The sequence below is a fragment of the Thamnophis elegans genome, chromosome Z, assembly GCF_009769535.1.
Source record: "Thamnophis elegans isolate rThaEle1 chromosome Z, rThaEle1.pri, whole genome shotgun sequence".
NCBI lineage: Eukaryota > Metazoa > Chordata > Lepidosauria > Squamata > Colubridae > Thamnophis > Thamnophis elegans.
In genome coordinates this window covers 133,845,858-133,917,946 of record NC_045558.1, presented here as the reverse complement: position 1 = coordinate 133,917,946, position 72,089 = coordinate 133,845,858, and the positions used below count along the sequence as shown (strand labels likewise).

At 42.1% G+C, this 72,089-nt stretch overlaps 2 protein-coding genes across 2 annotated transcripts; one reads left to right on the top strand and one right to left on the bottom strand.

Annotated features, from left to right (window-relative positions):
• Positions 1-32,298: 32,298 nt before the first annotated feature.
• On the bottom strand, positions 32,299-44,888 carry LOC116521859 (vomeronasal type-2 receptor 26-like). The gene is made up of 5 exons (XM_032236508.1): positions 44,751-44,888; positions 42,158-43,009; positions 34,079-34,306; positions 33,292-33,418; positions 32,299-33,197 (listed from the first exon to the last, which is right to left on the bottom strand). The coding sequence occupies exons 1-5, from the start codon at positions 44,886-44,888 to the stop codon at positions 32,299-32,301; spliced, it is 2,244 nt and encodes a 747-aa protein (XP_032092399.1).
• Positions 44,889-54,870: 9,982 nt separating this feature from the next.
• LOC116521857 (vomeronasal type-2 receptor 26-like) lies at positions 54,871-70,362 on the top strand. Its single transcript, XM_032236507.1, has 6 exons — positions 54,871-55,055; positions 59,787-60,072; positions 61,289-62,140; positions 63,397-63,624; positions 69,252-69,378; positions 69,464-70,362. Exons 1-6 carry the CDS (start codon positions 54,871-54,873, stop codon positions 70,360-70,362), a joined length of 2,577 nt encoding a protein of 858 aa, XP_032092398.1.
• The last annotated feature ends 1,727 nt before the right edge of the window (positions 70,363-72,089 follow it).

Below are 72,089 nucleotides of genomic sequence, written 5' to 3'. Positions count from 1 at the left end.
GAACAAAAGACCAAGATGGCTCTTGTCGTCCTTCCCCACAGCAGCTGAAGTAAATAAATTTAAGGTGGACCAGAACTCTGAAATAAGAATTGTATAATTAACTGTAACTTTGGAACTGGACATTATGGAAAGGTGGGAATTTGAAGAATGAAGAACTATGTGAAATTATAAAAAATATGCATAAATCATTAAATAGATTTCTGAACTCAGAGAAGCAGGTATTTAAAGAAGAAGGGAAGAAAGAAGGGGGGAGGGATAATGAAGAGGTAGAAACAGTGAGAAATAAAAAGCAGACAAAAAACTCCATTAGGTTTGGCAGTGGTATAGGGAAAATTGAAAGGGGGATGTGTCCCAACAAAAAGAAATTAAAAGCAGACAAAAGATGTTTCAGAGGTTAACAATGGAATAGGGAAAACTGAAGAAGGAGGTTATGCCCCAACAAAGGGAAATATAAAAGATTTATTTGACGGTGGCTTGGGGAAAATTGAAGCGGGTGGACACGTCAAAACAAAGAAAAGGGAGAAGACAGGAATAGAGAAGTGGGACAAAAGACTTACTAGGAAAAAATCAGACAACTAGAAATTGTTATATGGGAAAATATAAAGCTGAGAAAAGAGGTTTACTCCTAAATATGACAATAAAATTGAGTTGCTAATTGATTGAATATGATAATGGAAAGATAAATAAAGGTTAAAATATATGGAATATGGACAAATATGAAACTGATATGGGAAGATTGTAAAGTAAAGGTTTGTGATCTACTTTTATACATGATAATTAAACTGAGTTGCTAATTGATTGAATATGACAATAGAAGGACAATTAAGCATGGGTTAAAATATACAAAACATGGACATATAGAACTTCTAAGATGATGAAAAAAGTGAGATATGTACTCTTGTTATTCTATATGGTAGATTAAGGGAATTGTAATGAACATTGAACAGTAAGGATTGCTATTTATAGACAATTAAGGGTAATCTAAACCAAGATATGGAGAAAAATGGAGAGGGAACATGAAATATATTTACAATGGGAAACTATTGATATGTAAAGACAGAATCACAAGGGGTGGGTAGGGATGCATAATTATATAAATATAATGATGAGAATAGCTGGGAATAGTAACCAGGTCTACATCTCGGCCAAAATTAGGCTGGGGGGAGGGGGTTTAAAAGCACAATGACTATATATATATACATTTTTTCTCTTTTTAAAAAAGGAGGAAGATATATGTTAAAATTAAATATATATATTGAAAAGGAATTATAAATACCATCAACATAAAATGGAGCTTGCTCAGAGGCTGAAATACACCAAGTAAATGAGATGAAGAGTGTGGAGTACAGGAGAGAGGGAAGGGAAGAAGAGAGGGATAGGAAAGAGGGCAGGTGGGGAAGAGGAGAGAAAGAAGGAGTGGAAAGGGGAGAGAGGAGAAGGAGAGAGGAAGGGGAAGTAGAGAAGAGAAAGGTGACAGAAGGAAGAAAGGAGGGAGGGAGGGAGGGAGAAGAGAGAGGGAGAAGAAAGTGATGGATAAGGTACAAATATGGTGTATGGAGAGCAGAAAATCCAATAATTGTTTTTGGGAGTTGATGGTAAGGTGAATTGATGTCAACATTTAATAATGCAATACGATGTTGGCTATGTAATAGTATACATGTGGTTCAGTGGTGGGTTCCAGATCCGGACACTGGTTGGAACAGGCCCGGTGGAGTCCACATGAATGCGTGCAGTGCATGCACACATGTGCGCAGTATGTGCATGCATCTTAGCCCCTCCGCGAGTCTCCGTGACACTCCAGCTGCTCCACAGAGCATCACATGGGTGCTGTATGTGCCATGCGTGGAAGTACAGAAGCCTTAAAAGACAGGTAAGGAGCTCGGGCAGGTGGGAGGGTCCTCCAGAACACCATACCAGAATGGCATCTGGTGCACCAGGCAGGCTTCGTTACACCCGTATTTATGTTATGAAAATGAAAAATAAAAAACTTTATATATATTTAAAGAAAATATGCCGGCGGTGTCCAACTCAATTTCATTGAGGGCCACATCAGGGTTGTGCTTGACCTCAAGGCAGCCAGATTGATGCCACTTGTTTCTGGGGCACCTGCGGTGGCCTGGGTGATCCTCCCAGGCTCCATTTTCAGCTGGGATGATCTTGGCTGGAATGACCTCCATATTCACTATCAGAGGCACCATAGCCTGGTACTTTGCTGTTTCCAGGGTGGCCCTGTGGCCCAGATCTAAGCACCCTGGGGCTGGATCTGACCTGCGGGTCCTCAGGTTGATACCTCTGTTCTATACCAACTATTAGAAAAATAAACATTCTTAAAAGATAATTTTTCCCTTCCCTAGAACATTGGTGTTTAGGCTAATTCAGAGAATATGCTCTAAGACAGGGGTGTCAAAGTGGATTTCTTCGAGGACTTGATCAGCATTGTAGTTCTACTCCACCAGCCATCGGAGAGGGTAGCATGGAGGCAGTGGTGGGTGGCAGGTGATACGCCCCGGTACAAGTGTACCGGAGCACCAGATACCGTTCCAGTACAATGTCCCGGAGGGCCCACCCGCTCGAGCTCCTTACAGGACTTTTAAGTCTTCAGCGCATGTACACGGCACATACAGCACCTGTGCAATGCACCGCTGAACAGCTGGAGCATCGCGGAAGCTCGCAGAGGCGTCAAGATGCATGCACACGTTGTGTGTGTGTGCACGCGCCCTGAGTACATCCATGTAGACGCCGCGAGGCCTGTTCCAACCATACCAGTTGGAACGGGATCCAGAACCCATCACTGTGGGACGGATGCCTCCTGCAGCACCCTGCCATCCAAAACGAGATGCAGGAGGTCCACGTGCAGCCCCCCCACCATGCCTTGTTTTCATCCTCCAAGGCCTCTTGCATCAATTTTGCCAACTGTTTTCGACCTTGTTTTTGGACTGTTTTTGGCCCTGTTTTCAGCCCATTCTTCACCCTGTTTTTGCCCCATTTTCGGCTTTCAGAGTGCTACAGGAGGCCACGGAGGGTGAAAATGAGGTGGCGAGCCCAACAGACAATCCATTTTAGCTGCCAGAGGTACCGTGACCCAGTCTTTTGATATTTCCAGGCTGGCCTCATGGACCAAATGACAAAATACTTTTTGGATTTCAAGCCTGCCCCTAAGCACCCTACGGACTGGATCCAGTTTGATACCCCTGCTCTAAGACTTTTATCAATAAAGATTTTTTTAATCCTACATAAATGAAGGCAGACCAGTCTACGTTGAGACAGCTAACCTGATTGAAGCCTACTGGCCAGGTGATGGAATCTACAGAAATATTGAAGAATTTGTCTGCTGGAGCTGTGGGATCGACCATTCCAACCTTGACCCTAAGAAAGGATTGGTTTGGGAATGCGACCCAGTTGATAATATCATATCCACCAATGAATTCTCCATTTTCATCAAAAGAGATCTTCTCACCAACACTGTTGTTGAATCGGACACCTCTCAGAAAAGAATGAACCTGAAATACAGAGACAGCCAGAGAGGGATGAAGAGAGAAAAGGAGAGAGGGAAGGAGAAATCATTTATATGTTCAAAACATACACATAGATATTTAAACAAAGAAAATATAAAAACTTTTATTTTAGCTGTAGGGTAGAATCAAACAAATATCACACACCATCATTCCAACATAGAGGTAACATATCAGGTTACTGAAATAAAATTCACATAGAATTGCAAAATTTTAAAAAAATACCAGCAAAACAATGTTCACATTAAACTCTGTAGTTTAATTGCTAAAGCCTATTAAGACAGGTGACTTCTGATAAATATATGAAATAATGAGAAGTGTATAAGTCCAAAAAAGTTTAATATTTACTTAGAAAGAGATTTATATTGGCTGGAGCCATGTTAAAGGTAGCCTGTATTTATTGCTGCTACAATCCAACAACTTCAAAACAACATACTAACAAGATAAAACAAAATGTAACTGAAAATAAATAAATAAAAGGTCTATGTTTATGCATATATGTATACACACACACACATGCACACATCCCATTCCAGTTACATTGTGTTTTATCTTGTTATTGTCTTATATATTTGAATATATTGTGTTATATTCAAAAGAGAGAGAAAAATGATAATTAAGGCAGGGTTCAGGAAATGTCTCCTTAGTTCTACATTGATTCAAACTAGAAGGAAGTGGGAAGTTGTGATCACATGAGGTAGTTTGGATGAGTCATAGACCTTCAATCATGGAGTCATATACCTTCAAACATCATACAGACGTTTGCTACAGATGTCTGATATATCTCGAACCTGGCAACCGGCCTGAATTTCTTATTGTCATGGTATCCCATAGTTACACAATTGCCATCTTCAACCCTTCCTTGCTGGCTCTTCCCATACAAAGCAACATGGGATACCATTTCAGACAAATGGCTCTCCAGTGTCTTCTTAAAAACATCCAGTGTTGGAGCATTTACAACTTTTGGAGGAAATTTGTTACACCGATTATTTATTCTAATTGTCAGGAAGTTCTCCTTAGTTCTAGATTGATGGAAGCTGGAAGGAAATTGGAAGTTGTGATCACATGAGGTCCTTGCTTAAAAACCTGTGCAGTCTTCAATTAACATGGTAACTGCGCTCATGTTGAACTGCTGCTGCTAAGCTCCCTGGTCAAATAACATAACACTGTGTATAACTACGTCAGCTGACAAGGGAAATTCAAAGCTAATTATCATAGTTAAGGAAAGACTACCGGTACCTACAATATGTATAACATAATGGAAGACAGAGTCACTCACTTTTAGATAAAGGTAAAGGTAAAAGATTTCCTTTTAGTTGTGTCTGACTCTAGGATGTGGTGCTCATCTCCTTTTCTTGGCTGAAGAAGCCAGCATTATCCAAAGACATTTTTATTTGGAACTTTGTTACTATATATCCATGATGGCGAACCTTTTTAGCACCGAGGTACCAAACAGGAACATGGGTGCATGCACGTCAGTGGTGGGTTGCAGGCGGTACGCCTCGGTACGGGGAGACCGGAGCCTGCCTGAACCACCAGATACCGTTCCGGTATGGTGCTCCGGAGGGCTCGCCTGCCTGCCCGAGCTCCTTACTGGTCTTTTAAGTCTTGACTATTTTGATTAAAGACAAGAATGTTCCATATTTTTCAGAATATAAGACACACCTTTTTCCCTCAAAAAAGAGGCTGAAAATCTGGGTGTGTCTTATACATTGAATACAGCATTTTTTGCCTCCCAAAACCCACCCCCTTCACCAAAATGGCTGTGCAGAGCCTTCAGGAGGTTTCCAGGGTGCTCCTGGAGGCTGCTGAGGGCAGAAATGAGCGAGAAACGGGCCATTTTCTGTTCAGCTTTTCCTCCTCCCCAGCCCCCAGAAGCACTCTATAAGCCTCCTAAAAGCTATGTCTGCCCTTTTTGACGAAAAAAAGCCTTCAGGAGGCTTCCAGAGTGATCCTGGGGGCTGGGGAGGGCAGAAATGAGTGAAAACTGGGCCATTTTTTCCTTGTCCCCTGCCCTTCCAGAAGCACTCTACAAGTCTCCTAAAGGCTACTCATATTCTTTTTTTAAAAAAAAATACAGGCCCTTTTCGTAAAAAATGGGCCATTTTTGGGAGGTCTGCAATTTTTTTTTTAAAAAAAATTGCCTCTTCAAAATCTTATAATCTGATGCATCTTATAGTCTGATGAGTTTTATACTCCGAAAAATATGAGTAGAAAATACAAGTACTTTTATTTCCACATGGAGACCACTTTTGATCTTTGTACATGAAGTGGAAAAGAATGAAACTTTAATTTTGGGTTTCACCTATTAGACTGATAGATTTTTAGAGAAATGGCTTGTTTATATTATTATGAAAAATACCAAAAAGTTGTAATTTGCAACAGAAGTCAGAAGTCAATTCTTCTTTTTCTTTTTTTCTTATCCTTCCTCACTTCTCTTCCCCCTCTTCCTCTCCACCATTTTCTTGTCTTTTGCATTTTTATCTTATTTTACCTTATAATCCAATAAAAATATTAAACTGAAGTTACAGCCAGGATAGTTTCTTACCTGCCACCACATCGGATTGTGAAACGGTTTCCTTCCTTTTTTCACTCTTGTTGCATCTCTGGATTTGGATAAAAACAAAGATTGCAAAGCTTGTGCCACAGCATAGACTGCATTGTAAATATTGTAACTCTGTCCACTGATGCTTGTTTCAAACACAGATGTAGGAAGGGACCCAATCTTCTCCTGTCCAGTACAAGTTGCCTCAGATGTCTCTGTTTTTGAATTTGAGAAGAAACAACCAAATGCCTGTTCCCAGAAATAGTTCCTAAAGTTATCGTGATGGTCATTGTTTGGACTTAGATTGTGAAGAAATTCCTGGAAATCTTGGACTTCTTTTGTGTGAACTGCAAAGGATAAAGCCCCATGTAGGAATTGACATCCCAAGTTTTATGAATTGACATTGAAGTGTAATCTGTCTGAGCATTTATAAGCCAGATCTTTTCCTTCTTTGGTAGGTCCTCCACTTCTGAAAACCGGAGGAAAGTTCTCAGAACTGTCATGGTCTGAATTTTACCATACATAATTATCACATTGGCTGTGCTGTTCATGAGAACATGGTAAACATGTAGTCCTTCATCCATAACATCAATAAAATCATTATAGAAATCTACGTTTGGTAACTCTGCTATGAACTCAGTGCAGATGCCATACTCAGAAAAGGAAGGGACCACTTCTTGGACAAATTTCTCTGCTTTCTCATCCTTGACTACAAGAATCCCAACCCAGATCCATCTTAAGTACTTCAATAGAACCATGAGGCCCTGATGTTCGTGGGATTCATCTGGAAACATTTGCTGGAAGAAAACTGCTTGAGTCTCTTTCTCCATGTCTGGAGCAGAGCCATAGGTCAACTAAGGAAGACAAACATACGCAGAGGGAAAGTGTGTACATTCATTTGAGTTATCTTGGTGACCTTTTGCTTATGTACTGAAACATTATACAACCAGTTGGATTTATTTAGGAAAATCAACCAAGATGTCACTTTTAGGGTATTAGGAAATGCCCTTTTCTGGAAATAGTTTCATTGTGAATATTTCAAATTTAAACCTCCATTTGGATGTGAGGGCGATCTGGCTGCGACATCTGTTACCCCATTGGATTCGGCTGATCTGCTGGCTAGGTGGGTGTCCCCTTCCTCCCTCACCGCTCCATGTGCATCCCTCCCGAAGCTGCGTGCTCGTGGAAGAGGACAACCATCCCAGATAGAAGGAGTGTACCAATCTTCAGTCAAGGGTATACGATAGCTGCCCTCCCCTGCTAGAACCTCCAAACAAGCTCAAACCTCCATTCAGTGTCTGGAATTGGGGAAATAAGACCTTGAAGGTCTTCTATTTCTTCTTTTTTTGAATTCTTTTTTTATTTTTTCCCTTTCAAATACATTCACAAATATACATTCTTATAAGTACTATTAACATTTATCTATTAAATATTAATGTTTATCACTATCTTGTTACAAATATAGAAAATATAGTTTGGGTCATTTTCTATCACCCGGAGTCTTTATCTTGTTTTCCAACAACTCTGCTCCTTCCATCATCTCAACCTCCCTTCTCTGCCTTCTTCGCTCCTCTTCTCCTTCCTCTTTCCTTCTTCCCGCTCTCTTTCTCCCACTCCTTCTCTCTTCTCCTCCTTCTTACCCTCTCTCCTACTCTTACTTCCCCTCCCTTAATTCCTCTGCTTACCCTTCTCTCCCTTTCCCTCCCCATCCTCCTTCCTTTCCATTGTTGCTTTCCTTATTTGCTTTCTCTGATGGGTTCTTGGGGTGGCATTTCAGTGATCCCAACTTTATATTCCATAAAAATAATGTCCTCTGTTAAATTTTACTTCCCAATAATGAATCCACTTATACCATTTTTTAACTTGTATACTTGTATTTAATACTTTTCTATCTCCCCCCCCCCCCGTATAATAATGTGTCATCTGGTTTATTTATTCTACTTTGTTCCTTTTCTTTCTCTTTGTATGTCTTTCTAACCAGTCATAAATCGCCTCCATATCCTGAAAGTACACTGATTCCTCTTTGTCCTTTATTCTCAATGTCAACCTGTTCATTTCTGCACAATCTAATATCTTCTTTAGTATCTCTTCTTCTAATGGGATTTTATCTGTTTTCCAATTTTGTGCAAATACAATTCTAGCTGCTGTTACTATGTGTACAATCAAATATGTATGTTCTTTGCTATATTTCTCTGCTATTTCAACCGCCTGCTCAAGCAGACCATTTCAGACATATGGTTATTTAATCTCTTCTTAAAAACCTCCATTATTGGAGCAGCTGCAACCTCCAGAGGCTTTTCCATGATTAATTGTACTGACTGTCAGGAAATTTCTCCTGTTTTAGGTTGGTTTTCTCCTTGATTAGTTTCCATCCATTGTTCCTTGTCTGGCCTTTGGGTCCTTTGGAAAATAGATTGTCCCCCTTTCAGATTCCTAGATATTATTTTTTTCTTTGATAAGATTAACATAGCAGCACCAGAAATTATATCTGTGAACAGACAGTGGGGATATATTGGGCATAGCAAAACATTCTCCAGTGCCAGGCAATGAATTAAACCTTGGAAGTCAATACAAAAGAAATCACTTTTAAGGTATTAAGAAATGCCCTTTTCTGGAAATAGTCTCCTTGTGAATATTTGGAATTTTGAATATTTGGAATTCAGTGTCTGGAATTGATGAATAAGACCTTGGAAGTCTTCCAGTCCAATTCCTTGATTAAGCAGGAAACCCTATACCCTCCAGTACAAAATGGCTATTTAATCTCCTCTTTAAAAGTTCCAGTGATGGAGCACCCACAATATCTGAAGGCAACTCATTCCACTGATTAATTGTCCTAAGCTGGTTCTCTCCTTGATTAGTTTCCACCCTTTGTTTCTTCGAAGAGAGCGGGGGGAGGGAAGGAGGGAGAGGGAGAACAGAAAAGAGGTATCCAGTGCTCCAGGCAGCCTCTGGTATGCCCGTACCGGGGAGTACCGCCTGCAACCCACCACTGAACTAAACATACCCAGTTCCTGTAACCATTCTTCATATGTTTTAGTCTCCAGTCCCCTAATCATCTTTGTTGCTCTTCTCTGCACTCTTTCTAGAGTCCCAACAACTTTTTACATGGTGCCAACCAAAACTGAATGCAGGATTCCAAGTGTGGCTTTACCAAGGCATTATAAAGTGATATTAACATTTCACATGATCTTGATTCTATCCCTCTGTTTATGCAGCCTAAAACTGTGTTGGCATTTTTGGCAGTTGCTGCACACTGCTGGCTCATATTTAAATGGTTGTCCACTAGGATTCCAAGATCCTCTCAGAGTTACTACTATTGAGGAAGATATCACATGTACTGTACCCGTGCATTTTGTTTTTCTTGCCTAATGTAGAATCTATTTTTCATCATTGATTTTTATTTTGTTAAATAGCATCCAATGTTCAAGTTGTCAAGATCCTTCTGTATCTTAAGCCTATCTTCTGGAGTGTTATATATATGCACCTCTTACCTGAGGAACTTTGTAGATGCACAGCACAGCTGCCATGTGAAGAGAGATATCAGGTCCCCCAATTACGGCAGCCAAACGTTTTGGGACCCCACACTTGTAGTTAGGGATGAATTTGCCATGAGTGAAAGGCAGCAGCATTGAAGCAAAGTAAGTCCAGCTTGGACTGAAATAGCTGTTAAAAATGTGGAAGCCCAGCTGTGACATTGGGTAGGATCTGGGGATTTTCATTGATCTCTTTAGAGAAATGCTAAGGCCAGGACATGTTGGTAATTCTGATAAAATACTCTGTAAATAATTTTTTTTAAAAAGCATTAAGAACAGTCGTTTCACATACATGGCACTTGCAATCCTTCAGTATACAACACGTTTAATGGACTGGATTTTGTTGTCATATTTTCACTATTCAGCTAAGGTCCTGGATAATGCAAAGCATATCACTAGTTCATATCTACCCCTACAGGAACTGGAGTTATTTTTAAGGCAAACATTGGCTTGAAATTAGAAGCATTATTTCTGAAAACACAAATAAAGGTCCTGTTTCAAACCTCAGCTTTTAAAAATGTCTTACATTGCAGGACGAAATTGCAGAATTTTGGTACCAGAAAAAATTATCATGGGAAATATATAGCCATTCCCAATCATAGCAGTAGTTACATATTCATAAATTAAGCCATTCACATCTCTATGGATATAAGACTTACATGTGATTTATTATACACATTTTTCAATTTAATTTGGAGTTTCCACATTAGTTAAATATAACTCCACATTAAAAAAAAGCAGTGTCCAATATCTAAGAGACTGTCACAAAGAAGAGGAAGCCAACGTATTCTCCAAAGCACCTGAAGGCTGAACAAGACAAAATGGATGGAAATCAAGGAGACAAGCAACTTAGAAATTAAGAACCATTAATCAGTGGAATGACTTGGCTCCAGAAGCTGTGAGTTCCCCATAACTGAAGGCTTTCAAGAAGAGACTGGACTGCCATTTGTCTGGTATAGGGTCTACTCCCTGAAGACCTCCAATAATTTTGTTATCCTGTCCTGTCCTATCCTATCCTAATCTATTCTATCCTATCCTATCCTAGCATGATGCTTCTTTCAGGAGCTTTTCTAATTAGAGGAAAACATTTGAAACATTGTATTATTTAACAGCAAGGTCCAGAACTGGAAATGAATGGATGAGGTACTCACATAAGTCCATCCTGAACTGCCTGAGAAGGATGTTCACTGAAATCAATGGGACTAGAAAATGTAAACAATGCAGAAATAATGCCAGCAATGTTGATGTCTCCAAGCTCATGATAGGTGTAACGTAAAGGAAGAGGATCCTCATAGCCACATTGAAGGCTAGGATCCTTGCACACCACTTGAGGCATTACTATTAAGACCAACTCCATGAAAACTAACACCTTCCATGAGTGTCTTCTTTCTGTGTACAAATGCCTTTGTCGGCCAGAAGATCTTTGAAGTACATCAGACCAACCTGTCTTCTTGAGATGTTTTTCAGACACAAATAGAGAATGCAACATACTTTCAAATCAACACACAGAGCTCTGTGGGGCTCTGAGCCATGGGATGGAATATCATGGGGACAATAAATAGCATTCTTCAAAGTCAGTTCCTCCATTTTCCATGCGATTCCCCTAGGATTTGGAGGATAGAAACTGACTAATTTGATAATGATAGTGAGACAGTCACATATGTGAAGTATCTTCATGATATGTAAGGACCTCCTGAGGCAGGAAGGCTGGAGGCACAAGACAAAAACAAAATCATTGTATACATAATTGAAGATACATATGTAAATAGTTCTATTCTATTCTGATTTTCTTTTCTATTCTCAAAGGGAATTACATAAAACTGCATTTAATTTTTAAATTAATAATATGGTTTGAGCCCTTACCAAAGCTAAGTTTTTCCTCTTTTCTGTGTCTATTAAACTAAGATCATCTCTGTTATATGCACAAACCTTTCTCTGTTTGTCATTCATCTGTTTCCCAAGTCATCTTTGTAAAGTAGCATCCTACTGTGTTATATGCCAATCTGAAACAGTAGAATCCACGATATGAAAAATCAACAAGTGCAAAAAGCATCCACATTTGGTAGAATGGATGAAAAAAATTATTTGAAATGCAATGCAATGCCATGGAGAGTGGAGAGTATGTAGTATAGTGTAGTAGAGGAAAGACTAACTAGACTAAGACTAGACTAGACTAGAGACTCCATGTGGAGTGGAGTGGAGTGGAGTGGAGTGGAGTGGAGTGGAGTGGAGTAGAGTAGAGTACAGTAGAGTAGAGTAGAGTAGAGTAGAGTAGAGTAGAGTAGAGTGTCAGACCTGGAAGTCCCTTTTATATTGGACTTCAGGCCTGTCACATTTTCTGCTGTGGAAAAATGGAGGGGGCATTATATGGAATATGGAAGATATATAGACTAAATAACATTGCTTTCTCAGAAAGTCACGGACAACTTGCCCTGCACCTGGAGTGTTCTGACTAGGATGCAGCTCCAGCTGGGATGGTGCCTGATTGGACCATGTGATGGACATGTGGGTGCTGGGCAGGCACTTGAACTTGGGTGGGGAAAACCTGGAAATTTTCACATTCAGGTTTTCCCAGATGTGCCAATATGACATCTCTAATAAAATGGAACTTTTAGGAAACTCAAACCTCATAGTCTTCTTTCATTGGAGGTGTTACTTGGAACCCTATCATTATCCCAAATCTCTTTTTAAACTCAACCAGCTCATCAGAGCTCCGGACTGCTGTCCAGGGTCCTGAGCCCAAGCATCTACCAAAACCCGGGTGATACGAAGACTCAGGAAAGATGGAGGAAGACAAGAAAACCACTGAGGGAGCCACAGGCAATGGTTCAACAATTTATATTGAGACTATCTACTCCCCTTCCCAATCCGTGATGGAAGTGGAAGAAGCTGCAGAGAGGGAGCACCAGCTTGGTGACTGACGCAAAGAGCCAGCACTCAAGTGGGGCATGCAGCCAGACCTAACCCTGCAAAGTGAAGCTGTGGGAGTCACACCACTCCAGGAGATCATGTTGGAATCACAAAAAGGTGCATGACAGGCCCCGACCAATGAATGGAGAGTGCCAAAGCAGATGCACTGCAAGCACTCCAGAGAATGGAGATTCCTGCCACTGTCACGCAGCCAGTCAATGGGCGGTCTCTGGGAGCAGTTTGGCCAACTCAGTGTGAGCAACGCTGCTCACCCCCTTGGTATTGAATAGCCCAGGTGGATGTTTGCACAGCCTACATTCACTTTCCTGGACGAAGACGTTGAAGCGCAACTAGGCGGAGCATCAGCTTCCTTTCACTCAGCACAGAATGGCTCAGTCTACAGCCTCACACTTCAGGCCGGACCAACTGCAGTGATGGTCACTACAGGAATGCAGGTGACCAACAACCGAGCCTACTGAACTACTGAACTAACCAGCCAGGAGGTATGAAGGGTTCCCTCACCCGATGCCTTTTCAACCGCTCGAAAACTTTCCAGTCACCAGTCATTGATTCGCTATAGATACTGGTCCAGTTGCAGCCACAACTTCAACACCAGGTCATGATCCTGCAACAGGTTCCAGCCCAACAGCAGAGGCCAGCCCAGCAACCAGCACAGGCTCAGCAACAAGTCCCAACAGCCGCTCCACCTCCATGGTTCAAAGTGATGTTTAGCAATAGCAATAGCAATAGCAGTAGACTTATATACCGCTTCATAGGCCTTTCAGGCCTCTCTAAGCGGTTTACAGAGAGTCAGCATATTGCCCCCAACAATCTGGGTCCTCATTTTAACCCACCTCGGAAGGATGGAAGGCTGAGTCAACCCTGAGCCGGTGAGATTGAACCGCTGACCTGCTGATCTAGCAGGAGCCTGCAGTGCTGCATTTAACCACTGCGCCACCTTGGCTCTTAATGTTTGATGGGACTCCAGCGAGGCTAGCCTACTTTCTCAACCAAATCTGGGCTCACATTGATCAGTATTGAGATCAATACCCATACAATGGGGAATTGATCTCCGCTATAACTGATGACATGAATGAAGGAGGAATGGTAGAATGGATAGTGGAACTTCATGATGAAGAAGCCCCTGATCTGGAAGATGCTGATGAGTTTGTCCAACTGATGCAGTGTCAGTTCAAGGACAGGCCCATCAAGTGGAAGCCGAGTTCCAGATAAAGGTGCTGAAGAAAGCCAGCCCACCCCTGAAAGATTTAATTTAGAGGTTTCTGAGACTAGCCAGGAAACTAAGGGCCTACCCAGAATGCTTCATAGTACACCATTTCAAGGAGATCCTCACTCAGAACTCAGGCAAGCCAGCGCATCAGGAGGGTATCAGAAGGCATATAGGCCTGGTAAACAAGCTTTCGCAATGGACCTGGAAGTCCATCCCCAAAGGAAGCCAACCATGGACAAGCAAGCGAGGAGAACACTGGGGTGCTTAGTCCAAGTGAAAAAAGTCAAAGCACTCCTTCCACACAGATAGGGACTACGAAATGTTACCAATCTGACCAGCATGGATATGGGGCTTCCAAATGCTTGGCCCTGGCCCTGGACAAGGAGAACCCTGCAGAAGCCATCCAATAAAGGATGACTCACCAAGCAGGCTGTAGAGGTTCTTCTCCTTCCCAACAAAGTTGAGGGAACTTCAGCCACAGAGGCTCCTCTAGTACAGGCAGGAGAAAAATAGCAGTGATGATGACTCAATGGTAAGTGCAGCCATCTGCCCCTTTAACATCAAAACCAAGACAGTGGTGCCAGAAATGGGGGTGCAAGTAGAAGCCATTATAGACATGGGCTGCACTCGATGCCTAATCAGCCTCCCCATAGTTGAGCAGCTAGGCGTAAGCAGGTTGTCCCTAGTGCTCCCCATTCACTTTGAGCAGGTCAATGGGACACTAAACAGCATGGGCCCTGCCACATTGGTCTCCATTGTTAGACTGGAGATGGGTTAATACCAAGAACTCATCTGATTTGTCCTAGCCCCAAAAATGACTGAAACAATTATATTAGGGCTCACATGCAGTGACCTGCGGTGAGGCTTATGGCTGCTGAGGCACTGACGCAGTGGTGGGTTTCAAATTTCTTTAGAACCTCTTCTGTAGGTGTGGCCTGCTTTAGGTCTCAGGTCTTTAGGAGGCGCCAGCAGTTTTTATGCAATTAATAAATGAAGTTTTGCGTGAGCACCTGTACAAGAGTGTGTTAGTCTATCTTGACGACATCCTTATCTGCAAAGAAACAAATGAGGAACACGTGACTGGTCTGCTGAGTCCTCAAGAAACTCCAAGCCGGTGAACTTATGTGAAATTCTCTAAATGTGAATTTCTTCAGGAGAAGATCGATTGTCTGGGATACAGTATCTCCCCCAAAGGCATCGAGATGGACCCAGCAAAAGTCCTGGCCGTTACTGATTGGGAGCCGCCTCATATGCCCAAGCAATTGCAAAGTTTTCTGGGATTTGCAAAATTTTATCGTCAATTTATTCCCTCGTTCACTAACATCACTCTGCCCATTACAAATCTTCTAAAATCTAAAGGAGAAGCAAAACCTAGGGCGGGGAAGCCTTTGAAGTGGACTATGGAGTGTCAAGCCGCTTTCGAGAAATGAAAGTGACTCTTTGCAGCAGAGCCAGTTTTGAAACACCTTGATATAGATGCTCTATTCATGGTACAAGCTGATGCCAGTGACATTGCGGTGGGGGCAGTATTACTTCAAACAAACGCTGATGGAAAATTGTAACTGTGTGCTTACACCTCATGTAAGCTTACAGAGACAGAAAGGAGATGGGCCATATGGGAGAAGGAAGCTTTTGCTGTTAGATCGGCTAACATGGCGACATTTCCTGGAGGGGGAAAAACACCCTTTTGACGTATGGACTGATCATAAAAATTTATAAGCGTTAAAGACCTCACGAAAACTGTCACCTAAACAATTGCGTTGGGCACAACACTTCAACTGTTCAATTTTACCCTGAAATACATCCTGGCGGGGAAAACTTTATGGGTGATGCCTTGTCCAGGCTTCCCCAGTACAATAGCTCTAAACTGAGCGTGGTTCATCCAGTCAACCCAGCTAGAAATATTGCTGCCCCAATGATTATTAGAAGCCAAGGCCTAGTAGACTTGGATGTAACTATAGACCTAATGAACAAACTCAAAGACGACCTGGAATCCAATGACTGGTTCAAGGAACATTCTAATGAATGCACCATGAAAGATGGACTGGCATGGGTAGGAGCTAAACTGTATGTTCCAGCTGACCTGAAACCTGTCGTACTTCAATGGGCCCACAATTCGAGAATGGCAGACCATTTTGGATTTGTAAAGTCTTTGCATCTGATTAAGCGGCAATTTTGGTGGCCTTCATTGAAAAAAGACATTGAATCCTACATAGCCAGTTGTCCCATCTGTGTAGCAGCAAAAAGACCACCGGGAAGCCCCAGGGTCTCCTCCAAAGTGTTACCCATCCTGGGGCCCCATGGAAGAGATATCAATGGACTTTATTGTCAAGTTACCAGAAAGTCTGGGGAATACCATTATTTGGGTTATCACTGATCTGTTTTCCAAACAGGTTCATTTTGTGCCGCGTTCCAAGATCCCATCAGCGAAGTTGTTGGCTAAATTGTTTATTTCACATGTATATAGGTTGCATGGCATGCCTGAATGCATTATTTCAGACAGGAGGTTCCAATTAACCTCCCTTTTTTTGAAAGAGTTCCTGAAATTGATTGGCTCTGCCTAGGGGCTAAGCTCCATCCACCATCTTCAGACTAATAGGGCTTGTGAACAGATTAATTCGGTTTTGGAGCAGTACCTCTGATGTTTCATCAATTATCAACAGGATAATTGGGCTGAACTGTTACCACACGCAGAGGTGGCGTACAATAATTCGGTACACAGCAGTACCAGCATGACCCCTTTTAAAGTTGGGTCAGGACTTTGTGCCAATTCCTGAATTGTCTCAGGACAAACCACAAATTTTGTCCTTGTCTGAATGGAGTGATCAACTTTGGCAGTTTGGCCCATTACCCGCAAAGCGTTAGATGCACCAGGCTCACAAATGACAAGTGGATAAGAGAAGGGTTCAGCCGAAAGAGTACAAAGTTGGGGTTAGAGTGTTTTTGTCCACCAAGTTTCTGCAAACCACCCACTTTTGCAGAAGTTCTACACCAGTTATCCTGATAAGCCTTGATTTTATAATAGTTGTATATGCTATAATGTTATTTTGCATTGTTTTTCCTCTTTCTTTTCCTGCAGGAATGATATCTCTTTCTAAAGGAGGGCCGAATGTCAGCCTCTGTTTTGGTTACTTGCTTACAGCTGTTTTGCTATGCTTGCTTACTATCGGCTGCCATGGGAATGGGGGGGCATGATATATTGTAGAAAGTATTATTGGGGAAGGGAATAATATTGTACTGGAGGAATCTTGTTCTCACCATCTTCTGTGCATGCTGGTGGCTGATGTTTGGACTTGGTCACATACCAACTTAATGAGGCTGTTTGAAGACGCACTCCACATGACACCCTAGGGAGTTGAAGATTGGACACTGGGTTGGGGAATTAGTGGGGAGGGTGCTGGGTAAACGTTTGAAATGTATATGTTCCTACCTTTCTGGCTCAGATCTTGCTTTCTTTTTAGCTGCTTTCACTTCATATCTAATAAAACTACTTTATCTCTATTAACATGGAATTGAGCTTTTTCTTTCTTGGATATTGAAGGAGGCATGCCTGACAGTGCCAGTGTGGAAGATCTGCAACATCTACATATCAGGCAAATGGAGATATTCATTAAAACTTTCTCTTCATGAGCTGATGTTTATCGTTCAGTTCAGGTCTCATGACAATGATAAAACACTTGGGAAGGAAGATGCACACCAATAAGCCAGCACTGGAGGAGATCATGGAGAATATCTCCACAGCCAATGTATATTTTCCCCTTGTGCTTAGATAGGTTGGGATAAAACACAGCCAAACACTGCAGAAGACCAACATGCTGAAGGTGATGAATTTGGCTTCGTTGAAACTGTCTGGTAACTTCCTAGCTAGGAAAGCAGCAGAGAAACTAGCCAGAGCAAGGAAACCCATTAAGCCCAAAACGCAGTAGAACATGACCGAGTCTTCATTGCACTCCAGGATAAGTTCTTCAGATATTGAATGTGCATCAAAATATGGGTACGGTGGTGATTTTATCAGCCACACAGCACAAATACACATTTGAGCAAGGCAGCAGGATAGAAGAATGAAACTGACCATTCTTCCCCCCACCCACTTCCTTAATCTGGAACCAGGTTTGGTGGCCATGAATGCTAGGACCACAACAAACGTTTTGGCCAAGACACTAGAAACTGCCACTGAAAAGATGAGTCCAAATGCTGGCTGTCGAAGGAGACACACAATTGTATTGGGCCTCCCAACAAATAGAAAGACACAAAGGAAAGAGAGGAGGAGGGAAACTAAAAGAATGTAGGTGAGATTCCGGTTGTTGGCTTTGACAATGGGAGTGTCTTTGTGTTCATGAAGATTGTGATGACCAAAGTTGTCATGAAAGAAAAGCAAAGGGAAAGAACGGTCAGACTGATTCCCAAGGGTTCTTCATAGGACAAAAATGTGATCCGCTTTGGAATACACATATTTTTCTCTGGATTTGGATATTGATCTTCTGGACATGGAGAGCAGTCATCCACATCTGAAAAAGGACACATGGATTGGAATTGATAGAGTGGATTATAGACAGTGTTGTAATTCATGGTTTAATCCCATTAGATTTGGAAATTTCTTACCCTTCTCCTTTGATATTTTCCCCTCTGGACACAGACGGCAACCATAGCAGCAAAACGTCTCCCCTTCTATCTTTCCTTGCTGTATCCTGTTTCACAGGGATCATTGCACAGAGATAAAGGCAATGCCTGTCAGTGGATGAAGGAGAATATTTTAAGATACAGAAGAAAAAGGAAGTTTGGAGAGATATTGTTACTGTGGAATCGAATGCATAAAATGGATTGATAAGTATAAGTAATATGATTACATCATTTGAGATCTAATTGATCTGAAATAATCATTCAAATATCATTTTTGGGGTGGTGAAAGATGTTTTTCTCAATTTCTTAATTTTACAGTCACCAAAGTGATTAAATTTAATAGAGTGGATTGTAGCTTTCACTTCAAAACCATGCATTGCTAACAAAGGGCCAAAGTAATGAGTACAATATCCTATGCCAGGGATGTCAAATTCGATTGAGGATTGCATCAGAGTTGTGTTTACCTGAGGGGGGCATATCCAGGTGAACGTGGCCAGAGTTGCCGTAGCCAGATTGATGTCACTCGTGTCTGGGGAACCTGTGTGGTCTGGGTGCCCCCCCCCAGGTTCTGTTTTGGCTTGGACAGCCTCCTCCAGTGCTCTGCCAGTGAAAATGGGTGTAGACAACATGAGCTCCTTATTCGCTGGCAGAGGAACTGCAGGCTGGTCTTCCACTGTTTCAAGGGTGGGACAGAACTTTCATCAATAAATATATTTTTATGCTACATAACTGAGGCAGCTAACCTGATTAAAGCCTATTGGCCATGTGATGGAATCTACAGAAATATTGAAGAACATGTCTGCTGGAGCTATGGGATCGATCATCCCAACTTTGATCCTTTGAAAGGATTGATTTGGAAATGTGACCCAATTGATAATATCATATCCACCAATGAATTCTCCTTTTTCATCAAAAGAGATCTTCTCACCAACACTGTTGTTGAATCTGACACTTCTCAGAAAAGAATGAACCTGCAAAACAAGGACAGCCAATGAGGGACAAAGAGAGGAAAGGAGAGAAGGGAGGAGAGACAATTTATATGTTCAAAATATATGCATGGATGTTTTGATAAAGAAAATATAAAATTTTTATTTAGCTGTAGAATCAAACAAATAACATAACCATCATTCCAACGCAGAGGTAAAATATCAGATTACTGAAATAAAATTCATATAGAATTGCAAAATTAAAAAAACCCAGCAAAACAATATTAACATTAAACTCTGTAGTTTAATTGGTAAACCTCTTAAAACAAATGATTTCTGATAAATATATGCACAATAATAAAACGTATATAAACAGTGGTGGGATTCAAATAATTTAACAACGGGTTCTCTTCCCTAATGAATTCTTCCAACAACTAGTTCACCAAACTGCTCCGAAAGTAGAGAAGGAAACAAGGGGATCAACTATATTGGACTTCATTCTCACTAGGAGAGATGAAATGATAGAATGTGTTGAAGCTACAGGAACCTTGGGGGCAAGTGATCATGCAATATTGGAATTTATTATGCAGGCACAAGTAGTAGAACAAAGTCAAACTGTAATCTTGAACTTTTGAGGGATCTAATTTCAATAAATTTAGAGATAGTTTGGGAAGGATTCCATGGATGGGAATCCTCAAGTGGAAAACAACTGAAGAAGCATGGAAAATTTTGAAAAGTGAAATTATAAAAGCCCAGTCTAGTGAAATACCAATGAAGAAGAAAAATAACAGCTCCCATAAGAAACCAGCATGGCTGCATAAAGAACTCTCTGAGAAATTGAAAGACAAAAAGGACAAGTATAAAAAGATGAAATAGTGGCCCATAACAGGCAGAATATTAGCAAATATGAGGTTGCTAATGGTGAAAAGGTGAAAAGCAAACACCTTTCCAGGTACATTATGTTTTATGATTAAAAGTATGATCATATTTTCAACAATAAAAAAACCTGGGTCATAATAAATGTGAATATTCCAAACAAAGTATCTAGAAAAAAACACAACTTCATCATATCATGTAGAAGGAGTAGAACACTTCTTCCTTTAACTTATAGATGTCAGAGTGATTGAATATAGTAAGTATTTTGTTAGATAGGGGCCCAGTGCTCCAATCTTTCAAGATCCATCTGATTCTTGAGTCTATCATCTAGGCTGTTGGTTAATCCTTCTGGTTCAGCATCATCTGAAAATTTGATAAATTCCCCTTCCATTCCCTCATCTAAGTCATTTATGAAAATATTGAAGAGTACTGGGCTTAGGACAGAACCTTGTGGTACCCTACTGCTTACTACCCTCCGTGTAGACGTAGTACCATTAAGGACTACTTGTTGAGTACAGTTTGTCAGCCAGTTACAAATCCATCTGATGGTGGAGCTATCCATCTCACTTTTTCCTAGCTTACCAAGAAGTAGGTTGTGGTCTACTTTGTCAAATACCTTGCTGAAGTCTATGTATATTATGTCCACAGTATTTTGCTGGCCTACTAATTTAGTCATTATGCTGAAGAATGAAATAAGATTGGTTTGGAATGATCTGTTTTTAACAAACCCATTTTGACTTCTAGTTATTACTTTACTCCATTCTAGATGTTGGCAGATCTGGGGTTTTTTTTAAATTATATTTTCCAGTATCTTTCCAGGTATCGACGTTAGACTGATTGGTCTGTACTTTCCTGGGTCTCTTTCCCCCCCCCCTCCTTTTTTGAAGATGGGAACCACATCGGCTCTTTTCCAATCCTCTGGTAGTTCCCTGGTGCTCCAGATATGGTACATCTGAGGTGACATCTTCCAACTCCTTTAGAACTCTGGGATGTAATGCATCAGGTCCCAGTGATTTGTATTCATCAAGATCAGACAGGTGTTCTCTTACCATATTTTTGCTTATCTTAAATTTTATTTCTAGTCTGTCTTTTACAGATATGTTTTGATAGGTAGTTTGTTTTTGCGTGAAAACCAATGCAAAGAATGAGTTATGCAGCTTTGCTTTCTCTCTGCTGCTTGTTACTTCTTTGCCATCTTCCCTCTTTAGTGGCTGATTGTTTCATTGATTTTTTTTCTTGTTATTTATATGTTGGAAGAAACTTTTTTAAATTATCTTTGATTTTTGTTGCAAGTCTTTCTTCCCTCTTGACCTTTGCTTTCCTTACTTCATCTTTGCAAATTCTGGCTATCTGCTAATATTCTCCCTTAATTATGTGTCCTTCTTTCCATCTTTGTACTTTTCCTTTTGTCTTTCAATTTGTCAGGGAGATATTTTGCAGCCGTGCTGGTTTCCTCTCAGATTACTTGTTTTCTTTTTCAGCAGTATTGGGTTGGACTGGGCTTTTATGACCATATTTTCAGAGTTTCCCAAGCTTCTTGTTGTTCCCTCTTAAGGATTTTTATCCAAGAAATCTTTCTCAAGTTCTCTCTGAGCTTGTTAATTAATACTGTTACCAAGACGTTTTTGGGCTTGATAGGCAATTAATTGCATGGACAAAAACACATTCTAAGTATTTTAATTTGTAATGCAATGCTATATCTTACTCTTCTAACCCGGCTACCAAACAAAACAACCCCTCTGTATTTAACTAATCCTTCCCTTTATTAGGAGCACCAGCAGGCCTAGCCAAGAGTCTCTCTCTCTCTCACACACACACACACACACACACACACCACACACAAACAGACAGCAAACGAACAAAGTCTCTAAGTCCTTGCTCCTTTTCCTCCTGAAATAGCCCCAACACACCAGGAGTCAGTCAGTCAGTCTCTCTCTCTCTCTCTCTCTCTCTCTCCCTCCCTCCCTCCCTCCCTCTCCCCACAGTTGCAAAGGAAGTCCTGGAAGTTGTGCTCACTTTTTTCCAGCAGCAGACACACAAATACACACACAAATTCAGAAGGCACTGTAGATTCCAAGAAGAATTCTGATAAATTCCAGACAGGATTCAGAAGTTCAGGCTATCAGTGGCTGACCAACAGGGCGTTGAATAGTTGTCTGCCACACCTATTTGTTATTGCCCCCTGCTTTTCATCCCCAGAGCTAGGGTGGGGCTTAGCTAGCAATGGGGGCTATTCTGTTCCAAGGACTGGCCCATAGATTCCTGCTGCTCTCCTCTTCTCTGCCTTCTGTGCATCTGAACATCCGGCACTGGACCCATTATTGGACCTGGGTACTTGAGAGGCTGCCTGCTGCCAATTACCTCCCAAAGACCCATTAGATCACACAGGGCCGGCCTTCTCTGGGTTCCATCCACCAGCCAATGCCATCTGGCTACGACCCGGGGAGGACCTTCTCTGTTGCAGCTCCGGCCCTTTGGAACGAACTCCCCGCGGAGATTCGGACCCTCACCTCTCTCCCTGCTTTCCGAAAAGCCGTTAAAACCTGGCTGTGTCGGCAGGCCTGGGGTTGATGAGCTCCCCTCCCCTCTCGACAGGTGTGGTTGTTGGTCATTTTAATATGTTATTTTGTACTTCTATGTTTCCCCTTCCCGTTTAAGTTGTTCGCTGCCCTGAGTCCCTTTTAGGGAATAGGGCGGCATATAATAAAATAAAACTTAAACTTAAACTCTTCTTCCTCATCAGTCACCTCTGGGGGCTGTTGAGTCTCCCTCTGAGGGCTGATGGATGGCCCAGGCTCAGTCTCTATTCTCCGTCTCTGACAGCTCCATTCCCTCTTCCCCCTGAGATTGCCTTGATGCTAGCCCTGCCTCTCATGCCTCCTCCTCATCTGATTCAACTGCAGGAGAGGCCAGTGGCAGACAGTCCACAACACTCACTTTTAGATCTAAGGTCAAAGCCCCTAAAGAATATTGCAGGCAGATCTTGAAACTACAGCTATGATAGTTCTTACCTGCCACCACATCTGGTTATGAAATGGGTTTCCTTCCTTTTTCACTCTTGTTGCGTCCCTGGATTTGGATAAATACAGAGATTGCAAAGCGTGTGCCACAGCATAGACTGCATTGTAAATATTGTAACTCTGGCCACTGATGCATGTTTCAAACACAGATGTAGGAAGGGACCCAAGCTTCTCCTGTCCGGTACAAGTTGCCCCGGATGTCTCTGTTTTTGAACTAGAGAAGAAACAGTCAAATGCCTGTTCCCAGAAATCTTTTCGAAAACGATCGTGATGGTCATTGTTTGGACTTAAATTGTGAAGAAATTCCTGGAAATCCTGGACCTCTTTTGTGTGAACTGCAAAGGACAAAGCCCCATGTAGGAAATGGATGTCCCAAGTTTTTTGAAAGGAAAGTGAAGTGTAATCTGTCTGAGCATTTATAAGCCAGATCTTTGGCTTCTTTGGTATGTCTTCCACTTTTGATAACTGGAGGAAAGTTCTCAGAAATGTTATGGTCTGAATTTTACCATATACGATTATCACATTGGCTTTGCTCTTCATGAGAACATGGTATATCAGTTCTCCTTCCTCCATGGCATCAGTAAAATCACTGTAAAAATCTATGTTTGGTAACTCTTCTATAAACTCAGTGCAGATGCCATACTTGGAAAAGGAAGGGACCACTTCTTGGACAAATTTCTCTGCTTTCTCGTCCTTGACTACAAGAATCCCAACCCAGATCCATCTTAAGTACTTCAGTAGCTCCATGAGGCCCTTAAGTTCATGGGATTCATCTGGAAACATTTGCTGGAAGAAAACTGCTTGAGTCTCTTTCTCCATGTCTGGAGCAGAGCCATAGGTCAACTAAAGGAAGATAAACATATGCAAATAGAAAGATGTAAGTGAACCAAAGATGGTATGCAATTGGTTTGGACTGGTTCACCCGAACCAGTAGTAGAAATCATGGGTGTCCCCACCCCGGCTCTACAGCATCCCATTTAGGCCCTTTTTTTCGCCAAAAGTGTACGCATGCACATTGACATTTGCAAACTGGTAGGGAAGATAAGTGAATACCACCCCTTAAGTGAACCTCCAAAAATGTGTACATTCATTTGAGTCTCTTGGTGGCCTTGATCTTATATACTGCAACATCATGCAACTACAAAGCCTCCTCCCAGAGGGAGCAAGAGAAACAGACCATAAAGTGGGTGTGTGGGGTCTCTAACAATACTTTGAGCAATAAGCACATAGTTTTTATAAGGAATATGCTGAATAACAGGAAGCGAGCTTCCTATAATCTTCTCAGCTGTCTTTACCACTCTCTGTAGGAGCTTTCTATCTGAGGCACTGCTGCCACCAAACCAAACAGGGATGCAGTTTGTTAATATGCTCTCAATTGTGCCTCTGTAAAAAGTGGCCAGGACAGAAGGAGAAAGACATGCTCTCCTCCTCCGAAGCAGGAATTCATAAACTGGTTTCTATGCTTCACTAAAGATGACGTGTGGAGAACCAATTCGGATTATTAGTTATCTGCACCAATATATTCAGATTTTTAGTTACCTGCTTTCAATATCTAAGGGGATGCCATAGAGAACATGAGACTAACCTACTCTCCAAAGCAGGACAAGAAGGAATGGATGGAAACTAATCAAGGAGAAAACCAACCTAGAACTAAGGAGAAATGTCCCTTTCAGTCAGCACAATTAACCAGTGGAAAAGCTTGCTTCCAGAGGTGCTCCAGTGTTGGAGGTTTTTAAGAAGAGATTAAACAACCATTTGTATCTGAAATGGTACAGGGTTTCCTGCTTGTGCAGGGGGTTGGATTAGAAGACCTCGAAGGTCCGATTCACCAATTCCGGATACTGAAATGAGGTTCGAATTTGAAAAATTCATAATCAGACTATTTCCACGAAAGGGCATTTCCTATTACCTTAAATATGACATATTGGTTGATTTTCCTAAATAAACCCAACTAGTTGCATGATGTTGCAGAGAGAGCATGTCTTTCTCCTTCTGTCCTGGCCGCTTTTTACACAGGCACAATTGAGAGCATATTAACAAACTGCATCCCTGTTTGGTTTGGTGGCAGCAGTACCTCAGATAGAAAGCTCCTACAGAGAGTGGTAAAGACAGCGGAGAAGATTATAGGAAGCTCACTTCCTGTTATTCAGCATACACCTTATAAGAACTATGTCCTTATTGCTCAAAGTATTGTTAGAGACCCCACACACCCACTTTATGGTCTGTTTCTCTTGCTCCCCTCTGGGAGGAGGCTTTGAAGTGTTTCTAGGAGGAGTACCAGATTCTGTAACAGCTTTGTTCCCTGTGCTATCGGTCTGGCAAACTCACAAGATTGGATGTTTTTTGTTTTTTTTTACCATTCACATGTATACATCCAAACTAGATTATGTTGTTTCTTTGTCTCATATAAAATATGTGATTCTATGCATAATTTTATATTCATTTAATTATTTTCTCTGTTGTGCAGTGTATGTTGCAAGCGGTGACCTTTTGTATGCAACAAAATTTCATTTTAATGTATACCAATTAGAGTTCATTCTAAGTGATAATAAAGATATTCTAGAGCCTAATCTAAACATGCTATCATGTCACTCCCAATCATTCTTTTCATTAAATGAGCTGTCTCCATTTGCACTTCATATATTTTAGCCTCCAGTCCCCTAATATCTTTGTTGCTCTTCTCTGCTTCCCTTTCAGGAGTCCCAACATCATTTTTATATTGTGGCACCAATGTTTAGCCATGTCAAATATCCCCACCGTCTGTTCAAAGTGATGAATACTCATGCTGCTCTTGTAGTCCTAGCAAGCAAAAAATAATATCTAAGAATCTGAAAGTTGTCTCCTTTTTTTTTTAAAGAGAAAATGCATGCAGACCTCTGGGGAAATATGACAATATCACAATGTATATCTTCTGCACCTCTTACCTGAGGAACTTTGTAGATGCACAGCACAGATGCCATGTGAAGAGAGATATCAGGTCCCCCAATTACGGCAGCCAAAAGTTCTGGGACCCCACACTTGTAGTTAGGGATGAATTTGCCGTGAGTGAAAGGCAGCAGCATTGAAGCAAAGTAAGTCCAGCTTGGACTGAAATGGCTGTTAAAAATATGGAAGCCCAGCGTGAAATTGGGAAGGATCTGGGGATTTTCATTGATCTCTTTTAGAGCGAATGCTAAGGCCAGGACATGCTGGTAATTCTGATAAAATACTCTGTAAAGAATTTAAAAAAAACATTAAGAACAGCCTGTTTCACATCATAGCATTTGCAATCCTTCAATATACAACACGTTTAATGGACTGGGTTTTGGTGTCATATTTTCCCTATTCAGTTAAAGTCCTGGATAATGCAAAGCATATCACTAGTTCATATCTACCCCTACAGGAACTGGAGTTATTTTTAAGGCAAACATTGGTTTGAAATTAGAAGCATTATTTCTGAAAACACGAATGAAGGTCCTGTTTCAAACCTCAGCTTTTAAAAATGTCTTACATTGCAGGACGAAATTGCAGAATTTTGGTACCAGAAATATCAAATGAAAAAATTATCATGGGAAATATATAGCCATTCCCAAATCATAGCAGTAGTTATATCTTCATAAATTAAGCCATTCATATCTCTATGGATATAAGAACTTACATGTGATTTATTATACACATTTTTCAATTTAATTTGGAGTTTCCACATTAGTTAAATATAACTCCACATTAAAAAAAACAGTGTCCAATATCTAAGAGGCTGTCACAAAGAAGAGGAGGCCAACCTATACTCTAAAGCATCTGAAGGCTGAACAAGAAGAAATGGATGGAAATCAAGGAGACAAGCAACTTAGAAATTAAGAACAATTAATCAGTGGAATGACTTGCCTCCAGAAGCTGTGAGTTCCCCATAACTGAAGGCTTTCAAGAAGAGACTGGACTGCCATTTGTCTGGTATAGGGTCTACTCCCTGAAGATCTCCAATAATTTTGTTATCCTGTCCTGTCCTATCCTATCCAAATCTATTCTATCCTATCCTATCCTAGCATGATGCTTCTTTCAGGAGCTTTTCTAATTAGAGGAAAACATTTGAAACATTGTATTATTTAATAGCAAGGTCCAGAACTTGACAATGAATAGATGAGGTACTTACATAAGTCCATCCTGAACTGCCTGAGAAGGATGTTGACTGAAATCAATGGGAATAGAAAATGTAAACATTGCAGAAATAATGCCAGCAATGTTGATTTCTCCAAGCTGATGGTAGGTGTAACGTAAATGAAGAGGATCCTCATAGCCACATTGAAGGCTAGGATCCTTGCACACCACTTGAGGCATTACTATTAAGAGCAACTCCATGAAAACTAACATCTTCCATGAGTGTCTTCTTTCTGTGTACAAATGCCTTTGTCGGCCAGAAGATCTTTGAAGTACATCAGACCAACCTGTCTTCTTGAGATGTTTTTCAGACACAAATAGAGAATGCAACATACTTTCAAATCAACACACAGAGCTCTGTGGGGCTCTGAGCCATGGGATGGAATATCATGGGGACAATAAATAGCATCCTTCAAAGTCAGTTCCTCCATTTTCTATGTAATTCCCCTAGGATTTGGAGGATAGAAACTGACTAATTTGATAATGATAGTGAGACAGTCACATATGTGAATATCTTCAAAATATGTAAGGACCTCCTGAGGCAGGAAGGCTGGAGTTACAAGACAAAAACAAAATCATTGTACCCATAATTGAAGATACATATGTAAATAGTTCTGTTCTATTCTATTCTATTCTATTCTGATTTTCTTTTCTATTCTCAAAGGGAATTAAATAAAACTGCATTTAATTTTTAAATTAAAAATATGGTTTGAGCCCTTACCAAAGCTAAGTTTTTCCTCTTTTCTGTGCCTAGTAAACCAAGATCATCTCTGCTATATGCACAAACTTTTCTCTGTTTTGTCATTCATCTGCTTCCCAAGTCAATCTTTGTAAAGTAGCATCCTACTGTGTTATATGCCAATCTGAAACAGTAGAATCCACGATATGAAAATCAACAAGTGCAAAAAGCATCCACATTTTGGTAGAATGGATGAAAAAAATTATTTGAATGCAATGCCATGCCATGGAGAGTGGAGAGTATTGTAGTATAGTGTAGTAGAGGAAAGACTAGACTGGAATAGAATAGAATAGAATAGAATAGAATAGAATAGAATAGAATAGAATAGAATAGAATAGAATAGAATAGAATAGAATAGAATAGAATAGAATAGAATAGAATAGAATAGAGACTCCATGTGGAGTGGAGTGGAGTGGAGTGGAATAGAGTAGGGTAGGGTAGGGTAGGGTAGGGTAGGGTAGGGTAGAGTAGAGTAGAGTAGAGTAGAGTAGAGTAGAGTAGAGTAGAGTAGAGTAGAGTAGAGTAGTCAGACCTGGAAGCCATATTTTATATTGGGACTTCAGGCCTGTCACATTTTCTGCTGTGGAAAAATGGGAGGGGGCATTATATGGAATATGGAAGATATATACACTAAATAACATTGCTTTCTCAGAAAGTCACGAACAACTTGTCCTGCACCTGGAGTGCTGTGACTAGGATGCAGCTCCAGCTGGGATGGTGCCTGATTGGACCATCTGATGGACATGTGGGTGCTGGGCAGGCACTTGAACTTTCACTTGGGTGGGGAAAACCTGGAAACTTTCACATTCAGGTTTTCCCAGATGTGCCAATATGACATATCTAATAAAATGGAACTTTTAGGAAACTCAAACCTCATAGTCTTCTTTCATTGGGGGTGTTACTTGGAACCCTGTCATTATCCCAAATCTCTTTTTAAACTCAACCAGCTCATCAGAGCTCCGGACTGCTGTCCAGGGTCCTGAGCCCAAGCATCTACCAAAACCTGGGTGATACGAAGACTCAGGAAAGATGGAGGAAGACAAGAAAACCACTGAGGGAGCCACAGGCAATGGTTCAACAATTTATATTGAGACTATCTACTCCCCTTCCCAATCCGTGATGGAAGTGGAAGAAGCTGCAGAGAGGGAGCACCAGCTTGGTGACTGACGCAAAGAGCCAGCACTCAAATGGGGCATGCAGCCAGACCTAACCCTGCAAAGTGAAGCTGTGGGAGTCACACCACTCCAGGAGATCATGTTGGAATCACAAAAAGGTGCATGACAGGCCCCGACCAATGAATGGAGAGTGCCAAAGCAGATGCACTGCAAGCACTCCAGAGAATGGAGATTCCTGCCACTGTCGCGCAGCCAGTCAATGGGCGGTCTCTGGGAGCAGTTTGGCCAACTCAGTGTGAGCAACGCTGCTCACCCCCTTGGTATTGAATAGCCCAGGTGGATGTTGGCACAGCCTACATTCACTTTCCTGGACGAAGACGTTGAAGCGCAACTAGGCGGAGCATCAGCTTCCTTTCACTCAGCACAGAATGGCTCAGTCTACAGCCTCACACTTCAGGCCGGACCAACTGCAGTGATGGTCACTACAGGAATGCAGGTGACCCAACAACCGAGCCTACTGAACTACTGAACTAACCAGGCCAGGAGGTATGAAGGGTTCCCTCACCCGATGCCTTTTCAACCGCTCGAACCTTTCCAGTCACCAGTCATTGATTCGCTATAGATACTGGTCCAGTTGCAGCCACAACTTCAACCCCAGGCCATGATCCTGCAACAGGTTCCAGCCCAACAGCAGAGGCCAGCCCAGCAACCAGCGCAGGCTCAGCAACAAGTCCCAACAGCCGCTCCACCTCCATGGTTCAAAGTGATGTTTGATGGGACTCCAGCGAGGCTAGCCTACTTTCTCAACCAAATCTGGGCTCACATTGATCAGTATTGAGATCAATACCCATACAATGGGGAATTGATCTCCGCTATAACTGACGACATGAATGAAGGAGGAATGGTAGAATGGATAGTAGAACTTCAAGATGAAGAAGCCCCTGATCTGGAAGATGCTGATGAGTTTGTCCAACTGATGCAGTGTCAGTTCAAAGACATGGCCCATTGAGTGGAAGCCGAGTCCCAGAGAAAAGTGCTGAAGCAAGCCAGCCCACCCCTGAACTGAGCATGGTTCATCCGGTCATCACTGCTAGAAATATTGCTGCCTGATTACTAGGAGCCAAGGCCCAGTAGACTTGGATGTAACTATGGACCTAATGAACAAACTCAAAGATCGCCTTGAATCTGATGACTGGTTCAAGGAACATTCTAATGAATGCACTATGAAAGATGTACTGGCATGGGTAGGAGCTAAACTGTATGTTCCGGCTGACCTGAAACCTGTTGTACCCACGATTTGAGAATGGCAAGCCATTTTGAATTTGTAAAGACTTTGCATCTGATTAAGAGGCAATTTTGGTGGCCTTCATTGAAAAAAGACATTGAGTCCTACATAGCCAGTTGTCCCATCTGTGTAGCCGCAAAAAGACCACCCGGGAAGCCCCAGGGTCTCCTCCAAAGTGTTGCATGTCCTGAGGCCCCATGGAAAGAGATATCAATGGACTTTATTGTTGAGTTTCCAAAAAGACAGGGGAATACCTTTATTTGAGTTATCACGGATCTGTTTTCCAAACAGGTTCATTTGGTGCTGTGTTCCAAGATTCCATCAGCGAAGTCATTGACTAAATTGTTTATTTCACATGTATATAGGTTGCATGGAGTGCCTGAATGCATTATTTCGGACAGGAGGTTCCAATTCACCTCCCTCTTTTTGAAAGAGTTCCTGAAATTGATTGGCTCTGCCTAGGGGCTAAGCTCCATCCACCATCTTCAGACGAATAGGGCTTGTGAACAGATTAATTCGGTTTTGGAGCAGTACCTCTGATGTTTCATCAATTATCAACAGGATAATTGGGCTGAACTGTTACCACACGCAGAGGTGGCGTACAATAATTCGGTACACAGCAGTACCAGCATGACCCCTTTTAAAGTTGTGTTTGGTCAGGACTTTGTGCCAATTCCTGAATTGCCTCAGGACAAACCACAAATTTTGTTCTTGTCTGAATGGAGTGATCAACTTCGGCAGTTTTGGCCCATTACCCGCAAAGCGTTAGGTGCGGCACACTATGCTCACAAACAACAAGTGGATAAGAGAAGGGTTAAGCCGAAAGAGTACCAAGTTGGGGATAGAGTGTTTTTGTCCATCAAGTTTCTGCAAACCACCCAAAAGTCAAAGAAATTGGGGCCAAAGTATGTAGGTCTATTCCCCATTGTAAAAAAAAAAAAAGTTGGATCTGCTGAAAAACTTTAGCAGGTTTATCCTGTGTTTCATGTGAACCTGTTAAAACCATAACATACTTCTTCCTTTCGTCCACCTAAACTTTCACCTCCAGTCCTGCTTTTTATTGACGGAGAGCAACATTTTGAAGTGAAAGAAACCTTGGACTCCAGAAAATATAGGGGTTGCATTCAATATTTGATCTCCTGGAAACATTTTCCCACTTCCCAGGCTGAATGGGTTGACAAATCTCATGTTAGAGCTCCCACCCTTTTGCAGAAGTTCTACACCAGTTATCCTGATAAGCCTTGATTTTATAATAGATGTATAGGCTATAATGTTATTTTGTATTGTTTTTCCTCTTTCTTTTCATGCAGGGATGATATCTCTTTCTAAAGGAGGGCCGAATGTAAGCCTCTGTTTTGGTTATTTGCTTACGGCTGTTTTGTTACGCTTGCTTACTATCGGCTGCCATGGGAATGGGGGGGCATGGTATTGTTATAGAAAGTAGTATTGGGGAAGGGAATAATAATGTACTGGAGGAATCTTGTTCTCACCATCTTCTGTGCATCCTGGTGGCTGATGTTTGGACTTGGTCAAGGACAACCATCTCACATACCAACTTGATGAGGCTGTTTGAAGATGCACTCCACATGACACCTTAGGGAGTTGAAGATTGGACACTGGGTTGGGGAAATGGCAGGAGGAGGCTGGGTAAATGTTTGATATATGTTTCTACCTTTCTGGCTCAGATCTTGCTTTCCTTTTAGCTGCTTTCACTTCATATCTAATAAAACTATTTTATCTCTATTAACATGGAATTGAGCTTTTTCTTTCTTGGATATTGAAGGAGGCATGCCTGACAGTGCCAGTGTGGAAGATCTGCAACATCTACATATCAGGCAAATGGAGATATTCGTTAAAACTTTCTCTTCATGAGCTGATGTTTATTGTTCAGTTCAGGTCTCATCACAATGATAAAACACTTGGGAAGGAAGATGCACACCAATAAGCCAGCACTGGAGGAGATAATGGAGAAGATCTCCACAGCCAATGTATATTTTCCCCTTGTGCTTAGATAGGTTGGGATAAAACACAGCCAAACACTGCAGAAGACCAACATGCTGAAGGTGATGAATTTGGCTTCATTGAAACTGTCTGGTAACTTCCTAGCTAGGAAAGCAGCAGAGAAACTAACCAGAGCAAGGAAACCCATAAACCCCAAAACACAGTAGAACATGACGGAGTCTTCATTGCACTCCAGGATGAGTTCTTCAGATATCGAGTGTGCATCAAAATATGGGTATGGTGGGGACTTTATCAGCCACACAGCACAAATACACATTTGAGCAAGGGAGCAGGATAGAAGAATGAAACTGACCATTCTTCCCCCCACCCATTTCCTCAATCTGGAACCAGGTTTGGTGGCCATGAATGCTAGAACCACAACAAACGTTTTGGCCAAGACACTAGAAACTGCCACTGAAAAGATGAGTCCAAATGCTGGCTGTCGAAGGAGACACACAATTGTATTGGGCCTCCCAACAAATAGAAAGACACAAAGGAAAGAGAGAAGGAGGGAAACTAAGAGAATGTAGGTGAGATTCCGGTTGTTGGCTTTGACAATGGGAGTCTCTTTGTGTTTCATGAAGATTGTGATGACCAAAGTTGTCATGAAGGAAAAACAAAGGGAAAGAACGGTCAGACTGATCCCCAAGGGTTCTTCATAGGACAAGAAAGTGACCCGCTTTGGAATACACAAATTTTTGCCAGGGTTTGGATATAGATCTTCTGGACATGGAGAGCAGTCATCCACATCTGAAAAAGGACACATGGATTGGAATTGATAGAGTGGATTATAGACAGTGTTGTAATTCATGGTTTAATCCCATTAGATTTGGAAATTTCTTACACTTCTCCTTTGATATTTTCCCCTCTGGACACAGACGGCAACCATAGCAGCAAAACGTCTCCCCTTCTATCTTTTCCTTGCTGTATCCTGTTTCACAGGGATCATTGCACAGAGATAAAGGCAATGCCTGTCAGTGGATGAAGGAGAATATTTTAAGATACAGAAGAAAAAGGAAGTTTAGAGAGATATTGTTACTGTGGAATCAAATGCATAAAAATGGATTGATAAGGAGAAGTAATGTGATTACATCATTTTGTGATCTAATTGATCTGAAATAATCATTCAAATATCATTTTGGGGGTAGTGAAAGATTTTTTTCTCAATTTCTTAATTTTGTAGTCACCAGAGTGATTAAATTTAATAGAGTGGATTGTAGCTTTCACTTCAAAACCATGCATTGCTAACACAGGGCCAAAGTAATGAGTACAATATCCTATGCCAGGGATGTCAAATTCGATTGAGGATTGCATCAGAGTTGTGTTTACCTGAGGGGGGGCATGTCCAGATGAGCATGGCCAAAGTTGCTGTAGCCAGATTCATTTCACTCGTGTCTGGGGAACCTGTGGTGGTCTGCGTGCCCCCCCCCCAGGTTCTGTTTTAGGCTTGGACAGCCTCCTAAAGTGCTCTGCCAGTGAAAATGGGTGTGGCCACCTTGAGCTCCTTATTCGCTGGCAGAGGAACTGCAGGCTGGTCTTCCACTGTTTCAAGGGTGGGACAGAACTTTCATCAATAAATATATTTTTATGCTACATAACTGAGACAGACCAATCTACATAAGACAGCTAACCTGATTAAAGCCTATTGGCCATGTGATGGAATCTACAGAAATATTGAAGAACTTGTCTGCTGGAGCTATGGGATCGATCATCCCAACTTTGATCCTTTGAAAGGATTGATTTGGAAATGTGACCCAATTGATAATATCATATCCACCAATGAATTCTCCTTTTTCATCAAAAGAGATCTTCTCACCAACACTGTTGTTGAATCTGACACTTCTCAGAAAAGAATGAACCTGTAAAACAGGGACAGCCAGTGAGGGAGAAAAAGAGGAAAGAAGAGGGGAGAAACAATGTATATGTTCAAAATATATGCATGGATGTTTTGATAAAGAAAATATAAAAACTTTTATTTTAGCTGTAGAATCAAACAAATAACATAACCATCATTCCAACGCAGAGGTAAAATATCACATTACTGAAATAAAATTCATATAAAATTGCAAAATTTTAAAATAAACTCTGTAGTTTAATTGGTAAACCTCTTAAAACAAATGATTTCTGATAAATATATGCAAAATAATAAGACGTATATAAGCAGTGGTGGGATTCAAATAATTTAACAACGGGTTCTCTTCCCTAATAATTTCTTCCAACAACTAGTTCACCAAACTGCTCAGAAAGTAGAGAAGGGAACAAGGGGATCAACTATATTGGACTTCATTCTCACTAAGAGAGATGAAATGATAGAATGTGTTGAAGCTGCAGGAACCTTGGGGGCAAGTGATCATGCAATATTGGAATTTAACATTTTGCGGACACAAGTAGTAGAACAAAGTCAAAGTGGAATCTTGGACTTTTAAGAGACCTAATTTCAATAAATTTATAGATAGTTTGGGAAGGATTCCATGGATGGGAATCCTCAAGTGGAAAACAACTGAAGAAGCATGGAAAATTTTGAAAAGTGAAATTATAAAAGCCCAGTCTTGTGCAATACCAATGAAGAAGAAAAATAACAGCTCCCATAAGAAACCAGCATGGCTGCATAAAGAACTCTCTGACAAATTGAAAGACGAAAAGGACAAGTATAAAAAGATGAAAGAGAGGCCCATAACTAAGGTAGAATATTAGCAAATAGCCTGAGCCTTTAAAGATGAAATGTGGAAAGCTAAGGCTCACAAAGGAGAAAGGCTTGCTACAAAAGTAAAAAATAATAATAATAAAAAAAAGCTTCTTCCAACATGTTAAAAACAAGAAAAAGATCAAGGAACCAATTGGTCCATTGCTGGGAGAAAGTGGCAAGAAGGTGAAAAGCAACAGGGAGAAAGCAGAACTATTTCATAGCTCATTTTTTTCATCTGTCTTTACACAAATGAGAAAAACAGTCCAATCTATCAAAACAGCACCACAAAAAACACATTAGGAACACAAGTTAAAATAGGGAAGAAAATGGTAAATGAACACCTGTCTCCCTAGACGAATTCAAATCACCAGGACCAAATGGATTACATCCCAAGGTTCTGAAGGAACTGGTAGATGAGATCTCACAATGCGAACTATATCTTTCAAAGATTCTGGAGCACTGGGGAACTGCCAGAGGACTGGAAAAGAGCTGATATAGTTTCCATTTTCAAAAAAAGGAAAACAAATAGATCCAGGAAACCTCAGACCTATCAGCCTGACCTCAAAACCAGGGAACATTCTGGAAGAGATAATCAAGTAATGAATCAACAAACGGCTAGATGCCAATAAAGTAATAACCAAAAGCCAACATGGGTTTGTCAAAAACAGATCATGCCAGACTAATGTTATTGCATTCTTCGACAAAGTGACAAAATTAGTGGACCAGAGGAATGCTGTTGATATCATTTACTTGGATTTTAGTAAAGCATTTGATAAAGTAGACATAACCTACTACTAGATAAAGTAGAAAAATGTGGGTTAGACAGCATGGTGACCAATCGCCCTCAACATGTAGTCTTCAATGGAACTGCCTCTATATGGAGGGAAGTATGCAGTAGAGTACCCCAAGGCTCTGTTTTAGGACCAGTATCTTCAACATCTTCATCAATGATTTGGACGAGGGGATAGATGGGGAACTCTTCAAATTTTCAGATGACACCAAGCTGACAGGAATAGCCAACACTCCAGAAAAAAGGCTTACGATACATAAACATCTTGACAGACTTGAACATTGGGCACTATCTAACAAAATGAAATTCAATGGTGAAAAGAGTAAAGTTCTACATTTAGGCAAGAAAAACAAAATCCACAGGTACAGTATAGGCAGTACCTTGCTCAATAGTAGTAATTGTGAGAGGGTTCGGTTCTCCCAAAGTGGTGCAAACTGGCTGAATCCCACCACTGCTAAGGCTATAAAAGTTTAATACTACGGTATTCTTACTTGGAAAAAAACTTATACTTGCTGTAGCTATACTAAAGTGTTCTGACCCCTAGTGAATACATTGACTCCTGCAACAGACGTGTGCACAATCTGTCCTTTTATAGCATTGAGAGGAGCCTAATTACCACCAGCTGAGTGCAATTATCTCCTGTAACTCCGTAACTGTTCCTTACGCCTATTAGCTCTCCGTTGCCTGGAATCCAGGAACACCTCCCTTGTCTCCTCCCCACTGCTCCAATGCATGATGTCTGGATCACACTCCCTTGTCTCCTCCCCACTGGTCCAAGGCTCAGGCGCCTCCTGGTGTCCAACCAGCATCTCTACGCCTTGCTCGGAGTTGGAACCCTGTCCAGGGTCCTCCACATCCTCCAGAGCCGACTCATAGGGACCCTTGCTGTCGGAGTCTGGTGGCAGCTCCAACGGTGCCTGCTGGGCCACAACACTAAAGTTAGATTTTAATTATTGCAGCTGTGATCCAACAACCTAAAAGCAATGTACTAACAAAATAAAACAAAAATGTGACTGAAAGGTCTATATTTATGGATCTATGTACACACACACAGACACACACACACATACAGAGACCTTTCCAGGAACATTATGTTTTATGATTAAAAGTATGATCATATTTTCAACAATAAAAAAACTGGGTCATAATAAATGTGAACATTCCAAACAAAGTATCTAGAAAAAAACACAACTTCAGCATATCATGTAGAAGGAGTAGAACTCTTCTTCATTTAATTTATAGATGTCAAAGTGATCAAATGTAGTAAGTATTTTGTTAGATAGGGCCCAGTGCTCCAATCTTTCAAGATCCATCTGATTCTTGAGTCTATCATCTAGGCTGTTGGTTAATCCTTCTGGTTCAGCATCATCTGAAAATTTGATAAATTCCCCTTCCATTCCCTCATCTAAGTCATTTATGAAAATATTGAAGAGTACTGGGCTTAGGACAGAACCTTGTGGTACCCTACTGCTTACTACCCTCCATGTAGATGTAGTACCATTAAGGACTACTTGTTGAGTACGGTTTGTCAGCCAGTTACAAATCCATCTGATGGTGAAGCTATCTATCTCACTTTTTCCTAGCTTACCAAGAAGTAGGTTGTGGTCTACTTTGTCAAATACCTTGCTGAAGTCTACGTATATTATGTCCACAGTATTTTGCTGGCCTACTAATTTAGTCACTATGTTGAAGAATGCAATAAGATATTTGAGATTTGAGATTTTCCTTTATTTGTATGCCGCCCTTTTCCCTGGCGGGACTCAGGGCGGCTCACAATTCAAAAGGGGGGGAGACAAACAGCAGACAATGCAACATGTTAAAAAAAAGAGCACAACAGTCACACAGTTCAGGTGGGGCTACAATCTTAACCCCAGGCCAGCCGGGACAGCCAGATCTTTAAAGTGGCGCGGAAGGACTGGAGGGTGGTGAGGGTCCGAATCTCCACGGGGAGTTCGTTCCAAAGGGTCGGAGCAGCCACCGAGAAGGCTCTCCTCCGGGTAGTTGCCAGTCTGCACTGGCTGGAAGATGGAATTCGGAGGAGGCCTAATCGATGCGATCGTATCTGTCTGGTGGAGGTAATTGGCAGTAGGCGGTCTCTCAAGTACCCAGGCCCACTACCATGAAGGGCTTTATAGGTGATAAGTAGCACCTTGAAGCGCACCCAGAGATCAACAGGTAGCCAGTGCAGCTTGCGGAGGATAGGTGTTACGTGGGTGAAGAGAGGTGCACCCACAATCGCTCGCACGGCCGCATTCTGGACTAGCTGAAGTCGCCGAATGCTCTTCAAGGGCAGCCCCATGTAGAGCACATTGCAGTATTCCAGCCTAGAGGTCACAAGGGCACGAGTGACTGTTGTGAGGGCCTCCCGGTTCAGGTAGGGACGTAACTGGCATACCAGGCGAACCTGGGCAAATGCCCCCCTGGTCACAGCTGACAAATGATGTTCGAAGGTCAGCTGTGGGTCCAGGAGGACTCCCAAGTTGCGAACCCTGTCTAAAATTGGTTTGGAATTATCTGTTTTTAACAAATCCATTTTGACTTCTAGTTATTACTTTACTCCATTCTAGATGTTGGCAGATCTGGGTTTTTTTATTATATTTTCCAGTATCTTTCCAGGTATTGATGATAGACTGATTGGTCTGTACTTTCCTGGGTTTCTTTTTCCCCCTCCTTTTTTGAAGATGGGAACTCAGCTCTTTTCCAATCCTCTGGTAGTTCCCTGGTGCTCCAGATATGGTACATCTGAGGTGACATCTTCCAACTCCTTTAGAACTCTGGGATGTAATCCATCAGGTCCCGGCTGATTGTTTCATTGATTTTTTTCTTGTTATTTACATGTTGGGAGAAACTTTTTAAAAATTATCTTTGACTTTTGTTGCAAGTCTTTCTTCATTCTTAACCTTTGCTTTCCTGACTTCATCTTTGCAGATTCTGGCTATCTGCTGATATTCTTCCTTAATTATGTGTCCTTCTTTTCATCTTTGTACTTTTCTTTTTTGTCTTTCAATTTGTCAGAGAGATCTTTTTGCAGCCGTGCTGGTTTCTTCTCAGATTACTTGTTTTTCTTTTTCAGCAGTATTGGGTTGGACTGGGCTTTTATGACCATATTTTTCAGAGTTTCCCAAGCTTCTTAAGTTGTTCCCTCTTAAGGATTTTTATCCAAGGAATCTTTCCCAACTTCTCTCTGAGCTTGTGAATTAATACTGTTACCAAGACATTTTTGGGCTTGATAGGCAATTAATTGCATGGACAAAAACACATTCTAAGTATTTTAATTTGTAAATTCAATGCTATATCTCACTCTTCTGACCCGGCTTCCAAACAAAACTAGCCGTCTGTATTTAACTAAACCTTCCGTTTATTAGGAGCACCAGCAGGCTTAGCAAAGACTCTCTCACACATACAGACACACACAGCAGATGAATGAACTCTCTAAGTCCTGTGGAAAGGGATGCTCGCTCCCTTTCCTCCTGAATGGCCCCAACACACCAGAGTCAGTCAGTCACTCAGTCAGTCAGTCAGTCTCTCTCTCTCTCCCCCCCTCTCTCTCTCTCTCTCTCTCTCTCTCCCTCCCTCCCTCCCTCCCTCCCTCCCTCCCTTTCCCCACAGTTGCAAAGGAAGTCCTGGAAGGTGTGGTCGCTTTTTTCCAGCAGCAGACACACAAACACACATAGAAATTCAGAACGCGCTGTAGATTCCAAGAAGAATTCTGATAGGTTCCAGACAGGATTCAGAAGTTCAGGCTATTATATTATATTTTCCAGTATCTTTCCAGGTATCGACGTTAGACTGATTGGTCTGTACTTTCCTGGGTCTCTTCCCCCCCCTCCTTTTTTGAAGATGGGAACCACATCGGCTCTTTTCCAATCCTCTGGTAGTTCCCTGGTGCTCCAGATATGGTACATCTGAGGTGACATCTTCCAACTCCTTTAGAACTCTGGGATGTAATGCATCAGGTCCCAGTGATTTGTATTCATCAAGATCAGACAGGTGTTCTCTTACCATATTTTTGCTTATCTTAAATTTTATTTCTAGTCTGTCTTCTACATATATGTTTTGATAGGTAGTTTGTTTTTGCGTGAAAACCAATGCAAAGAATGAGTTATGCAGCTTTGCTTTCTCTCTGCTGCTTGTTACTTCTTTGCCATCTTCCCTCTTTAGTGGCTGATTGTTTCATTGATTTTTTTTTCTTGTTATTTATATGTTGGAAGAAACTTTTTTTAAATTATCTTTGATTTTTGTTGCAAGTCTTTCTTCCCTCTTGACCTTTGCTTTCCTTACTTCATCTTTGCAAATTCTGGCTATCTGCTAATATTCTCCCTTAATTATGTGTCCTTCTTTCCATCTTTGTACTTTTCCTTTTTGTCTTTCAATTTGTCAGGGAGATATTTTTGCAGCCGTGCTGGTTTCCTCTCAGATTACTTGTTTTTCTTTTTCAGCAGTATTGGGTTGGACTGGGCTTTTATGACCATATTTTTCAGAGTTTCCCAAGCTTCTTGTTGTTCCCTCTTAAGGATTTTTATCCAAGAAATCTTTCTCAAGTTCTCTCTGAGCTTGTTAATTAATACTGTTACCAAGACGTTTTTGGGCTTGATAGGCAATTAATTGCATGGACAAAAACACATTCTAAGTATTTTAATTTGTAAATGCAATGCTATATCTTACTCTTCTAACCCGGCTACCAAACAAAACAACCCCTCTGTATTTAACTAATCCTTCCCTTTATTAGGAGCACCAGCAGGCGTAGCAAAGAGTCTCTCTCACACACACACACACACACACACACACACACACACAGACAGCAAACGAACAAAGTCTCTAAGTCCTTGCTCCCTTTCCTCCTGAAATAGCCCCAACACACCAGGAGTCAGTCAGTCAGTCAGTCAGTCTCTCTCTCTCTCTCTCTCTCTCTCTCTCTCTCTCTCTCTCTCTCTCTCCCTCCCTCCCTCCCTCCCTCTCCCCACAGTTGCAAAGGAAGTCCTGGAAGTTGTGCTCACTTTTTTCCAGCAGCAGACACACAAATACACACACAAATTCAGAAGGCACTGCAGATTCCAAGAAGAATTCTGATAAATTCCAGACAGGATTCAGAAGTTCAGGCTATCAGTGGCTGACCAACAGGGCGTTGAATAGTTGTCTGCCACACCTATTTGTTATTGCCCCCTTCTTTTCATCCCCAGAGCTAGGGTGGGGCTTAGCTAGCAATGGGGGCTATTCTGTTCCAAGGACTGGCCCATAGATTCCTGCTGCTCTCCTCTTCTCTGCCTTCTGTGCATCTGAACATCTGGCACTGGAACCAGTATTGGACTTGGGTACTTGAGAGACCGCCTGCTGCCAATTACCCCCCAAAGACCCATTAGATCGCACAGGGCCGGCCTCCTCTGGGTTCCATCCACCAGCCAATGCCATCTGGCTACGACCCGGGGGAGGGCCTTCTCTGTTGCAGCTCCGGCCCTTTGGAATGAACTCCCCATGGAGATTCGGACCCTCACCTCTTTCCCTGCTTTCCGAAAAGCCGTTAAAACCTGGCTGTGTCGGCAGGCCTGGGGTTGATGAGCTCCCCTCCCCTCTCAACAGGTGTGGTTGTTGGTCATTTTAATATGTTTATTTTGTACTTGTATGTTTCCCCTTCCCGTTTAAGTTGTTCGCCACCCTGAGTCCCTTTTAGGGAATAGGGCAGCATATAAATAAAATAAAACTTAAACTTAAACTCTTCTTCCCCATCAGTCACCTCTGGGGGCTGTTGATTCTCCCTCTGAGGGCTGATGGATGGCCCAGGCTCAGTCTCTATTCTCCATCTCTGACAGCTCCATTCCCTCTTCCCTAAGAGCTGAGGTGGCGCAGAGGTTAGAGTGCTGTACTGCAGCCACTTCAGCTGACTGTTATCTGCAGTTCGGCTGTTCAAATCTCACCGGCTCAGGGTTGACTCAGTCTTCCATCCTTCTGAGATGGGTGAAATGAGGACCCACACTGTAGGGGCAATATGCTGACTCTGTAAACCGCTTAGAGAGGGCTGAAAGCCCTCTGAAGCGGTGTATAAGTCTAACTGCTATTGCTATTGCTATCTTCCCCCTGAGATTGCCTTGATGCCTCTCACGCCTCCTCCTCATCTGATTCAACTGCAGGAGGGGCCAGTGGCAGACAGCCCACAACACTCACTTTAAGATCTAATTTCAAACCACCTAAAGAATATTGCAGACTGATCTTGAAACTACAGCTATGGTAGTTTCTTACCTGCCACCACATTTGATTGTGAAACGGTTTCCTTCCTTTTTTCACTCTTGTTGCGTCCCTGGATTTGGATAAATACAGAGATTGTAAAGCGTGTGCCACAGCATAGACTGCATTGTAAATATTGTAACTCTGGCCACTGATGCGTATTTCAAACACAGATGTAGGAAGGGACCCAAGCTTCTCCTGTCCGGTACAAGTTGCCTCGGATGTCTCTGTTTTTGAACTAGAGAAGAAACAGTCAAATGCCTGTTCCCAGAAATCTTTTCGAAAATGATCGTGATGGTCATTGTTTGGACTTAAATTGTGAAGAAATTCCTGGAAATCCTGGACCTCTTTTGTGTGAACTGCAAAGGACAAAGCCCCATGTAGGAAATGGATGTCCCAAGTTTTATGCATTGACATTGAAATATACTCTGTCTGAGCATTTATAAGCCAGATCTTTGGCTTCTTTGGTATGTCTTCCACTTTTGATAACTGGAGGAAAGTTCTCAGAATTGATATGGTCTGAATTTTACCATATACGATTATCACATTGGCTTTGCTCTTCATGAGAACATGGTATATCAGTTCTCCTTCCTCCATAGCATCAGTAAAATCACTGTAAAAATCTATGTTTGGTAACTCTTCTATAAATTCACTGCAGATGCCATACTCAGAAAAGATAGGGACCACATCCTGGACAAATTTCTCTGCTTTCTCGTCCTTGGCTACAAGAATCCCAACCCAAATCCATCTGAAATACTTCAATAGGTCCATGAGGCCCTTAAGTTCATGGGATTCATCTGGAAACATTTGCTGGACGAAAATTGCTTGAGTCTCTTTCTCCATGTCTGCAGCAGAGCCATAGGTCAACTAAAGGAAGATAAACATATGCAAATGGAAAGATGTAAGTGAACCAGAGATGGTATGCAATTGGTTGGACTGGTTCCCCCAAACCAGTAGCAGAAATCATGGGTGTCCCCACCCCGGCTCTACAGCATCCCATTTAGACCCTTTTTTCGCCAAAAGCACATGCGTGCACACTCGCATTTGTGAACTGGTAGGGAAGATAAGTGAACCTCTGAAAATGTGTACATTCATTTGGGTCTCTTGGTGGCCTTGAGCTTATCTAATGAAACATCATGCAACTAGTTGGATTTATTTAGGAAAATCAACCAAGATGTCATATTTAAGGTAATAGGAAATGCACTTTTGTGGAAATAGTCTGATTATGAATTTTTCAAATTCGAACCTCATTTCAGTATCCAGAATTGGTGAATAAGACCTTGGAGGTCTTCTAGTCCAACCCCCTGCACAAGCAGGAAACCCTGTACCATTTCAGATACAAATGGTTGTGTAATCTCTTCTTAAAAACCTCCAACACTGGAGCACCTCTGGAAGCAAGCTTTTCCACTGGTTAATTGTGCTGACTGAAAGGGACATTTCTCCTTAGTTCTAGGTTGGTTTTCTCTTTGATTAGTTTCCATCCATTCCTTCTTGTCCTGCTTTGGAGAGTAGGTAAGACTCATCTTCTCTATTGCATCCCCTTAGATATTGAAAGAAGGTAACTAACAATCTGAATATATTGGTGCAGATAACTAATAATCTGAATTGGTTCTCCACACGTCATCTTTAGTGACGAATAGAAACCAGATTACGAATTTCCTGCCTTGGAGGAGAAGAGCACGTCTTTCTCCTTCTGTCCTGGCCACTTTTTACAGAGGCACAATTGAGAGCATTTCAACAAACTGCATCCCTGTTTGGTTTGGTGGCAGCAGTACCTCAGATAGAAAGCCCCTACAGAGATTGATAAAGACAGTGGAGAAGATTATAGGAAGCTCACTTCCTGTTATTTAGCATACTCCTTATAAGAACTATGTGCTTATTCCTTAAAGTATTGTTAGAGACCCCACACACTCACTTTATGGTCTGTTTCTCTTGCTCCACTCTGGGAGGAGGCTTTGAAGTGTTTCTAGGAGGAGTACTAGATTCTGCAACAGCTTTGTTCCCTGTGCTATCTGTCTGGCAAACTCGCAAGATTGGGTGGTTTTTTTTGCCATTTACATGTATACATCCAAACTAGATTGCGTTGTTTCCTTGTGTCATATAATATATGTGATTCTATGCATAATTTTATATTCATTTAATTATTTTGTCTGCTTGTGTAGTGTATATTGACCCTTTGTACGCAACAAAATTTCATTTTAATGTATACCAATTAGTGTTCATTCAGTGATAATAAAGATTTTCTAGAGCCTAATCTAAACATGCTATCATGTCACTCCCAATCATTCTTTTCATTAAATGAGCTGTCTCCATTTGCACTTCATATGTTTTAGCCTCCAGTCCCCTAATATCTTTGTTGCTCTTCTCTGCTTCCCTTTCAGGAGTCCCAACATCATTTTTATATTGTGGCACCGATGTTTAGCCATGTCAAATATCCCCACCGTCTGTTCAAAGTGATGAATACTCATGTTGCTCTTGTAGTCCTAGCAAGCAAAAAAATAATATCTAAGAATCTGAAAGTTGTCTCCTTTTTTTTTAAAGAGAAAATGCATGCAGACTTCTGGGGAAATATAACAATATAACAATGTATATCTTCTGCACCTCTTACCTGAGGAACTTTGTAGATGCACAGCACAGCTGCCATGTGAAGAGAGATATCAGGTCCCCCAATAACGGCGGCCAAAAGTTTTGGGACCCCACACTTGTAGTTAGGGATGAGTTTCCCGTGAGTGAAAGGCAACAGCATTGAAGCAAAGTAAGTCCAGCTTGGAATGAAATGGCTGTTAAAAATGTGGAAACCCAGCGTGACATTGGGTAGGATCTGGGGATTTTCATTGATCTCTTTTAGAGAAAATGCTAAGGCCAGGACATGCTGGTAATTCTGATAAAATACTCTGTAAAGAATTTTAAAAAGCATTAAGAACAGCCTGTTTCACATCATGGCATTTGCAATCCTTCAGTATCCAACACGTTTAATGGACTGGGTTTTGGTGTCATATTTTCACTATTCAGCTAAGATCCTGGATAATGCAAAGCATATCACCAGTTCATAGCTACCCCTACAGGAACTGGAGTTATTTTTAAGGCAAACATTGACTTGAAATTAGAAGCATTATTTCTGAAAACACGAATAAAGGTCCTGTTTCAAACCTCAGCTTTTAAAAATGTCTTACATTGCAGGACAAAATTGCAGAATTTTGGTACCAGAAATATCAAATGAAAAAAATCTTCATGGGAAATATATAGCCATCCCCAAATCATAGCAGTAGTTACATCTTCATAAATTAAGCCATTCATATCTCTATGGCTATAAGTATTTACATGTGATTTATTATACACATTTTTCAATTTAATTTGGAGTTTCCGCATTAGTTAAATATAACTCCACCTTAAAAAAGCAGTGTCCAATATCTAAGAGGCTGTCACAAAGAAGAGGAGGTCAATCTTTGGAACGAGCTCCCCGTGGAGATTCGTACCCTCTCCACCGTCCGAGCCTTCCGCATAGCCTTGAAGAACTGGCTCGCCCGTCAGGCCTGGGGATAAGAATCGCTACCCCGCCCGAATGATGAATGTATGTTGTTTACTATTTTATTATATGTTGTTGTCTTAATGTTGTATTCCCCCCTCCCTGGTTTTCTGTGAGCCGCCCTGAGTCCCCTCAGGGAAAAGGGCGGCCTACAAATGCTAATAAACCAAACCAAACCAAACCAATCTATTTTTCAAAGCACCTGAAGGCTGAACAAGAAGAAATGGATGGAAATCAAGGAGACAAGCAACTTAGAAATTACGAACAATTAATCAATGGAATGAATTCTAATTAGAGGAAAACATTTGAAACATTGTATTATTTAACAGCAAGGTCCAGAACTTGACAATGAATGGATGAGGTACTTACATAAGTCCATCCTGAACTGCCTGAGAAGGATGTTGACTGAAATCAATGGGAATAGAAAATGTAAACATTGCAGAAATAATGCCAGCAATGTTGATGTCTCCAAGCTGATGGTAGGTGTGTAACGTAAAGGAAGAGGATCTTCATAGCCACATTGAAGGCTAGGATCCTTGTACACCACTTGAGGCATTACTATTAAGAGCAACTCCATGAAAACTAACATCTTCCATGAATGTCTTCTTTCTGTGTAGGAATGTCTTTGTCGGCCAGAAGATCTTTGAAGTAGATCAGACCAACCTGTCTTCTTGAGATGTTTTTCAGACACAAATAGAGAATGCAACATACTTTCAAATCAACACACAGAGCTCTGTGGGGCTCTGAGCCATGGGATGGAATATCATGGGGACAATAAATAGCATCCTTCAAAGTCAGTTCCTCCATTTTCCATAGGATTCCCCTAGGATTTGGAGGATAGAAACTGACTAATTTGATAATGATAGAGAGACAGTCACATATGTGAATATCTTCAAAATATGTAAGGACCTCCTGAGGCAGGAAGGCTGGAGTCACAAGACAAAAACAAAATCATTGTACCCATAATTGAAGATACATATGTAAATAGTTCTATTCTATTCTATTCTACTCTACTCTACTCTACTCTACTCTACTTTTCTTTTCTATTCTAACAGAATTAAATAAAACTGCATTCCGGCTCACATTTTTTTAATTTTTAAATTAATAATATGGTTCGGCCCTTACCAAAACTGAGTTTTTCCTCTTTTCTGTGGCTAGTAAACCAAGACCAACTCTTCTATATGCTTAGCAAATTTTTGTCTGTTTGTCATTCGTCTGTTTCCCAAGTCAATCTTTGCAAAGTAGCATCCTACTGTGTTATATGCCAATCTGAAACAGTAGAATCCACCATATGAAAATCAAGAAGTGCAATAAGCATCCACATTTTGGAAGAATGGATGAAAAAACAATAATAATTGAATGCTTGGCCCTGACCATGGTTCCCCAACCCAGCCTACAGCCATAGCTGGGACAAAGAGAACCCTGAAGAAGCCACCCAATAAAGAACAACTTGCCAAGCAGACTGTAGAGGTTTTGCTCCTTCCCAATGAAGCCACGGGAACTTCAGCTGCAAGAGCTGAAAACCCCCAGAAAATTGTCTCCCAAGCAAATCCACCATACTTCAGATGATTCAGATTGGAACTGAAGTGCATTCTAGCAGGGAAAAGGTTAGCTGATGCCTTGTCAAGAACGCTGCAGTTTTACAGCTGCTGGGAGGAAGTAGTCCATGCCATCATTTCCTCTGCACAACCAGCAGCACAAGCCACAACAAGAAGCCAAGCCAGATGGCCACTCAACCCCAGCTGGGACAAACTGACAGTTGTGTTAAAAGTCACACTACCAGCTGACCCCTGGCTCACAGACAATAAGGACATCTTAACTATGAAAGATGGACTAGCATGGAAAGGATCCAAATTGTATGTCCCTGTGAGCTTGAGACTGGAGGTGTTACAGAGCAGTCATGACTTAAAGCTAGCCAATCACTTTGGATTTTTAAAAACCCTGTACATCACTAGAAGACAATTCTTGTGGCCAAGATGAAAGCAGATGTGGAAGACCTGTCCTGCCATGAAAATAAGACCAGGAAAGCCCTCTGGACTCCTTCAGTTTACTGCTTATTTCAGACTGCCTTCTGCAAAAAAAAAAACCTAGCTAAACTGTTCATCAAACATATCTACTTACTACCCTGCCGAATTATCTCAGACCGAGAAGTTCAATTCACTGCCAAGTTTTGGAGGGAGTTCCTGAGATCTGTCGGATCCACACAAGGATTTAGCTCAACTTTTTATCAGAGTACAAACGGTGTGATAGAGTGAGCGAATGCAATGGTGGAACAATATATAAGATGCTATGTGGATTACCAACAAGAGAACTGGGTGGATTTACTGTCGTTTGCAGAAATTGTTTAGAACAACACTGTGCATAGCAGCACTGGAGCAACCCCTTTCCAAGTTACCAGCAGCATAGAGTTTGTCCCCATGCTCAAGCTGCCTAGAGAACCCCCCTCGTCAATGACTTTGACAGAGTGGATGGAGTCTCTGAGGAAAGAGTGGGAGAATACAAAGAAAGCACTGGCTGAAGCTGCTGAGGAATATAGAAAGAAAGCGGATAAACACTGTTCTCTTCAAACCCCCTTCCATGTCGGCAATAGAGTTTTCCTGTCAACCAAATACATATAGCTGTGGCTGGCTAGAACAAATCTGGGACCTATGTTTTTGGGTCTATTTCCAATAGTGAAAATAATTAACCCAGCAAAATTTCAGATTCACCTCCCCACATTCTAGGGAAAGTGCATTCTGTATTTCGTTGTAACCTGCTGAAACCAGCCCTTGGGTCTAGATTAAGACCTCAGACCCAGTCACCCCCTCCATTCATAGTAGTGCAAGAAGAACCCCATTATGAAGTGGGGGGAAAATTAGACTACAGGTTATATAGAAATTGTTTGCAATATTTAGTTCATTGGAAAGGGTACCCTTTCTCTGAAGCTACCTGGGTTAAGAGTTGGTATGTAAAGGCAGATAGACTAATTAAACAATTCCATGACAAGCACCCTGATAAGCCAAAGGGTCCCCCTGGGGAGAATATGTGGTTAGATGTATGGTTTTAACCCCCTGTGTTACTCTCATTACAAGAAATGATTGTCTACTGAGGAGAGGGCAGCCTGTCAGACCTGGGAGCCATCTTTTACATTGGGACTTCAGCCTTGCCACATTTTCTGCTGTGGGAAAATGGGAAGGGGGTTATATGGAGTATGGGAGATATATAATCTAAATAACATTCCTTTCTAAGAAATTCAAAAGCATCTTGCCTGCACCTGGAGTGGCATGACTGGGAGATATTTCCAGTTGAGACGATGCCTGATTGGATCATGTGATGGACATGTGGGTGCTGGGCAGGCACTTGATCTTTCTCCTGAGTGTGGAAAACCTGGAAACTTTCAGATTCATGTTTTCTCAGATGTGCCGATATGACATCTCTAATAAAATGGAACTTTTAGGAAACTCAAGTCTTGGAGTCTTCTTTCATTGGGGGCAGTGTTACTTGGAACCGTGACATAGCTGCTCTGCGCATGTGCAGGACCTGGATGGCTGCCTGGCTTCTCACCCGATAGAAGCCGGCGAGACAAAAGAAGATCTTAGAAGAGCCTCCGGAGTCCGTGACAACTTTGACATAAGGTCCTGGAAGGGCTGTATTTCACGGATTGAGTGGGGACTGGCATTTGAACATCAGCCGTCTCCGGTTGCTTCCTAGCTGTGGATTTGCTGAGGCCTGGAACTGGAGCTGCTTCGTGGCGCAGAGGAGAGATGGTGGCGCCGCTCTGTTGAACGCTGCGTTTTAAATCTTGGACGCTTGCTTTTGAATTCTATCTGAGTGGCTGCTTTTCTAACTGGAGCTGAACTCTGTTTTTTTATTTCATCTATGTGGTGAGCAGTGAGCAGGGGGGATTGGGAGATCTGTTCGATTGAGACCATTTGGAACAGAATTCTGTGGGATCGGCGGATTTGGCGGCTGGCTGCGCGTACCGCTGCCGTGGCCATTCCCCCCACCCCCCAATGCCTTGCTCGCCCTTTCCAGCCTCTCCTCTCGCCCCTCTCCTCTCGCCCCTGCGCCCCTCCGCCCCTGTCGGCTGCTCGGAGCGGAGAAGGGCGGCGCCGTGCTGACATCGTCCATTGCTGAGTCGGTGAGAGGCCTGGACACCTCCCCCTCCTTTTTTTTCCATCGCAGCCTTTCGGATACCACTCCTGTCCCTCTCCATTACCGGCAAGGCTTACCATCTCCCTACCCAGCATTGACTCTCCTTCGCCTCGGCTGGGGCCATCTGCTCTGGTCATTCTATCTGCCCTCCCTCTGACTGTTTGCTGCCTGCCATAGCTCCAGTTAATTAGGTAGATTTAGTTAGGTTTAGGTTTATAGTTATAGATAGTTTAGGCATAGATTAGATATAGATTTAGGATATAGTTTAGGCATAGATTAGATATACATTTAGGTATAAGTACTGGAGACTGTACCATCTGTGGGTGCTCTCGGCCTTGGGGCAGGGCTAGTGGAGACCGGGGTTGGGGTCGTGGCTAGGGTTGGGGGTAGAGTTAGTGTGGGGGCTAGGGCTAGGCTACGCTGGGGTTATTAGGATTAGGCTGGTGTAGGGTTAGAATGGGTGAGCTTAGTTTGGGTTGGTGTTAGTTTTTGGTTTAGTCTTAGAATTAGGATTAGCTTTAGGTTAGGATTAGGTTTAGTAGTAGGATAAGGTTGGAATAGGGCTAGGAGTGGTAGATGATGGCAGCCATAGGGGTCAGGACTTGGCTCTGTAGGAATTGGCGCCCTTTATTCCATCTTCTGGAGCAGCTCGGGCCAGTCCCAGACATTGGCCCCACAGACTCCCCCCCCCCCGGATTCTGGACCCTGCTCAATCTCAGGGGAAGGATAAGAACTACCCCCCAACACGGGGGCCATAAATTGTTTGTTGGCTCTGGAGGACGTAGGACTGGAAAGCTGCTGTGTACCAATACCGGACCCTTATCCCGTGCTCTCTCCGCTTACAGCCACTTTATATGCTACTGACTTTGGACCTGTGGCCTGGGAAGCTCTTCTAGGACTCAGAGGAGGGGAGAAGAGCGGAGCAGCTCGCCCTCCATCTGCACACCATTATCTTACATTGCACTAGCGCAGTGCTCCGCGAATTTTTTAGGAATGTAGTGTGAATGGTATGATGTTTGCACCCACTTTTTTTAAAATTCATACTGTTGTATTTTTTGTGTTTAACTTATTTCGTGGGGACTGCATGGGTGAGTGACTGCGTGTGTATGAGAGGGTTGAGAGTATTGCCTGGTGTCTCCTCCACTGAGTGCCACTGCAGAAGTGGTAGGGGCCCAGACTTACTTCCCGTCCTAGAATGAGTGTTAAGGATTGCCTGCTGGATGGTGCGGGTGCTGTGGGAGGGGTTGTGGGGTCTACGGTAGCGGGGGAGGGCCGGAGCATTACGGTCACTATGGGGAGGGGCAGGTATGATGGGAACTTCAGGGCTGGCCATTACCGGGGAAGGAGGGTTTGCTACATCACAGAGATCCCTCCTTCTGGCCCTGTTAGTTCCACTCCAGGGCCAGGTGGGAAGAATTGTCAGGGCCCTGGTCTCAGGCTGTTGTTGCTAAATGCCAGGTCTGTGGTTCACAAAGCTCCCCTTGTCCGGGACCTAATTTTAGACTAGGGGGCAGACTGGCATGTATTACTGAGACCTGGCTGGGCCCAGAGGGAGGAGTCCCCCTCACTGAAATGTGCCCAGAAGGTTTTCAGGTGCTTCATCAGCCATGATCCCAGGGAAGGAGTGGAGGAGTGGCTGTCATCGTCCGAGGGTCTTTAGTTCCTCGTAGGATCCCTGCTCCAGAGTTTGTCAGGTGTGAGTCCCTGTTGATGAAGCTGGACCTTGGTGGTCAAGTGGGTCTGTTGCTAACGTATCTACCTCCCAACAGCGTTGCAACAGCCCTCCCCTCGCTCCTCGAGACAGTAGCCGAGTTGGCGGTGGAGTTCCCCAGGCTTATGGTTCTGGGGGATTTCAACCTGCCTACACTTGGTGAACGCTCTGATGGGGCGCAGGAGTTCATGGCTTCCATGACAGCCATGGACTTGACCCAAGTAATTCGAGGTTCGACTCATTCAGCGGGTCACACACTTGACCTTGTATTTCTGTCGGAGCAGTGGAGATGTGATCTAGAGTTGAAGGGCATTAAAACCTTGCCCTTGTCATGGTCTGATCACTTCCTGCTGAGGCTTGACTTTCGGAGGCCAATCCCCCACTGTAGGGAGGAGGAACCAATTAGGTGGTTCCGCCCCAGGCGCCTGATGGACCCAATGGGGTTTCAGACGGCGCTTGGAGAAATACCTGACACTATCGTCCACAATCCGGTGGAGTCCTTAGTCGCTGCTTGGAATATAGTGGCGACGGGGGCTCTAAACCGGATTGCGTCTTTGCGACCTCTCCGAGGCAGCGGATCCAGGAGGGCTCCTTGGTTTACCGATGAACTCCGGGAGATGAAACGCCAAAAGAGACGCCTAGAGCGCCACTGGAGGGCCAGTAAATCTGAGTCAGACCGAGCACTGATGAGAGCCTTTATTAGAGCCTATCTCGTGGCAATACGGGCGGCGAAATGTTCGCATTTTGCCGCCCTTATTGCATCTGCCGAATTGCGCCCAGCCGCCTTGTTTAGAATAACCCACTCCCTCTTGAAAGGGAGGGATGCGGGTGACCCTCTACAGGGTAGAGCTGAGGAATTTGTTCAGTATTTGACGGATTGTCGCTCGGATTCGGACAGAGCTGGACTCTAATTGCACAATACTAGCCGAGGTACCAGGGGAGGGTCTTGAGCATGCTTTATGGATTGAGTTTCAACGGGCTTCTCCTGATGAAGTGGACAAGGCCATGGGAGCGGTGAGTGCCTCCACTTGTATACTGGACCCGTGTTCCTCCTGGCTGGTCTCGACCAGCAGGGAGGTGACACATGGCTGGATCCAGACGATTGTGAACACCTCTCTCCAGGAGGGAATCTTCCCACCCCTCCTAAAGGATGCGGTGGTGAGACCCCTCCTGAAGAAATCGTCTTTGGACCCAGCCATTTTGAGCAACTATCGTCCAGTCTCCAACCTTCCCTTTGTAGGGAAGGTTGTTGAGAAAGTGGTGGCCTTGCAACTCCGATGGTCCTTGGATGAAGCCAATTATCTAGACTCTTTTCAGTCGGGTTTCAGGCCTGGTTACAGCACGGAAACTGCTTTGGTCGCGCTGATCGATGATCTCTGGCAGGCCAGGGATAGGGGTCACCCCTCTATCCTTGTGCTTCTTGACCTCTCAGCGGCCTTCGATACCATCGACCATGGTATCCTTCTGCGACAGTTGCGGGAGGTGGGGGTGGGAGGCACCATTTTGCGGTGGTTCTCCTCCTACCTCTCGGACAGGTCGCAGTCGGTGTTGGTCGGAGGGCAGAGATCGACCCCAAGGCCCTTCAAGTATGGGGTGCCGCAGGGTTCGGTCCTGTCCCCCCTCCTATTTAACATCTACATGAAGCCACTGGGTGAGATCATACGCCAGCATGGGATTAAGTATCACCAATATGCAGACGATACGCAGCTGTATCTGTCTGCCCCGTGCCAACTCAGCGAAGCAGTAGAAGTGATGTGCCAGTGCCTGGAGGCTGTTAGAGTCTGGATGGGAGCAAACAAGTTGGCACTCAATCCAGACAAGACCGAGTGGCTTCTGATGTTCCCTCACAAAGATTGTCCAACTGTTCCATCTCTCAAGCTGGGGGGTGAAATTATATGCCCCTCAGAGAGGGTTCGCAATTTGGGAGTCCTCCTGGACCCACAGCTGACTCTAGAACACCATCTGTCGGCTGTGACCGGGGGGACCTTTGCCCAGGTTCGCCTGGTGCACCAATTGCGACCCTACCTGGATCGGGAGGCCCTTCAGACAGTCACTCACGCCTTTGTGACCTCAAGACTGGATTATTGTAATGTGCTCTATATGGGGCTGCCCTTGAAGAGTGTTCGAAGACTCCAATTAGTCCAGAATGCAGCCGTGCGAGCGATTGTAGGTGCACCAAGGTACCTATCCTCCGCGAGCCGCACTGGCTACCTATTAGTCTCCGAATCCGCTTCAAGGTGCTGGTCGCTACCTATAAAGCCCTACATGGCATCGGACCTGGGTACCTGAGAGACCGCCTCCTGCCGATTACCTCTCTCAGACCAATTAGATCGCACAGGTTGGGTCTCCTCCGGATTCCATCTGCCAGCCAATGTCGGCTGGCGACTCCCCGGGGGAGAGCCTTCTCTGTTGCAGCTCCAGCCCTCTGGAATGAGCTCCCTGTTGAGATCCGGATCCTTACTACCCTCCCGGCCTTCCGCAAAGCCACCAAGTCCTGGCTGTTCCAGCAGGCTGGGGGGAGCTGAGAAGCATCTACCACCATAGAAATTGTGAATGTTGTGGTTTTGTTTTTAATATGTTGTCTTTGTCTTGTTCCCCCCTTTCCCTTGTCTTTTGTGAGCCGCCCAGAGTCCTCCGGGAGTGGGCAGCATACAAGACAAATAAATAATAATAATAATAATAATAATAATAATAATAATAATAATAATAATAGAGTAAAGTAGAAACGGGTGGGATGGAATGGGATAGGGTTGGCTTGGGTTGGGTGGGGTGGGAGAGAATGGAATGGAATGGAATGGAATGGAATGGAATAGAATAGAATAGAATAGAATAGAATAGAATAGAATAGAATAGAATAGAATAGAATAGAATAGAATAGAATAGAATAGAATAGAATGTATCTATATAGCAATGCCTATATAGATATACTCATTAGATACAATATTTACATCTATGCCTTCATTTATGTAAACAATGATTTTATTTTTGTCTTGCGACTCAAGCCTTCCTACCTCGAGGCCCTTACATGTTTTGAAGATGTTCCCATATGTGATTGTCTCATTAGCATTATGAAATTAGCCAGTTTGTCTCCTCCAGATCCTATGGGATACAATGGAAACAGGAGGAACTGACTCTATTTATCATCCCCATGATATTCCATCCCATGGCTCACAGCCCTAAAGCTCTGTGAGTTGATTTGACAGTATGTTGCACCCTCTATTTGTGTCTGAGAAGCATCTCAAGAAGAGAGGTCGGTCTGATGTACTTCAAAGATCTTCTGGCCGACAGAGGCATCTGTACACAGAAAGAAGACACTCATGGAAGATGTTAGTTTTCATGGAGTTGCTCTTAATAGTAATGCCTCAAGTTGTGTGCAAGCATCCTAGCCTTCAATGTGACCTTCGGGAGCCTGTTCCTATTCGTCATACGTATCACCAGCTTGGAGATATCAACATCGCTGGGATTATGTCTGCACTGTTTACATTTTCTGATCCCATTGATTTCAGCCAACATCCTTCTCAGGCACTTCAGGATACATCTGTGTAAGTACATCATTAATTTATTAACAAATTTTAGACCGTGATGCTAAATCACATAATACTTGAAATGTTTTCCTCTCATGAGAAAGGCTCCGGAAAGGAGTAGCAATAGCAATAGCAATAGCAATAGCAATAGCAATAGCAATAGCAATAGCAGTTAGACTTATATACTGCTTCATAGCACTTTCAGCCCTCTCTAAGCGGTTTACAGAGTCAGCATATTGCCCCCAACAACAATCCGGGTCCTCATTTTACCCACCTCGGAAGGATGGAAGGCTGAGTCAACCCTGAGCTGGTGAGATTTGAACAGCCGAACTGCAGAACTGCAGTCAGCTGAAATAGCCTGCAGTGCTGCATTTAACCACTGCGCCACCTCGGCTCTATCTTAAAAGAGATGCCTAAGTTTATTTATTTGAAGTTAAATTTCAACACCCACATAAAGTTTAAAGTGAGAGAAAAATTCCAATTAGAACCAACCATAACTAAACATCTATAACAGTGGTTCTCAACCTTCCCAATGCCGTAACCCTTTAATACAGTTCCTCATGTTGTGGTGACCCCCAACCATAAAATTGGTGTTAATTAAGAGCCAAGGTGGCGCAGTGGTTAAATGCAGCACTGCAGGCTACTGCTAGATCAGCAGGTCAGCGGTTCAAATCTCACCGGCTCAGGGTTGACTCAGCCTTCCATCCTTCCGAGGTGGGTAAAATGAGGACCCAGATTGTTGGGGGCAATATGCTGACTCTCTGTAAACCGCTTAGAGAGGCCTGAAAGGCCTATGAAGCGGTATATAAGTCTACTGCTATTGCTATTGCTATTGGTGTCTCGGTTCCTAAGACCATCGAAAATATATGTTTTATGATGGTCTTAGGCGACCCCTATGAAAGCACCATTCAAACCCCCAAAGGGATCTCGACCTACAGGTATAACTACATCTATCTGATAACTATAACTATCGCTTCATTTATGAGGATGTAACTATCACTAAGATTGTGGGGAGGCTTATTTCCCTTGATAACTTTTTCATTTGAGATTTCTATTAGCAAAATTCAGGAAGTTCCTTCTGAATATAAGCCAGTATACTACTATTTTGTAAAATAAATAGCTTCCACTTCCTGGAGGTGTGTGTGTGTGTGTGTTGCATGCATGTGTGCACACTAGTATTTTGCCTTGCATTTTCCAGCATCTGGGCTAAATAATAAAGATGGGTGCATCAGTAGAAGGAACAAGAACAGGAAAGAGTAGATCCTAATCCCATTATAAGGGACATGGTGGCTCAGTGGCTAAGACACTGAGGTTTTTGGTCACAGAGGTTGGCAGTTCAGTGGTTCGAATCCCTAGCACCTTGTAATGGAGTGAGCCTCCCATTACTTGCCCCAGCCTCTGCCAACCTGGCAGTTCGAAAACATGTAAAAATGCAAGTAGAGAAATAGGGACCACCTTGGTGGGAAGGTTATAGTGTTCTGTGCACTTTTGGCATTTACTCATGCCAGCCAAAGGAGCACGGAATTGTCGTCAGAGAGTGCTGGCTCTTCGGCTTAGAAATGGAGATGATCACTGCCCCCCCCACCCGAGTCAGGAAGGACTAGCACGTATGTGCGAGGAGAACTGTTATCTTTAATCCTGTTATATAGGGTTTTAGTCAGATCCCATTTGGAATGGTATATCCAGTTCTGGACACCTCACTATAAAAAAAGATATTGATAAGATTGAGTCATTCCAGAGATGAGTAACAGAAATGATGCAGGGTCTGAGGGATAAAACATACCGGGGTAGTTTGGAGGTACTGAATAAGTACAACCTGAAGGACAGAGGGCTTATGTGGGGGCATAATGGAACCCTTTAAATTGATTAAGGGTGTGAATAAATATATAAATATAAATATATATTTAATTTTACACATGTCAGCAGCTGCTGGAATTGTGTTTGCACAACAGTGGAAAAACAGAGATATGTAAATGAAGAAATATTACAATGTGCAGGAATAAATAAATTGACAATTAAAATCAAGAAGGCTTTGAATACTTTTTCATGTGGGATTGTTTTTAGCAATTGCCAACTAACGGAAACAGAAATTAGAAATCCAAAAGTATGAAAGAAAACACCAATTATGTAAGGAAAAGTCCCTAAAATGTATAAGGAAATATTACTAGATCATTATTAATGCATAGTGGTGGGTTTCAAAAAATTTTGGAACCTCTTCTGTAGGTGTGGCCTGCTTTCCGGGTCCACTGGTGGAACCTTTTCTAACCGGTTCGGTAGATTTGACGAACCGGTTCTACCAAATAGGTGCGAACTGGTAGGAACCCACCTCTATTCAGGAGGCCAAAGAAAAAGGATGGTTTGGTTTGCCCAATTGGGAATTATATTACCAAGTGGCAGCAACCACAAAGGTCAAAAAATGGATAACCAAATGATTATTAACATTAGAGGGTCACAACATTCAAGCAGGATGGCATGCATTCCTCTGGTATGAAAGACATAAGGCACACCAATACTTCCAAAGACATTATATAAGACGGGCTCTATTGGAGATATAGAACAAAATAAAAAAGCTAACTATAGAGAAATCTCTACCCTAGAAGCAGTGGTATATCTAAATCTTATAAACTGGGGGGAAATTGTAACATATAAAGATATATTAGATTATCAGGGAGGATTAAAATCAAAATTGCAACTCAAAGAACAAGGACTGGAATTAGAATGCTGGTCATGCTTACAAATTCAGCCAAGTTATACGAAAGATATGAGAACATGGGGCATTAATAGGATTTTTAACGGCATTAGATAAACTTTGATTAGGGACAGAGGAGAAAATGATCAAAGCAATGTATAATTTTTTACTAGAATGCAAAATGGAGGAACAGCATGTTAAAGGACAATATCAAATTGGAAAAATGGGAAAAAATTGTGGGATAAGAACAGGAAACTAATTTTGGCCACATAGTGCAAAGAGTACTTATATAAAATATTCTATAGGTGGAGCCTACTTCCAGCTAGGCTAGCCAAAATGTATAAAAATGTATCACTGAAATGCAGGAAATGCAACCAAACACTGGGTACCTACTACCACATGTGGTGGTCATGTAGGAAAGCCAAAAAATGTGGACTGGACAGAGAATTGAACTCAAACCAGAAACATTCCTATTAGGATTATTTAAAGAGGATTAAAGCAAAGGATTAACACATTTAACATTACATATCCTAACAGCAGCAAGAATAGCCCAACAATGGAAGAGTGGAAACATACCTAAAGAAAGAGAAATAATAAACAAAATATTTGATTGTGTTGAATGTGATAGACTGACGCTAGAATTGAAAAATAAAGGAGAGGCAGAGTACTATGAGATTTGGGATCGATTTTATCAGTGATTGGATTTAAGGAAGGGAAGTCGGGACGAATAAGCACAAAGATGCATAGATTGAAACATATGGCAATATAGGTAGTGTATTACAATTGTAATTGCAATCATGTAGAAGAGTTAAGTATGTGTATCTAATCAGTAAGTAGCAATGTGTATTGAATTCTCATTGCTTGTATGTATTGAAAAGATTTGTGCTATTTGTTATATGTCAGAGACACCACCAAAATGACTTCACTATGTCCAACATTTTCTTTTTTAACAATATAATTTTTTAAAAAATAAAAGGATTGCAGATGCTAAGGTATAAGACAAACATTTCTTTTTTTTATTAGCAGATTTTTTTTATTATTTTTTCCCTTCTATAACACCTAACAGTCATTACATCAACATTGCTATGTCATCATACCCATACATGTATGTAATATTTCGCTTCTATATTTACACACCTTTATACACAGTTCTATATATATATTTATATATAGTTTTTTGGCTTAATTAATTTTATTCTTGTTTTGCAGTCATTTGTACCAATTGTTCCAAATTTCATAATATTCCGACTCTTCTTTATCTTTTAATTTCAGTGTTAATTTGTCCATCTCTGCACAATCCAAGGTTTTTTTAATCACTAATTCATCCGAGGGGGTATTATTTTGTTTCCAGCATTGGGCAAATGCTATTCTAGCTGTGGTCAGCAGATGTGTTAATATGTACTTAATTTTCTTTGTATATTTCCCTTTGATTATTCCCAGTAGAAAGATTTCAGGTTTGTATTTTATCTGTTCTCCTGTAATTTCTTGCACCCATTCCAAATTTTTGTCCAATATTTTTGTGTTTCCGGGCAGGTCCACCATATGAGATAATAAGTTCCTTATACTTTTTTACACTTCCAGCAGGTTGGCTTCATGTTTGGGTACATTTTAGCCAATCTTGTTGGTGATAGATGCCAATGATAAAACATATTTTCTTTAAGTGCTGTTGATTGTGTTAGTTTATAATTTGTGTTCCAAATTCTTTCCCAATCCACTAGATCTATGTTGTAACCAAAGTTCTTGGCCCACGCTATCACGCAACCTTTAACTTTTTCTTCTTCTAATGTTACTTCTAATAAATATTTGTAAATTTTTGTTATGAATTTATTTTCCAGGCCAATTAAAATTTTATCTATTTGTTGTAATTCTGTTTATATTCCATATTCTTTTTTGTATCTCGATTGTATTTGGAGATAGCTTAATGTGAGAACTAGGAAAATATGGAGATGTAGCAGGGTTAAAGATTAATAGAGAAAAGACTAAAATGATCACTAAAAATTTGAAGGAAGAACAAAATAAATAATGCCCATTTCTTAATGTATTTTTTTTATTCATTACAGAATATTTTATCAGAATTACCAGCATGTGCTGGTGTTAGCGTTTACTATAAAAGAGATCAATAAGCATCGTCAGATCCTTCCCAATGTCACGCTGGGATTCCACATTTTTAACAGCCATTTCAGTCCAAGCTGGACTTACTTAGCCTCAATGCTTCTGCCTTTCACTCATGGCAAATTCATCCCTAACTACAAGTGTGGGGTCCCAAAACATTTGGCTGCCGTGATTGGGGGACCTGATATCTCTCTTCACATGGCATCTGTATTGTGCATCTACAAAGTTCCTCAGGTAAGATGTGCAGAAGATATACATTATTGCATTACCATATCTCTCCAGAGGTCAGTGTGCTCCTTTCTCTTAAAAAAGGGGGACAAGTTTCAGATTCCTAGATGTTATTTTTTGCTTGATAAAATAAACATAATAACATGAATGCTCACAACTTTGACCAGATATTGGGGATACTGGGCATAGAAAAACATTTCCCAATACCAAGTATTGAATTAAGAGTTGGAAGGGACCTTTGAGGTCTTCTATTCCAACTGCTGCTTAGGCAGGAAAACCTATACCACTACAGACAAATGGTTATCCGTTGTGGCCCAGCAGGTGCCGTTGGTGCTGCCGCCAGACTCCGACAACGAGGGGTCTTAGGAGTCGGCCCTTGAGGAGGTGGAGGACCCTGGACAGGGTGCTGACTCCGAGCAGGGTGAGGAGAGACTGGTTGGCCACCAGGGGGCGCTGGAGCCTTGGATCAGAGGGAGTGATCTGGAAAACATTTATGAGTTGTTTCAAGATGCACGCCGTTGAAGGGCTACTCGGCGACAAGAACAACTCCGTAATTATACGAGATGATTACGCTCAGCTGATGCTTATTAAGATCCTCTCCTGATTATAAAAGAGACTGCTTGTGCCACACCCTTTTGCAGACGTCAATGTTCACGTTAAGGACTAACCAGAAACAAACTTGGCAGGCTGCATTGCTGCCAGAGTTTGTGTGCATTGCTGCCAAGCTTTGTATGACTTGCTGCCAGAGTGCTTATCTCTTTGTTTATGTGGCTTGCAGCCAATGAGAGTCTTGACTGATTAAAAGAAACCTTTTTAGTTGCATGGGTTTTGGTTGTCGTTCCTGGACGGAGGAGGGGGGTCAGAACAGTTATCCAATCTCTTCTTTAAAACTTCCAGTTTTGGAGCATTTGCAACTTCTGGAGGCAAGTGGTTCCACTGATTAATTGTTCTAACTGTCAGGACATTTCTTCGTAGTTCTAGGTTGCTTCTCTCCTTGAACTTTAAAATGAAATTTCATTACATACAGCTCTCAAAGGGTCACCACCTCCAATATACACTACATAAACATGAAAAAATATGAATGAATAAATAAATAAATATGTATATACCCATATATATTATATGGCACAGAGAAACAATCCAGTCCAGTCTGGATGTATAAATGTACATGGCAAGAAAAATGTAGACCTTTCAATTTCCATATGTGTTTATCTTCCTTTAGTTGACCTATGGCTCTGCTCCAGACATGGAGAAAGAGACTCAAGCAGTTTTCTTCCAGCAAATGTTTCCAGATGAATCCCAGGAACATCAGGGCCTCATGGTTCTATTGAAGTATTTAAGATGGATCTGGGTTGGGATTCTTGTAGTAAAAGATGAGAAAGCAGAGAAATTTGTCCAGGAAGTGGTCCCTTCCTTTTCTTACTATGGCATCTGCACTGAGTTCATAGCAGAGTTACCAAACATAGATTTCTATAATGATTTTACTGAAGTTATAGATGAAGGACTGTGTGTATACCATGTTCTCATGAACAGCAGAGCCAATGTGATAATCGTGTATGGTAAAATTCAGACCATATCAGTTCTGAGAAGCTTCCTCCGGTTTTCAGAAGTGGAGGACATACCAAAGAAGCCAAAGATCTGGCTTATAAATGCTCAGACAGACTTCACCTCACTTTCCCTTCATAAATCTTGGGATGTCCATTTCCTACACGGGGCTTTATCCTTTGCAGTCCACACTAAAGAGGTCCAGGATTTCCAGGAATTTCTTCACAATCTAAGTCCAAATAATGACGATCATGATCATTTTCGGAAAGATTTCTGGGAACAGGCATTTGACTGTTTCTTCTCTAGTTCAAACACAGAGACATCTGAGGCAACTTGTACCGGACAGGAGAAGCTCGGGTCCCTTCCTACATCTGTGTTTGAAACATGCATCAGTGGCCAGAGTTACAATATTTACAACGCGGTCTATGCTGTTGCACATGCTTTGCAATCTCTGTATTTATCCAAATCCAGGGACGCAACAATAGTAAAAAAAGGAAGGAAACAGTTTCAAAATCAAATGTGGTGGCAGGTAAGGCTATAAGCAGAATAGTTCAGAAAAAATGATATCTGTATATCTGTGGAGATTCTCAGTCAACCAGGTCACGTTGTCCTAAAGCAGTGGTGATATTCAGCAGGTTTGCATCAGTTCACGAGAACCAGTTGTTAATTTTCTGAGCAGTTCGGCAAACCGACTTTTGGAAGAAATCTCCATCCAATTGCCTTTTGTTTTTCCCACCTTAAGGGGTTAAACCTGTCAGGAAGGCAGGAAGGAGACATTCTAGCATGCCTCTGTGTGTTTTTTCTAGACTAATCCTGCTTATCTTTATTGCCCTGCTTAAGTGATTTCAGAAACTGCCTTTTTACTTAAGCCTTCTTACATTGTAACAGCTACTAATGCCTCCGGCAGTACGCCCAAACCTTTTATAGCCTGAGCTACTTCTCTGGAGTTTTTTTTTTCCTTTGCTGGTACTTTTATTCCAGTGCTTGACTTTTTTAAAGGGGAAGGCTTGTTTTAACCACTGCTTTAGTGGTTCCTGACATTCTCCTTTTGCAGTGTATTTCTAATATGGCTGAATCCCCTCCCAGCCACACCTTGCATCCTCTGTCCTCAATTAAGGGTGAGAGGGGATTATCGCAGGCTCTTTCTTCCCTGGATCTGTAATCTTCTCTAAATGGAGTAATCTGGCTAGTCTTTGGCTTCTTTCTTGTTTGTTACAAAAAAAAGGCTTCGGGAGGTCTCCCCACCACTGATGGAAAAGCAATGAGGTAATATTTTTGGACACTTCTGCCTGGATGATCAAATTAAGCAATGCATTCAAAAATCTTTACTACCAATTCTGTGAGTGTGGCAGAAGAAGGTTACTGAAAAATCCCCATTCCTTCCCCACTCTCAAAAGTTCCGCTACTGGTTCTCCAGAACCTGTCAGGACTGGCTGAATACCACATTCTGGTGGGGCAGCTCCACCACCATTCCACTTCACTTCATGGCTGCAACACCATGAGTAACCAGATGGAATGGGCAGAGAGCCAGTTGTGCAAATAGGGCTTATTTGTGGATTGAGCTTATATTAGGCACACAGGTAGAAAACATGCTAGGGCTTATTTTTAGGACGTCTTATTTTCAGGAAAACATGGTGTTTGTTTGATGCTGCCCTACAACTAATTTTTTTAAGTTATAATATTTTCTTTGTTTAAATAAACATCCATATGTATGCTTTTGAATATATGAATTCCTTCTTTGTCCTTTTTTCTCTTTTTCTCTCTTTCACTGTCTCTGTATTTCAGGTTCATTCTTTTCTAAGAAGTGTCAGATTCAACAACAGCGTTGGAGAGAAAGTCTCCTTTGATGAAAATGGAGATTTCATTGGTGGATATGATATTATCAATTGGATCTCATTCCCAAACCAATCCTTTCTTAGGATCAAAGTCGGGATGATCGATCCCACAGCTCCAAAGGACAAATTCTTCAACATTTCTGTTGATTCCATCACATGGCCAGTAGGATTTAATCAGGTTAGCTGTTTAAATCTAGATTGATCTCCCTTCCTTTAAGTAGCATAAAAGTATCCTTATTGATGAAAATCATACAGCATTATCAGTGAACGAGCCTAAGAATAAACGTTCTAGGGAAGGAAAAAAAATCCGTAAGAATGATTACTTTTGTAATAGTTGACATAAAATATTGAACCCTTTATCTTGGCCCTCTGTTATTTATGTACAATAGTTTCATGGCTTCATTGTGAAAGCTACAATCCAGTGTAATAGATTTACACAGTCTGGTGACTTCAGGAAATTCAGAAGCTGAGAAAACTGTTCTTCTGTAACAAGGACAAAAATTGTCTTTGGAGGGTGATGATCAGTGGGGGGGGTTTCAAAATTTTTTACAACTTATTCTGTGGGTGTGGCCTGTTTTGTGGGAGTGGCTTGGCAGTCATATGACTGGGTGGGAATGACTTGGTGGTCATATGACTGGGTGGGAGTGGCTTGGCAGTCATGTGATGGGGTGGGCATGGCCAACTTGTAAAATGTGGTGAAACTCACTTAAGAACGCTCTTGCTTAACAATCAAAATGTTGGCCCAGGGGAAGAAGGCAGTGAGAAGACGGAGTTTCAGGCTATTCCTGAAATTCCTCTATACCGAAGGATTTTTGGACGGGTTTTTTGGACCCTAGCTGTCCCGGAGACGACAGTGAAAGGTGAGGGGAGACCCAGGACCTCAGAGACATTCGCAAAGTCTCGGGGGGGGGGTATTAACCCCTCGTGCCAATTCCTTTCTGGATTAGCTACGTGCTAACTGAAACTGCAGGTTGCCCCTAAGAATGGCAGAAGTGATGTCATCTGGTAAGCTGATTTTATTATTCAAGAGAGACTGTCCGCACTAAAAGCTTAAGCTAATTGAATCCAAAGAATAGAAGAATCTAGCGGCGAATTGGTTTTTTTTTAATGGATTTATGGCTGGTGGCTACTTTATTTCTTAAACGCCTCAAGGAACTCTTCGGCAGCCCTCCCCACTGACTCTTTCTAAGTGGATCGTAAAGTCAATTTTCTACTAATTAGCCCTTCACGATCTGACATTTTTATTACTTGGCTGTGTTTACGATCAGATAAGATTGCACAGTTTTCAGCGTGTTTCTATTTGCAATTTCTAACTGCGACACATCATGGCGCCTGAAAATACTTCTAAGGTTTCATTCCAGATTCTTTTTTCCACATGCCAAGAGCTTTTTGACTCTTTTCAGAGATTGGAAAGAAAATTGGATCATCTGATTTTAAAATATGAAGGAAAAACTGAGATCGTTGAATGTTTGAATGTTCCTGAAATACAAATGGAAAATGTGAGAAATGGCGTCTGGTCTATCTCAGAGGAAGAAAGGAGGGGGGGGAGCTATAAAGAAGATCCATTTAAAGAGACAGAGTGCAGGAGAAATGAAAACTCCACCCTTGAGAATTAAAGTCAACTTGAAAAGTTTTACAAGCCCGGGACAACATTATTATTTCATCACTGACATTCAGAGCCAAAAGGTGCGAAGATATCTTTGTTTGGACTTGCTTATAAAAACATTTGGTAAATTTATCCAACGAATGGCAATTGGTTTGAGAAAATTTTGCTATTGGAGGGACACAGGCTGACAGATGGAAGAATACAATTTAAAATTAGCTAAATCTGATTACTTTAACTTGTAATAGATATAGCTGAATAATAATTGATATTGATGGTAATGTATATAATGTGGAATTGGCTGATAGATTGAAGAATACAATTGAAAACTAGCTAAACCTAATTGCTCTTTTTGTAACAGATATACAGGGTGGGGCATAACCTTTTCCTAGGGGGTCACAGCAACACTTGTAATAACAACACAAATAATTCATACACCATTCGAAAGCCCATCAAAAACTGAGTTTATTGACACAATTTAATAGTCAGTATGACCACCATTAGCCCTTCGAACAGCATTCAAACGAGGTGGATAAGAACACAACAAATCTTCAAACAGTTCCGTTCGATTTTCCAGATTTTTCAACACAGTTTCCAAATTCATTCTCAAAGTTTCAACCGAATATCGATTTTGACCTTGCTCCTGAATCATCAGAGCTTCCACTTCATCCTTAATTATGGCCCCAATGTTCTCTGCCGGATTGAGATCTGGCGAATTTCCCGGCCAGACGTCATTGCCCCAAAATTCGACATTGTTTTCCTTTAACAATTGCTGAGTCGCATTTGCACGCATGCAAGGAGCTTTGTCATGAAGAAAGACAGCCTCACCAACCACCAAGACATTGTCTGGATCACTGAGAAATGGAATGACATTCTCCAATAAAATTTTCTCACGGAAATAACTGCCATCCCAGGATTCCCCTTTATCCTTCAAAACCCAATGCAGTTTCTTGGCTGTGAAAATGACGAAAATCCCGATGCAAGTCGGATTGCGAACGATTTGTCGATATCGTTCATGTTTGGCGATGTCATCGACGTCTTTAGCCCAAATTCGATCGTTCTGGAAATTCGGTTTTCAAATGGCATAAACGAAGAATTCGTCAGATGGCGCCAAATGAAGAAAATCTTCCTCGGTCCATTCAGACAACCAATTGCACAACCAAAGCCGATCTTGAACGTGTGTTTGAGTTTTCAATGGTTTGCAAATGACGTGGAATGGCTTCAAACCTTCTCGTTCTCGATATCGGCCGATTGTCCTTTGATCAACTCGTTTTCCACGAATTTGAAGGATTTCTTGGGCCACTTTTCGGTTTCCTTTTCGTTGTTTGCGACTGCCAGTTGCAATGATGACTTTGCTTTCTTGGGACAGTTGCAGAGGACGCCCTTCTCCAAATTTTGTGAAACATTCTTGGGCTGTTTTGTTCCAATTATCAGTAACCCAATCCGGATGACGTTTCAATTTGTTTGCAATCCATTTTCGATTGATAAACGTCGCTCCAGCATCGCGAGCCTCTCGAAAGGCAATGTATTTTATTCTGTCAATGATCCTTTGTTCTTCCGAATCGAATTTTCCAGCCATTCTTAAAGCAAATTTAACATTTAATAGCTCATTCAATTCAGTTTTTTATGGGCTTTAAAATGAGGTGTCGCGGAAGTTGTAAACTGCTGTCGATCTTGCTGTGACCCCCTAGGAAAAGGTTATGCCCCGCCCTGTAGCTGAATAATGGTTGATATTGATAGTAATGTATGTGATGTGGAGTCGATATGATAAATAACAATTCAATATGAGAAAACATTTTTGGATTATACATAAAGAGTATTAATTACAATAATTATCACTATTATAAAAACTAAATAAGATACATATAATCAAATGTTAATCAATACTGGGAAAATGCTGTGATATATGATATGATTAAATATTGTGGATATTCAGCTAAAATAGGATATGGGGATTTGATGTTGGTGGAGGATTTTATGGGTGAGTGGGTGAAATGTCAGCAAGTGTTATGGATTAGTTTTTTGGCATAGCTAAGGATGAAGGATGTTTAAATAACCTATAGGTAATTAAAACTGGAGGTATAATGATGTTAATATGGTAAACATTTGAGTTAAGATATTTGAATTAATATGAGTTAATGGAAGAGAAGCACCAAAGCATGTTGTAACCAGTTGATATACTTCTTCTTTTTTATAATAGATACCTGTGTTTTGTTTTTGTTCCTGCCTTGTCCTTTGTCGTTTTTGTCCTTTTTTGCTTTATTTTTTTTCTTTTTTGCCTTTTCTTTTTGATTTTTTCTTTTCCCACTGGTGTGGGCAGGTATTGTTCAAGATTATTACTTTTATTAATATCTTTAAATAATAATTACAGTCAAATGAAAATGGATATATGATAATGCTTGAGTTAATATGAGTTATGTGTGTTGACCGTGGAGGAGATGTACCAAAGCTTGTCTGTAATCGATTGATACAGATGTAAAGACTTGTTTTAATTAAAATTAAAAAAACATTTATTAAAAAAAATGTTGGCCCAGGAACTCTGGCATTGAAGTATGCAAGTCTTAAATCTGTCAAGTTACAAGACCCTTGCACCTCTAACCCTTTAGAAAAAAACCCAAACTTGTTCAAACTTGACAGCTTTATGACTTGTGGGCAACTCCCAGAATACCTCCTCCAGTCATGTTGGCTCAGGAACTCTAGCATTGAAGTGTGCAAGTCTTAAAGCTGTCATGCTACAAGACCCTTGCACCCCTAACCCTTTAGAAAAAACCTAGGAGTGTTCAAACCTGACAGCTTTAAGACTTGTGGACTTCAACTCCCAGAATTCCTCCTTCCCTCGCTCAGCTGCTATTGCCAGGTGCCACCAGGGCAAGTGAGGTTTTCGGAGGGACCTTCCCTCCCCCTCCAGAGAGCCCATTCCAGGACAGAGGAAGCAAGCTGGTTTGAATGATGGCTAGTGGGTGATTTAGTGGCCAGTGAGTGCTTTCTTCACTCATTCGAGCAGGCAGAGAAAGAAAAGAGGTGCGTGTAGCCAATGCAAAGGAGCCTGCTGCTTGTTCCTTCACACATTCAGGCAGTGGAGGTGGTTTCTCTCACGCCTTTGGAGAAAAAAAGAAGGCATGCAAAAAAGCAGCCCCACTGTCCGAATGTGTGAAGGAAGCAAGCGGCAAGCTCCTTTGCCCTCGGCTAAGCACACCTCCTTTCATTCTCTGCCTGCCTAAATGAGTGAAGGAGGCAGGCGGAGAATGAAAGAAGGTGCACGTAGCCAAGGGCAAAGGAGCCTGCCGCTTTCCTCCTTCACACATTCGGACAGTGGAGGTGCTTTCTCACATGCCTCCTTCACTGCCGCCTGCCCGTGTACAAACAAGGCCACCTCCTATCTCCCCTCTCAAGGGAGAGGGAAGGTCTCTCCCAAGATCTGCTTCCCTTACCTCGCGGCACAGTTCTGGGATGGTGGGAATGGGATATTCTGTTTTTCGCTGCTACAGGGGCGTAATTTCGACTCCTGCCTTCCTGCAACCTCCAGTCCAGCCCCGCACAATCTCCCCACTAACCCATTGACCTCGGAACACTCTGGTGGACAGTGTCTACTTCACTTCCTGTTGCCGGCTGCAGCTGCATCCGAGCAGATGCTGCGCTCCAGAGCAGCCACATGGCAGTAGCACATGGACTGCTGACCATCCCAGGGCCCGCCCGGTTTCTTCTGGAGGGGGCAAGCAGATGGGCAACATTCCCCCCCACCTCCCCAGCTGCCTGCAGCCTCAGAGCCTTGGCTGGGTGAGCAAAGGAAGTGGGTGGGCAGGGCAAGCATGGTGTGGATGGGCGGGGCAAGCAAGCAAGTGAGTGGTGACTGGGCAGGTGGGGGGAATGAGCAGGGGGTAGGCAGGCTAGGGGAGGGAGCATTTCGGTACGGGGCCTCCGGAAGATGGGGTACAGGAAGGCACGCTAAATTTCACCAACCGGTACATCCGTGCATACTTGCTGAAACTCACCCCTGGTGGCGATGATGGTTATAGAAACCCACAAATACCAATAAGGGTAGATGAATTGTTATTTCAGACCAATTACATCTAAAATGATATCATCACATTACTTCTCCTTATCAATCCATTTTTATGCAGTTGATTCCAAAGCAACAGTAGCTCTCCAAACACTTCCTTTTTCATCCGTATCTTAAAATATTCTTCTTCATCCACTGATAGGCATTGCCTTTATCTCTGTGCAATGAACCCTGTGAGACAGGATACAGCAAGGAGAAGATAGAAGGGAAGTCATTTTGCTGCTATGGTTGCCGTCTATGTCCAGAGGGGAAAATATCAAAGGAGAAGGGTAGGAAATTTCCAAATCTAATGGGATTAAACCATGAGGATAAAACACTGTCTATATCAATTCCAATCAATGTGTTCTTTTTTAGATGTGGATGACTGCTCTCCATGTCCAGAGGATCAATACCCAAATCCTGGCAAAAATATGTGCATTCCAAAGCGGATCACTTTTTTGTCCTATGAAGAACCTTTGGGGATCAGTCTGACTGTTCTTTCTCTTTCCTTTTCCTTAATGACAACTTTGGTCATCACAATCTTCATGAAACACAAAGACACTCCCATCGTCAAAGCCAACAACCGGAATCTCACCTACATTCTCCTGGTTTCCCTCCTCCTCTCTTTCCTTTGTGTCTTTCTATTTGTTGGGAGACCCAATACAATTGTGTGTCTCCTTCGACAGCCAGCTTTTGGGTTCATCTTTTCTGTGGCGGTTTCTTGTGTCTTGGCCAAAACCTTTGTTGTGGTTCTAGCATTCATGGCCACCAAACCTGGTTCCAGATTGAGGAAATGGGTGGGGGGAAGAATGGTCAGTTTCATTCTTCTTTCCTGCTCCCTTGTTCAAATGTGTATTTGTGCTGTGTGGCTGATAAAGTCCCCACCGTACCCAGATTTTGATGCACGCTCAGTTTCTGAAGAACTCATCCTGGAGTGCAATGAAGACTCGGTCATGTTCTACTGTGTTTTGGGTTTTATGGGCTTTCTTGCTCTGGTTAGCTTCTCTGCTGCTTTCCTAGCTAGAAAGTTACCTGACAGTTTCAATGAAGCCAAATTCATCACCTTCAGCATGTTGGTCTTCTGCAGTGTTTGGCTGTGTTTTATCCCAACCTATCTAAGCACAAGAGGAAAATATACATTGGCTGTGGAGATCTTCTCCATGATCTCCTCCAGTGCTGGCTTATTGGTGTGCATCTTCCTTCCCAAGTGTTTTATCATTGTGATGAGACCTGAACTGAACGATAAACATCAACTCATGAAGAGAAAGTTTTAACGAATATTTCCATTTGCCTGATATCCTTTATATGTAAATATTGGAGATCTTCCCCACTGGCACATTTAAGCAGGAGAACAATGTGCAATAAAGAAGATTGGCCTTTTATAATGCTCTGTGCCTGAGATTTAACATAGATCAGACCTTTCTTTCCTTCTGGAAGGCTATTATAAATGGGGACCATAAAAGCATATGGATAAATTGATGTATGTACATATTTCATGTATGATAGACAGCTCTGACTAAATATATTGATTAAACAGAAATTGTAATTTTGTCTTCACTGGTCATCTTAATCCATATGCACACTAGAATGTGAAAAATAAGTGGTGTTAAATACAAACAAGCTTTTCATTTAAAAGTCTAGGGCTTATGGATTGTTTGTGAAGCAAGCAAACACCTGGTAGTGAAGCAAGCAAACACCTGGTAGTTTTCTAATGTACATCATGTATAGGTCTTATCTATAAAGAAAAAGGGCTAATTCAAAAGTTTGGGGGGGGGAGATTGGCAATGCCTGGGGATTTCTGAGAATTTCTCCTCTGTGTTAGAGTCACCAAAATAACCAAGATGATATAAGGTCTCCTGCTGGAGCAGGAAGTTTCTACTAGATGACCTCTGAGGTCCCTTCCAGCCCTGGATTGCTGTTCTATTTCAAAGCATCCTCTGAAGCTGTGTATAGTGCCAGGTTTGGGGTCCTTCATTCCTCTCCTTTTTCTCTCTCTCCTTCCATCCCTCTATCCATCCATCCATATCTCGCTTACTTTCCTGTCTCTCTTTCTCCATTCCCTCTTTCTCCCTTCACTTCCCTCCCTCCATCCCTTTCTTTCTTTCTTTCTTTCTTTCTTTCTTTCTTTCTCTCTCTTTTTTCTCCCTTCCCTCTCTCCCTTCCCTCCCTCTTTCTTTCTCCCTTCCCTCCCACACTCCTTCTCCTTCCTTCCATCCTTCCTTTCTCCCTTTCTCTCTTCCTGTGAAGAACCCCAGAAGATCTTTGGTAGGAGGAAGAAAACCAGATGTTTTGAAACTGAGAACATGCTCATGGATCATCTGGCATTCTTAGAGCTCCACTATTGATTAGCTTGGCCTGAGCAAGGATAGCTAGCAGAGATCCATGACAGAGGTCTTCCAACTTGGCAACTTTAAGACTTCTGGACTTCAACTCCCAGAATTCCCCAGCCAGCAGAGCTGAATTCTGAGAGTTCAAGTCCACAAGTCTTAAAGTTGCCAAGTTTGAACACCTCTGCTCCATGCAATTGGGGATCCCCAAATGGTGTGGACTTCTTTCTTTCTTTCTGTCTTTCTTTCTTTCTTTCTTTCTTTCTTTCTTCCTTCCTTCCTTTCTTGAAGGTCCCCCCTGCAGCCTGTTTTTTCCCCTAGGTGGCTGAGGGAAGGGTTGTTAGCCCCCTCCCATGCCCTCCTTTCAGCTTAGCAGGCCTCAAGTGTTTTATCATTGTGATGAAACCTGAACTGAATGATAAACATCAACTCATGAAGAGAAAGTTTTAACAAATCTTTCCATTTGCCTGATATCCTTTATATGTAAATATTGGAGATTTTCCCCTCCGGCATATTTAAACCAGACAACAATTAATGGATCTGTGGAGGCTTTTGTCACAAATGGAATCAGAAAGCAGACAAGGCCTTGGACAGGATCACACCTGTATGCCTTTTTCTGGTCCATCGGTCCTGAAATTCCCCTTGGGTACAGAGAAGATAAGGGTACTAAAAAG

What these genes read in the sequence shown, in the direction of transcription:
- LOC116521859 (XM_032236508.1), bottom strand. Translation starts at nt 44,888, where the DNA reads ATGCTGTTGCCTTTCACTCACGGGAAACTCATCCCTAACTACAAGTGT. An exon ending in GCATCTACAAAGTTCCTCAG is followed by an intron (nt 43,010 to 44,750) that starts GTAAGAGGTGCA and finishes ATCTTCCTTTAG; the next exon opens with TTGACCTATGGCTCTGCTGC. An exon ending in GAAAATATCAAAGGAGAAGT is followed by an intron (nt 33,198 to 33,291) that starts GTAAGAAATTTC and finishes GTCCTTTTTCAG; the next exon opens with ATGTGGATGACTGCTCTCCA.
- LOC116521857 (XM_032236507.1), top strand. Translation starts at nt 54,871, where the DNA reads ATGCCTCAAGTTGTGTGCAAGCATCCTAGCCTTCAATGTGACCTTCGG. An exon ending in GCACTTCAGGATACATCTGT is followed by an intron (nt 55,056 to 59,786) that starts GTAAGTACATCA and finishes TATTCATTACAG; the next exon opens with AATATTTTATCAGAATTACC. An exon ending in AAAATCAAATGTGGTGGCAG is followed by an intron (nt 62,141 to 63,396) that starts GTAAGGCTATAA and finishes TCTGTATTTCAG; the next exon opens with GTTCATTCTTTTCTAAGAAG.